The 65,202-nt window shown below is 34.4% G+C and overlaps 1 protein-coding gene across 1 annotated transcript; it reads left to right on the forward strand.

The window, feature by feature from the left end:
• Window positions 1-231: 231 nt before the first annotated feature.
• On the forward strand, window positions 232-39,523 carry LOC140743345 (uncharacterized). The gene is made up of 3 exons (XM_073074521.1): window positions 232-345; window positions 32,115-33,189; window positions 38,105-39,523. Exons 2-3 carry the CDS (start codon window positions 32,148-32,150, stop codon window positions 38,584-38,586), a joined length of 1,524 nt encoding a protein of 507 aa, XP_072930622.1. The 5' UTR covers window positions 232-345; window positions 32,115-32,147; the 3' UTR covers window positions 38,587-39,523.
• Window positions 39,524-65,202: the final 25,679 nt, after the last annotated feature.

The following is a 65,202-nucleotide window of genomic DNA, read 5'->3' on the forward strand; positions in this document are numbered from 1 at the left end:
AACCATGATAATCAATCTTAACCTATTTTTGCATACTAAAGTTCAAATTAAACAATATTTGCTTAAAAAATAGAAAAGTTTAAAAATTTGATTGGCAAAAATTGATTATTAAGCATCGTTAATGTCGGGTGAAATAAGATCAATCCCAGAACGAGAAACAATCATCCTATAGCCCCACTGAAATCGCACCTAAAAAGTATTTGAGCGAGTCTGATTGGTATAGTGTGGAGTCTAAAAGCGTCTACTGAAAGCTCAGTCCGACCGGATACGTCGCGGCAAGCGGACGTGTGCTCAACCCGTCTAAGTTGTGTTACGTGAATCAAAACAGTGTCTCCGATCGCTTAGGTAGGAGATTTTTATTATTTTAATAGTGTTTAAATTATTTGTTTATATTATAATATTAGACTTGTGAGTGTTTTGTGTATACGGCAATCTGTGTACTTAGAGAAATAACTGTCATAACATGTTCTGAAAGTTTTTGAAGTAAAGTTTTTATTTGTATTTTTTTTATAAACGGATATTATTCGTGACTAAGGGGCTTAAGTTATTGAATTATTAAAGTTTATTTTTTCCCGCGATACATCCAAAATTTCGTTTGGATGAAAAATATTAAAGAAGTTTTTTTTTTTTAATCAAAATTTACTGAAACGCTGACAACTTTTGTCGCATAAGTAAATTCATAGCACAATATATTTTTCGCGGTTTTCTATTTAATACGAGATTAAGATTAAATATAGCCGCCACTTAATTAAAAATTTATAATTAAAACATATGGTAAGTTTTAAAAAATATTTAAATAATTAGATTGAAATAGAGACAAAATTTTGAAATAGTGATTGTTTTTCTTATTGAAGTTATTCAGAAATAATAGAAGAATTACCTCAAACGACAACGAAATATTTAAAAATATACTTAAAATGTTCTACCTCTAATATGTGTAAAAACTAGAAATGTAGATATTTAAACATACAATTACGTTGTCTCTAACCTTCATATTGAAATTATATTACACCCTCGTAATATATTTTTATTCATATATTATTAGTTTTATGTACGAGTGGTTGGAGTGAGCAATCGTGGGCTGAAGTCCAACAGAGGCGATAATTTTGATCCTTAGGAGTGGAGTCAACGCATCTGTTATTCTATGTACGGGGGCAGTAATGACCAGTTACCGTCAAATGGACTGCAATCTGGCTTGCTATTTCAATCTTATAAAATAAACTTTGTAAAAAATTCAGTTAATATGCAATAACAATTCATTGTTATTATGACAGTTATTAGTTACTAACTGACCCGGCAAACGTTGTGTTGCCATATAAATAAAAAAAATGTTAAGGGTGAACAACCCTTATTACTTAGGGGTATGAAAAATAGATAGTAGCCGATTCTCAGACCTACTGAATATGCATATAAAATTTGGTGAAAATCGGCAAAGCCGCTTCGGAGGAGTATGGTAACTAACATTGTGACACGAGAATTTTATATATAAGATTATAGGATTTCGTCTTCTTAATGTTCTCAGGTATGTGTGACTACTAGCCCGTATATGACTAGCATGGTGAAATAGTTTATATCATTTTGAGATATCAGATTAATGTAGCACTGGTCTTTTTAGGGGTAAGTTAGAAATTGAAGTCGATAACCATTTAACATCAGAAGGGTTGCATGATTTAACACACGAAAAACGTTTTATATATTTTGTTTACTTAAGGACAAAAGGACGTCTAAAATTTTACGTCAAGGTAGGTGAAAAGGGCTTTTGAAGCGGTATATTGTTATAATCAATTTTGTTGACTGTATACAAACTTTGAACATATAAAAGTAATATAAAAGTGATAAACATTTACTACGAAAACTTCCAGATCTCCTCTTCCAGGCTTTAACATCTTTCGTTGATAATAAAAAATTTACCCCCAAAGGTACCTTTGGAAGTTTTTATTGTTTTTCTACATTAAGTTTCTCGGTAATTCTATTATGAATTATAAATTACTCTCGAGTATATAAAAAAGTTTTTAGGGTGATATTTTTATGCTTAGGAGATGAGTTTTGTGAATTAGGTAAAGTGAGTGAAAAGTTTTATTGAGTTTTTTGTAAATGTAACGTTTTTATTTGCGCTTTAAATCATTTGAGACAATTTTAACTGTTAGTCGCGGTAGTTTGCAAGTTTAGTTCCCAAAAATGAACTTATTTACTAATAGGTATTTACTATTTATTCACTAATGCAAAACTTAAAAACTATTAAATTTAGTAATATTTCGTCCTACGAAATTCGTGCTACGAAATTATTTTATTATGTATTGTTTTATTTTAATTGCTTTAATGTGTGGTATAATTAATTATGCTATTTATTATGCACTTGATACGATTATGATAATAGAATTTCACGTTTGATTTTAATTCCGTAATTGTTTGATCTTGATATTTATCATGAAATGTTTATAATTACTTTATGTGTAAACAAAACTTTAGGGAAAGGATTATAAAAATAATGTCAAAGGTAATTCGCACTGGGCCAGCGCGGTGGACTATGACCTAATCCTTCTCATTCTGAGAGGAGACCCGTGCTCAGAAGGGGGACAGTAATGGGTTATTGATGATGATGAATCAAAACATAGACACATTGACACACTTGAATTGAATTCATAATTTTAATGACCTGTCTACCGTAGAGGTCACCATATAGGTTTGAAGGTTCAGTCCACGATTAGGCAGACTAAACTATGAAATATAGATTGTAGTCTGTCACGCGTATATACTTAACATTTATGCCTATAATTCACTATTACACAAAGCCTAAGTCTCAACTATGTAGCCTAACAAAAAATCCACAGCAATAGAATCATTAAAATGGAATGCCAATTATCCAAAAACCTACAATTATATAAAAACATAGCATGTTTCATGCGTAATAATTATACGTGGGTATTATAAAAAATTCAGATACTAAATAAGGGTGGGTACTCACTGACAGTAGTTAGATGTAATGTAACAAGTTCTGATATTTACTTTGAGTATTTTCATTCATTTACCTAATAGTCATCCTTCTAACTCGAATATAATAGCCGCCCAATACGACATAACAATACTGCCGCCCTTGGACATTTGTGAACAACACTATATAAGTTTGGATTTCTAGGCTTGTCCAAAAATGTGTTGGTACCTCTGAGGAGTACGTTGGAGCGCCTAACATTGCTGTTATTATCACGCAAAAGGAGTTGTTGAGGCGGTACCTTTGAATCCGAATCAAAACCGCTCTACCATCTTCAAATTAAGCTATTGTAAGCCAGAAATAGGTGACATGTTATTGTTGTTGCAGACGAACAACAAAGTGGTTCTTTACATAATCGAGGTGGTGACCTGGAACACACTCAACACAATATGTGTATCGTCAAAAACAAAGAAATACACATGTGTTTTCACATTTTTAATTCCAGTAACGTGCAGTGTGCACATATATATTAGGGAAATAGTAATATTAAATGTTGTAACATTATAATGTTACTGATGATTAATAATACAACCGTAACTTATGCGTTACATTACTTGCAAACGCTCTAATCAGTACCCACCCTAATGTGTGTATAATTAAAACTGTATCACTCTGTATGCGATTAATAATTCAGGCCGAAAATGAGACGAAGACCTTCAAATATTCAGACGGGGGTGAATATTTATGCTTTCGGGACATTTCTATATTATTTTCGATTTACGGTTTTTTTTTTTACCTTACACTAAGTGAAATTAGCGGCTAAATTTATTTTCTGACCAAGAGATTAATAGATTTGTCACTTCTTTAAAGTTTTTTTTACCAGATATCATAGACTTGGTTTCTTCGTGGAGTTTTTCTTCATTATTACAGTATAATTTATTTGTATTCTGTTTACAAGTTTTACTCAAACCGATACTGCAAAGTACTAGTAGTATTATAAGTATTGGTACATAACTAGTATTTCTTGCTAACAAAATACTGTAGTAGATGAGTATTTACACACCCAGCTGAAAGTTTTATATTGAACCGAACATAGGTACTTATATGTTATGACGTATTAATAATATCCTGCGGAAAATTCAGTACCATTTCAACGCGATGACAGAATTATTTATGTGAGTTCCGGGGAAGTTGGAAAAAATAGCCCTCAAGTATGTAGGTAGTGCGGTTACCTTGATATGTTTTATTTATACCTTGGGCCCTGTTCTGACAGATTCTGACTACGCACGCATTGTAGTTACGTGTACCACGTAGAGTCCCGGGTTCGATACTTGCCGAAGCAAACTGTGTTTGTGTACTTTTTGACTTCTTCTTTGTGTATTCATTGATCTATTAATGTGTATAAATTTAGTGGTTACATCAGTTATCAAAGGTTCTCAGGTTCGATCCTCGCCCAAAAACACGTTTAATGTTGAATTTAAGCTTCTGTTTTCTGGATTTGGGCGTCATTATCTTATTTGTATTTGTGTGTGATGTACCGAAATTAATTTTATTATTTATTTGTTTGACCTATAAATCATTATATTCTCAAATTCGGATATTAGTATTACTATAAAATGTAGATTTGAATATTTCTATCGCACCATTTTATCATGAACTAAATTACCCGTCTAGACATCCTAAGACAATATTATTTTGGTGGCAAAACAGAGTGTTATTGTAAATTAGTTCAAAGTAATCTGTCTTTATTCATCTGCAATACAAATACGGAGGTATGTAAAGTTTAAAATAAGATCTCAAAAGTCAAAGAGGTACACTAACGCTCTATAGTAACATCAATCTCGACCAATCTTTGATTACGTAAGTTCCAAATTTGACAATTGCTGCCAAATTCCAAAGCGAAAAAGTGATTATAATCTAGTGAACTCTAGTGGTATGAATTCTCGCGGAAGAGCGCTGACTGTCTGCGCTTCGAATCCTAAGCACACATTCGTAATTTGTCAAAAGAAATGGAATCATGATATCTGTTATATATTTTTATATTATTACTTCACTTTTCACAGTGTAGGTCTTATATATAAATTCTCGTGTCACAATGTTAGTTACCGTACTCCTTCGAAACGGCTTTACCGATTTTCACCAAATTTTATATGCATATTCAGTATGTCTGAGAATCGGCTATCTATTTTTCATACCCCTAAGTGATAAGGGTTGTTAACCCTTAACTTTTTTTTATTAATATGGCAACACAACGTTTGCTGGGTGAGCTAGTAATAATATTTTTTTTTTGAAGTTCACTTATGGTGGTATCGTTATACCTATTTCTACCTCACAACATCATTGAAAAGCTTTAATGTACAAATTTCAAAATTGATAAAGCAGCAATTCTTAGACGTGGAGTAAATTTAGGCTTCAAGAGTAACTGATGATCTACTTCAGGACTTGTCCTTTGTCCTCATTATAAGTTATTCACAGATGCTTTTCTAGAAATCATTAAAAGGAACCACCTTATTTTCTTTACAAAGAAATCTACCACATATGTTGGAGCCATTCTACATTCTCAAATTCATTACTGCATTTACTAGCACGCTCAACACCGTACTCACAAATTATTTTGCAATGTAACTCTCGCATCATTATCGTAACGAGAAAAAACTGTATTGTCGGTATTGTACGAACTGTATTACATAGAATAGGAATTTCGAAATCTAGACCAGGGCCAATAGTATTGGTAAAATATAAATAGACAAGGTAGGCCAACTCTTTGTTAGACTAAGTATTGAGGTACCTTCATTTCATCCAGTACAGCCTTTGATGTGCTCGATCATAATAAATGATAGCATTTGTTTGGATTGAAAGGTTTGGAGGTTGGAGAGAAAAGTTCTCATTTACTCACATACTTAAATAACAATAGATATAATACCTTATTAGAAGCTCTAAATTATTATTCTTATACGTTTAAAAAAATGATGGCCTAGTGGTTAGAAACTTCGCTTCGCAATCGGTGGTCCGAGGTTCGAACCCTGGTACGCACTTCTGCACCGCAGCCATATATCCAACAAAATATACAACTGTTTCAAATAGTTACGCTACATATTTAAACAGATTTGCAGGATTACTTATCGTATAAATGAAAAACAACATTTTACACTAAAGGCATACCAATACGGATTTTTAATGTCACCTGATAGCCACGTTTAATAACTATTAACGGCTCGCAATAAAAGTAAATGTAATGCCAATCTTTGATAGCGTTGCCAACGTATTTTTTTTTGGAACGAAACGATAAACTCCGTTGCTTGTTAGTAACCAAATCTAGTAAGTGATATTAGTTTCGTCCTGACAGGTCCGAGGTTGAAATTCCAGATATTCTTTTCTAGGTACTATGAAATATCACTATGGGTAAATTAAAACGTTGTTAAAATCTATATGTCTAACTTTTCATGTTTTCCTGGATGTGTGAAAACCAATCCGTCCTTTATCATAGTGGCCTACTTAGTAATTATCAGTAGAAAATCTGTACCCAGTATAGGTAGCTGAAACAAACTTGAACAGAAAGATGGTGGAATCAATATATTATGTACGGAGATGTCCCATCGTACAAATATTTCTAGAGTGAAGCAGTTCTTGCGTTTCGTTGGAAGGGTGTAGATGCCTTCTTACACATGTATGAGACTTTGTGGCTATTATTCTGTGAATTGATATAGTCTTTAACCCATTATTGTCCCACTGCTGGGCACGGGTCTCCTCCTAATCCTGGACTATGAAGTCCACCGCGCTGGCCAAGTACGTATTGGTAGACTTTACCTTTGAGATTTTTTTATATAAGCCTCTCAGGTATGCCGGTTTCCTCACGATGTTTTCCCTCACTTTTAAGCAAGTGATAATTAATTTCTAATGCGCACACAACTTTAAAAATTAGAAATGCGTGCCTGGGATTTGAACCTCGGACCCCTCATTCGAGAAGCCGAGTTTCTTAACCATCAAGTTAACTGCTTTTGCTGGTTTGATATAGAACCATTAAGAAACAGAGAATATACAATTGGTTACAGATGCTCATATACGGGAGTGAACACATAGGGTGTTAGGGCGGAAGGCGCGCTCGTTTGCTATTCCTATCTTATAAATAATTGGCCAAGTGCGAGTCGAACACACGGAACTTTCCCTACTACCATTTTTTTAATAGATAAAGCGCAAAATCGCTATTGTTCGGTAATTTTCATTTTTTTTAATTATTAGTATTTGATGTTATAGCAGCCACCGTTATATATATACTTTGTAAGAAATTCAAGCGTCTATCAATTATGGTTCAGACAGATTCAATAAGGATAACGATAAAAGTTATTAATGTTTAGTCATATTCACATTTATTTCGTAGTTATTGCTATGCATAAGTTTTCACACACACACACCGCAATTTAAACTCAGATGCTTTAAAAAGCACGGTATTAGGCATGGTTACGAAACCTTCTGATCCAATATGGACAAGTTTGTAGGTTCTTAACTAATAATAAATAAATTACAAGAAAATGTCACAAGACTTTAAATAAATGAAACGAGATCCAATCTAAAAATTTGGTACAATGACTCTTTTATTTTAATATTTAAATATACATCCAATCCTAGATATTACTTTACGAAAAATGTTTTTTATAACGGTGTGTAATAAAATTTTATGTAACCTTTGGCAACCTCTAGTGTAATTTTTCTGTATGTTCCATTTCGAAACACTCATTATTATCCACATTTTGTTTGTTAATATTCTTTTACAACATCATTTTTAGAATATAAAATTTAATGTAATACACGTAGCATTCGAATAATAGCGTGTTTAGTTATTTTACAAAGAATTTGAACTGTGCGACTTAGACCAATAATAAGATATATTGTAGAACAAAACAAATTTGGATGGTTGAAATCATCGTGTTTTTTTATATGTATACTTAACGATAAGGCAGACGGGTTACGTGGTGGAAAGTAGTCACCATCGCCTACGGACATTTGCAACAGCAGAGGAGTCGTCAATGCATTGCCGGCTTTAAAGGAGAGCTCTTTTTGCACCCTTCGTGAAGAGTTCCATGTCATATCGCGCAGGGAATACCCCAGGAGGAAGTTAATTCCACATTTTGCACGTACGCAGCATAAATTACCGTAAAAATCGAACCGTGCAATTACGTAATGGCATCACTGCCATCTACATATCTGTCTTATAACAGCAATATTAAGCGCTATTGTGTTCTAGTTTGAAGGATGTAAGGACCAGATCACATGCATTAACTACGCCCTCCTTAAAATCCAGTTATCTAAGGGCGTGAGTTAAAGTTCATGAAAAAAATATTGAAGCAAAATTTTTTTCAATTCAAATACTATAAGTATAAATCTCAAAAGGAGCGTTAATTAATGGTTGTGAAATTATACGACATTTAGCGCTTGGCAATCGTTAATGTTATCTGCAAGGTCGATAAGAGTCCCTCCAACATGTAGCCAATTTCGTGTAGTGTTTTGTAAAGCGATGTCTATTTTTTTTGGTCAAAGTTGTACGTGAGGATTAGCACGAAGTGTTAATATTTGCGTTGCTAAGTGCCGACTTAAAGATTTTACCGTCTTAGCTGTTTAGATGTACTGGCATACTAGACTTCGCACATAACAGAGAGCATCATAAAGAAATTATTGTAAATCGTCTTACTTTGTTTTCTACTACACTAAGATTAAGTAAAAATGCCTCGAATTTTGTGTTAGGTTATGCCATTGGGGCGATAGTTAGTGGTCAACCACTGTCAAATATTACGAGTGCTAATGGTGTTTCCACTGAAATACCCTGAAAACAGCTTTATTGATCCTTTTTTACCAAAGCTAAGCTAAACAGTGAGAAACAAGACTGATTGTACTCGAGAATGGCTAGCTATGCTCCTATGAACTCCCATTTCTGATGGAAACGCAATGTAAAAGTTAGTTCACTGTTCTCTCTAGGGTATCATAAACATTTTGAACAACACCATATGTACGTAGCGTTTCTCTCACCGGTTATAACAATTAGTTCTACTTAACAACAACTGGCTCTGTGAAATAGTTATACATTTTAATTGGACAGTCGATTAATAAATGTATGCACGCGTGCACAGTAATGGAGATAAGGATTTTCTGTTCATTTTTGTCGTTTAAAAGGGGCAATGTTCATTAAAATTTATAATTGTCCGTCGGCGTTGCTTTTTTGCTTTCCATGGATGTGGATATAAGTATCGTTACTTAACGTATTAAATATATAAACTGCTCAATATATAAATGAGTATTATTTTGAGCTCTTTGTGATTCTTGGAAGGTTTAGGACAGGATTTTTGAGGATTAGGACATAGACCACCTCGCAGGCTAAGTACGAATTGGTCGGTTTTACGTACCTCTCACATATGTAGGTATCCTCCCGATAATGTCTTTCATTGCTAAAGCAAGTGATAATTAATTTCTAAAACGCATATAAATGAAAAATCAGAGGTGCGTGCCTCGAATTTGAACCTCGAACTCTCGAGTTCAAGTTAGCTAGGACTTGGCCCATTGATCGCGAGTAGCTAAATGTTGCATCATATTTAAAAAAATATATAATTTTATCTCAATATAATCGCGTGTAATATAAAATTCGAGTTCGTATTGGTAATTAAACTTAATCTTGATATTTTAAAACTGATAATTATTATTTTTTAATAGTAAACACGCATGTAAAGATAAGAAATTTAATACGAAGTATAATCCAGTGTTAACAAAAATAATACTCACCTTACGAATGTTAATACTCTTTAAGCATGCGATCAGAAGTGGTCCTCGTAACTTAAGTAATAACTTGAACTATAATATAGTCAAGATATAACGCGCTGGTTAAATGCGATTGGTAAACTTACACGTTGAAATCTTTATCGTTAATGTTGAAAATCTTTCAACATTTCTCACGATGTTCTAACAACCTTCACCGTTAGGAAAAGGGATAACTAATTTCTAATGTGCACATAACTGAAAAATTTAAGGTGTCTGGACTTTGAACCCTGGACCCCTAACTGAGAGGCCGGTGAGCTTTAAAATACAGTACCTTGCTATGAGTTTTTACGTTTTGATAAATATGATTGTTTCGGTATTTATTTACGTATTTGCCCATACAAATTCCAATCAGCGCCTCTAGCGGATTGTATCAGAAGGATAGTGTCAGTAACGTAACATTAAATGCCTAAATTGATTAAATGGCGCTTTATTTTTTTATTTTTGACTCTTTTTTATTGCGCACAAGTGAGGCAGACAAAAAGACTTGGCCACTTACTTATTGTTACGTTTACTCAATCTACTGAAGCAAACGGAACAGAATAATGGATTGAGTAAACGTAACGTAAAATTGTGGGATGTTTTGAAAACTCATGGTAAGGGTACAGATGTCCAGAGTTTCAAACACTACGCTATGACTGCTTACCTCAAACACTTGAATGCAAACACGATGCTCATCAATTAATTACCTCACTTAATTAGTCTTCTTACATTATAATAACAATGTTATACAAAACCTCTACAAAAACAAATATCAATTGGCATTACTACAAAACTTTATACAAAGCAGCTTTACAAATCGTGACTTTAGCTCTGAGCAATTATTGAGCATCATTGTACTGAATCAGTAAACAATATGAATTGCCACAATTACAGCTATCTGCGGATTGAATATTTAATTGAATGGTAGGTACGTGATTTGTAATATTAAATTTCGTAATAACAATTAGCCAAATAGGGTGTGCATTACGTGATTTTAATTGGCAATATTGAACGTAGTTAGTATCGTCGCCATTTCAAAGTAAGTTGGAATAGTTTCTACGTACAAATGCTTTTGTAGCCCTGAAAATGTAAAAAAATATTTTTGTCTTTTTACGGTTACTTTAAGAAGAAGACGTGACTTGTGACGATGCCACATCTAATTCAACTACAGACAAATCTAACTCTTACATTATTCAGGATCTCTCATATTATTATTTGAATTTGAACGGTTAAAATCGATGAAACACACTTTTTGTTAGACCACTTAAAAAGCTATTCAATCGAACTCCCACACGTATTCTGCCTTATAATAGCAAATGGTTGGCATTATGGTTCAAAAGTTATGATAAGGCAGAGACATTTAAACATGGCGTGACGTAGTCCTTACGGGCATTGCTACATGCTTCTATTACCGACCTCAGGTATGAGTCCATTAATATTAAGGATAGATTATATATATCCATACACAGACCATCATTGACGGATTGCTTGATAAATATTTGTAGAAAAAGAAAAAATATATATTTACAATAAAATAAAATTGAAAATTAATTACAAAAGAATTCTAACTAAAATGCTTAAATCCAATTAAATAGAAAGGAACTTTCTACTTTGTTAAGTTCAAATGTACCTGCAATCAGGTCTAAGTGGACTGCGGAAGTTTTACTGCAACTTAGTATTGGTGTGTCGTTACTGACGACAAGTTTTCGGAACTAAAAGACATCTAGGAGTCTATTTCTAAGTACCGTAAGTACGATAAGACTGCAATTTATTTTCGCTGTTGTAAAATTAAAAAAATATACTTTATAGGTATGCAAATGTAATCCGGGAGCTTGTTGTACATATTGATATCTTGACTCAGAATTGCAGTGAATATAGCAATTTTAGCCTAGTGTTTAAAACTCGGTTTGTCAGTCGGGGAATCCGGGGATCAAATCCTAGGCACATGCCTCAGATTTTTCAAAATTATGTACGTATTAGAAATTAATAAACTTGCTATAACGGAGGAGGCCAAAACATCTTGAGGAAACCTACACACCTAAGAGTAAGTGTTCTTAAAAGAAAGTCTTCAAAGCAGTGTAAGTCTACCGATTCGCATTTCGCTGAGTAACTTTGAGAACACTTTGGAAACCCTTGCCTAGCTGTAGGACAGTAATGGGTTGACGACGAGACTCATTTTTTTTTTATATATTATAGGAGTAGCAGACGAGCATGCAGTCCACCTGATGGAAAGTGGCATCTGTAATCAACCCCAGATGTGATTAGATATTCCTACCTGAAGTCGGCCACAGATGTGCCGCTACCCTTAAGGACTAAGCTGGAACGCCTCGGAAAAGTCTGTCTCCCTTACCACACCCTTCAAAATGGAACACAGCAGCGTCTAACACTGCTGTTATTAGGCAGAAATAGTTGTGGCGGTGGTGCCGCCGGAGTCGAACCACAAAGGGTTCTACCACCTTCTAATAATAAAAATAATATAAATATTCATATATAAAATACATTTAATTAAGCTCGTGTAGACAGTAATTGGTCGATAACTTATTATGGCTGTGTTTCATCGATAGCAACTTCAACGTCGTTAAGTGCTTTATTTATTATTGGCTCTTAGTCTATAGCGCTACAACAGATTGGGTACTTCACGACCGTTATTAATAATCAATCTATCAATATCTTTACCAATTATCAAAGACAAAATTATCAATATGGACAATTATTGCGTTTCGGAAATTATCTAATATCGATCTTTGGTAGGCAAAAATTAGACAGAATGATTAAAGACACATTCTACACATAGTCCAACACTAACTCGGTGCGGTGGACAAACGACCTAACATTTTCTGAGTGGTAACATTCAAAGTCACAGACACACACAAATAGTGAGTCCCAGAAAAGATATCTAAATTAAGTATTCCGAAATCTATTTAGCCGGGAGCGAAACCAGAACCCTTTGCGGGTCAGAATGCTCTATTGACTGTTCTGGCGCGTGAAAATAAGTTAATCAATTACGGTACGCCCAAGCTGCACACAAACCTACGCATATTTCATGCTCGTTACTACCATACTACCTATTTAACTCTATTCACCATAAAATTTCGAAAAACATTAATTATTGCATTCACGAAACATTTTGTGTTTCAAAAGCCACAACAATATAAAAACTGAAGGGACATTTGTCAAATGTCGGATACCATATTTCATATCCCACTGCGCCCCACTGCACGTATCGCACCCCATTGCTTTAATCACATTCACCCCAAAGTAACGTTTAAGTAATTACCCCATGCACTCCCTCACCTGGGCTTTTTAATGTATTAAGTGCATTATTAATTAACCCTCTGGCCTAATGAAAATTAATAAGGGTGTGTGATCTTATCGTTTTTATTTACCGATACTATAAAACATGCCGTGCGTGGTTTGGTCATGATGGACCATTCAACGTATATTTTATTGCCATAGTAAGATATATAAAATAGTTATCACTATAGCTTAAAGTAAATACGTTTTCGAGGAAACCTGTAAATCGTGTAGCAGTTAGTATTTTATTCATAAATTCCTGGTTCAATCTCGCCCTCAGTTGGTAGAGGAGTTGAGCCACAGAGCGGCTCCATCGCCTCACCTAATTCTATCTAAAATAGTAGTGTTAAGCACTGTTGTATTCGGGTTTGAAGGGTGTTGTAAGGGAGATATACTTTTCCGATTAATTTCAGCTTAGTCCGCAGGGGTGGCGGGGTATATATGGCCGACCTAGGTAGGAATCTAATCTTGTCTGGGGTTGATCACAGATGTCCATGGGCCACCATCCACCAGTCACGACTTAACATCAGACGGACTGCATGCTCGTCTACTATGTAATAAAAAAATATCAATGTATTCGTATCTATGGCTGACTTCAGGATATATTGTCGTCAATCCTACTGGGATTGAGAATGATTCAATGGGTGGCGATAACTGGACAGCAACGGCATTTACCACCTTTCATTTGAAAAATATCTGAGCGCTCAAAGAGAGTTTTATCATTTATCATGTAACGTAGAAGTAAGTTAATTAGCGTTTTCCGTTAAAACAATGGTGTAACGTAATATTCGTATTGTTATGAGTAATTTCCAGTGTTACGTCCCGAAACTCGTATAAATATTGCCGGGTAGCAACAAATTGGTAAACTTTTACCTCATTTTTACCTCCCTTGAAACCTATTACACTCTGAAAACATAAATCAAAGTAAAACGAATTACATGAATAATAATTTGTATTAACATTGGTGAATAACTTTGGGATATAATTAAGTGTGGTGGAGCTGTATATAATATATAGGTGTATAAGACGACCCGCGTGACGGAGCAGTCACCATACCGGTCTGACGCGCAGTGGATCCCGGGTTCGATCCCCGGCCAGACAGATATCTAAATGACGAATTTAGGGTTCTGTTTCTGGGTCTGGGTGTTTGTGTATTTGTCTCTGTGTGTCTATAGTACCCATGATACAGGGACTCCTAGTGTGGGGTTATGAGTGTAGAGATTATTATATTTTCCTTTTTTTATGCATGTATGTGTGGACATGCATATAAAAAAGATTTTTTAAAGTATTGTAGCCCTTTGTATAAAGGGCTTGAATGAAATCTAAGGGTAGTATGAGGTTTCTTTTCACTTTTTCTGTTCTATGTTAGAAAACAGTCTAGTTTTAACAATCTTTGTATCGATTTAACACTGATTCTTTATAATACCAGTGCTGGGCAAGGGTCTCCTCTCAGATTGAGAAGGATTTAGGCCGTAGTCAACCGCGCTGGTCAAGTGTAGATTGGTGAATATCATACAACTTTGAGAACTTTTTCTAAAACTCTGGGACATTTAGTTTTCCTCACTCTTCTTCATATTTATAGCAATTGATAATTAAAACTAATAAGTACGTTTACATACATACATACTTCGAAAATATGTGGTATATGTGGCTTGCATGGGATTTGAACCTGGAACTTTCAACATGAGTGGCTGAATTCATACTTATTCAAATCCAAAAACTAAAGAATCAGTGTTGTTGTTTAAACTTTTAAAAAGACAAATTCTTTGTTAAACAATTCGCTAACAGCAAACAGTAGTCGGTGTTTACAACGAACAATTAAACAGCAAAGTGTCCACATACGCCTGCGAAATGGTCATTTGTTCCACATATCGTGTCGCCGAAGCCCGCAAATAGCTAAAACGTCAGCTATTTAGCTGAAACATCGCTTTGTTGAATAAAATGCATCGTGATAGAAACATCAACGGTTTGTTGTAAATTGGTACTACGAGAATGTTCGGATTTTAGAGCCTTAGTATATTAACGAATAAATTATTAAAAAATATTGATAAATATAGAGAAGGCCTCGCCCACACTTGTATTGAAGTACAATTTGCACGAGAGTGAGTGACTTTGAGCGCCATGTTTTTAACCAGAACTTTTTTAACCAAATATGATAGACTTTACTTTATTTGAAGCGTACCTACTACCTACTCGTATGTAGGTATGATATATGCATGAGGTCCAATCGCCTTAATGTATTTTAATCTAATTATAAAGTGTTGTTAGCATCATCTTAAAGGCGTGACTGGCACACTTTATTAAAAATAAATAATAGTTTAAAAAAACTAAAAAAATACACTTTTTATAGAAAATCCAACTAAAAAATAGAAAATATTTTTTTTAAATTTGAATTAAGAATAGTGTAAATAAGATAAAAATATTTTTTATTGTAAAAAAACCGTGGGGTGCATGGTGTCAATAGTTATAAATATTTTATTGATAGATATTGAGTAGAAGGATTATCATTTTGATAATTTTTTAAAAAGTACCCCACGCTTTTTTTACAATAAAAAAATATTTTTATCTTATTTACACTATTCTTAATTCAAATTTTAAAAAAAATATTTTCTATTTTTTAGTTGGATTTTCTATAAAAAGTGTATTTTTTTAGTTTTTTTAAACTATTATTTATTTTTCATTTTTTGGTCGAATTTTTTATAAAAGCGTATTTTTTAGCTTTTTTTTAACTATTATTTATTTTTCATTTTTTAGTGATTATTTTAGCGATTATTTTAACGATTATTACGTAGCGTATTATCAAGTTTATCTTTCGAATCAGCATCAGCACCTTTGCTTAGCAGTGCAAAAATGAATATTGGATCATTGTTTAACACAGCTGTATGAAGTGGTGTTTTACATTGGTGTTTATTTTTATTGTTAACGTGAAAATCCCAGAGGAGTTGTAGAATGACATCCGAATTGCCAATGCTAACTGCTTTCTTTCATAATTTATACCATATCCCAGGTCCTCTATCTTGGATAAAAGTAATCACGGAAAAGGGATGATAGAGCATCTTTTAAAAACAGGCGCTGATGGCAATACTCAAGAGAAAAACGGTCAACTGCTTTACATCTAGCCATTTCAAAAGGACGTCGTCCAATCATCGATTTAATATTACAGCATGATGATGTTAATAACAAAAATAATTCTAGAATTTCTTCTCTTTGTGTTGCTGCTGCCTGCAGAGATTTTAAAACTGTTAGTAGTTTAATTAATTTTACAGCTCGAGTTAATAATATAAGTTGTGACTATGACGATGAGCTGAAATCATATATGCCTTTACATTTGGCAGCAAGAAATGGGAACAATGAAATAGTGGAAATCTTGTTAAAGGAAGGTGCAGATGTTGAAGTGCTGAATGAATAAGGATGATGAGACACCGCTTCATGATGCTATTAACAACGGACGCGTCGAAGTTGAGGTCAGGTCAGGTCAGGTCAGGTCAGGTCAGGTCAGGTCGGGTCAGGTCAGGTCAGGTCAGGTCAGGTCAGGTTAGGTTAGGTGATCGGCGCGCCTGGTAGATTCCTTTATTGGTCTTAACGCAGACCTTCTGGGTCTCAGGAAAACAAAAATCGCTGATTCTGATTATCCTAATAAGGATAACGGGTCAGAATGTTTAAAATATTGAATTGTCATCGGTCCTTAATAAGTATGCCAAATTTCGAGTTAATCCGACGTTTTGAAGGGGGTTAAAATCATGTTCAAAGATTCCGTTACATACTAACATACCAACATACATACGTCTGAAGCTAATAAAAGCGTATTAAAAAAAATCTAGATTCCTCTTCTTAAATAGATTTTTACACATATGCTGCTGGTGTATTTACAGAGTCAGATAATTTGTTTGTTTGGGACATAAAACTTGTGTGTGATATTTAATGTAAGACCTTACTTCGGGGTCACTATTGCATTAGCTTCAAGGACAAAGTTAAAAGGCCTTAATAGTAAAAGGCCTTAATAGGAAAGTATACTACATCTTTAAAACTCCATAGATTCATTTTCTATTCACGATTGAACTTCAAACTAAGTGCTCCAACTGAACTAATTCGAAATGCATTACTGCCACTTAGAACTTAGATGAAACGCCTCCAGTCCTACGAACGTGACTAGTTGATAGGATCATCTAAACGTCTATTTTAAATTAACTAATTAGCATGTTTTAATAGTATTATACATTTTAATAAATAAAAAAGCGGATATCACTGTTCTTTTATTTATTAAGTAGTTAAATTCAAATTCAAATTCTTTATTTGCTAGAACACAGTTATTACACAGATATTATGTACATACATCTTACAGTCCAGTGTGTTCTACCTGTATGAGGTTTGCAAAAAATCAACAAAATTATATAAAACATAAATTAAAATTTGTTACTAATTGAATTATAATACATGTATGGCATTAGTCGATTAATAATAATAATTATATAAGCATCAAGTCAATAATAATATTAAATAATCACATTTCAAGAAAATAATATAAAAGTACCAAATAGTAAAATACAATAAATTAAGGAACGCGACCTCTTGATCAAGGGGTCCGAGGTTCAAATCCTAGGCATCTCTGATTTTAAGGCGTATTAGAAGTTAATTATCACTTGCCTAAACGGTAAAGGAAAACATCGTGACGAATCCTGCGTACCTGAGTATTCTTAAAAAAAAGTTTTTAAAGGTCTGTGAAGTCTACCAATTCGCACTTAGCCAGCGCGGTGGACTATGGCCTAATCCTCCTTATTCTGAGAGGAGACACGATCCCAGCAGTGAGACAGTAATGGGTTGATGATCATGATGATACATTTTAATATTATAAACATATAAACGTTTCTTTTTCTCTTGACCTTATTTGTGCGTTATTATTTTTATTAAGTAGCTTTTACCAGCTTCACTTCCGATCAGAGGTTTTTATCTATCCGTTGGGAATAGTACTATTTTTCGGGATAAAAGGTACCCTATGTTCTTTTCAGAACCCCTAACAACGTTTGTGCAAAATTTCATGACAATATGAAGTTAATGCGTGAAAGTGTTTCATACAAAAAAAATACCTTACATTCATCATCATCACCGCGCTGGCCAAGTGCGTATTGGTAGACTTCACATACCTTTGAGATTTTTTTTAATCTCTCAGGTATGCAGGTTTCCTCATGATGTTTCCCTTCACCGTTTAGCAAGTGATAATTAATTTTTAAAACGCACATAACTTTGAAAAACCAGCCTGGGATTTGAACCTCAGTTCCCTCGATCGACCGAGTTTCTTAACCACTAGGATATCACTGCCTTACCACATTCGCATTAACAATATTAGTTAGGATTCCTATTTTAATTGTAAACGATTTTTTTGCTAAGAAAAACATATATGAAGATTGAATTTAATTTTTAACACATATAACGCAATTTCTAAGGTGAGCTCACTCTAAGAGAGGTTAACTTAGTATTCCTGTCCTCTATACACTCAATTAATTATGGATGTTCATGGACAGTGGTAACCACTTAGGCTACATGCAGTAGACAATTTGCAATTAATAATGTCTATTCATATCAACAAAGAGTCCTCCAAAACAAAATTTCTATTTAGTTTTTATTCTGAAATTAAATAGCCCAAACACGAACTGTCAAATGAGGCTCACATTAATTATTTCCCATTCTGGACGTGAAGTGCGAGGGTATGTCGGAAGCCGACGTCTGCCCGGGCTTTATATAGACTAACTCTCCTGTTAGTTTAGTCGATTTTAACTGGCTTTAAATACGCCGCATAAGTTAGGTGATTTTAATTTCCATATAGTCATTTTCACGACGATTTTACAGTCTATCTTTTAAGGTTCCACTGCTGGACACGGATTTTCTCTAATACGGAGAAGAATTTACAGTGTGGTTTAGCAAACTTCACTTTGGAGTACTTTTTTATTATACTCTTAGGCTAGGTTTCCTTATGGTGTTGTAGCCATTTATTTTGTCATGCATTTTGCATAATTATCATTTTTGAAAATTAGGTGAGGTAAGTGAGCCTGGGTACAAACACGGGATCTACATTATAAGAGAGAATATATATACTACTGCTACTGACCGAAGCATACAGAAACTGTTTTTTTGTACATGAAGATAGATATTATTTTATAGGTGGTAAACCTCTTCGTGAGTCAACTCCATTTCTGCCATATAACAAGTATTGTAAAGCGCTGTTTGTTCTGGTTCAAACATGTGGTAATAAAAAAACTTCAGGAGTCACAATGTGGCCGACCTTAGGAAGACCTCTAATTATATCTGGAATTGATTATATACAGGGGCACGTAGGTACCTATCACAAACCATCACATACTCATACATACATAATTATTCCCCTTAAATCAGACTTATAATTGTAAATGAGTACAAAACGCGGTTACCGTCGAATTCGTCGCTAAAGGGAAGGTAAACCAATTCGTCCACTCGAGCGAATCGGGTAACCGAATCATTAAGCTGATTCATCAATTATAATCTCCGTTCGAAATTTTCGAAGCTCGATACGACCTCTAATGAAGCTATTGTCGTTTTTACAATGCAATTAACGTCTAGTGGTTAAAAGTCAGCCTTACGATTAAGAAGCCCGAGGTTCAATCCCTGGCACCTCTGTTTCAAAGTTACATCTCGTTTAAGGCGTTTCGTTCTTGTCAGAGCGGTCGTGGTCAGCATGTGTGTGGGGGCTGATGTGACTTGCTTCACGACATTTCGCCATTTCTCTCCATTTTTGGTCATTCTAAAGTATAGGTATACCATTCCTCGGGTAAAAACTACATTGGAAATACGTAATACAAAATATTTATCACTTGCTTTAACGGCGAAGGAAAACATCGGGTGAAAGCCTGCATACCTGGGGATCTCTTAAAAATAGTTTTCAATGATATGTGATGCCTAGTAGGAAATCCCTACCAATACGCACTTTGTTTTTTCAATGCTATGTGCGTATAAGAAGTTAATTATCACTTGCTTAAAAGGTGAAGTAAAACATCGTGAGGAAACCGGCGTTTTAAAAGGTAAGGTAAGGAAAAAAAGTTTTCGGTGGACTATGGCTTAATCCTTCTTATTCTGAGAGGAGACTCGTGCCCAGCAGTGGGACCGTAATGATTTGGCGACGAATTAGGGTTCGTACACAAAACTGCGATGCGACGTCGCATCGCAAAAATCTGCGAGCTCCCTCGACGCATCGCAAGAACTTGCGAATTGATTCGCATCGCACAGTGGTTGTTGTTGTTGGTCACCCTGAGGGACGCTACGCCGCACGATATCGCATCGCAGCAATTCGCATCGCAATTTTCTGCGTTGCGAATTCGCATCGCGTCGCATCGCAGTTTTGTGTTCGAGCCCTTATCGTGCACTAGGCGATTGGCGTTAGTGACCGTAGTCTTTTGTTATCGAATAAACGCTAATATCACGTGTTTGAATGCATTGAATAATTATTGGAATGAAGTCCATTACAGCGATTAAAAGTGGTTTGTAGTGGCTGACACTGGTGCTTTCGATTTATATTTGGATTAAACATACTAAAATAATAATAAACATAATAAAATAATAACATAGCAAAATGATAATAAAATATCTTCAAATATCAAAATTTAGATTTCGTATGCCTCTACCAGCAGTAGCAGCAGCAGCATAGTATTGATGGTCTATTGGTTTGAAATTTGGTCTTACATGCAGGAGGAGATCGAGGTTCGAAACCCAGGCAGAGTTTTAATTTTCCAAGGTCCTGTGCTTATTAGAAGGTTACTTGCTTTAACGGTGACTTTAACTGAATTTAACGCTAAGTACTCTTATACAAAGTTAAAACGCTTAATTTTTCCTTGTCTAGCTACACCACGAATCACCGAAAATTTTACCACTTTTAAAATGGTTAATACTACGATTTAATATTAAGAGAGTTTATTTTGAGAATATTTATTATTTTTTTTAATATAGAAGCATGGTAATGGAATGTGGCCAGCGCCTAATGAAGCCCATATAAGATATGAGTCCTGCCCGAGGCCTAAGTTGGAACGCCTCGGACAAATATCATTAAAATAAAGTTTCCTTGACGTATGTTATCACTTAGAAATAACTTTAGATAAATTATATCAAATGAATAGTTCGTTACGATGCATCTAAAAATTCAGGTTAGGTTTATAACTGCATACTACCATGAGGGCTTTTGCATTGTAATTTCGGTATCCAATTTACTAATATTTTGTGATAATATCAGCTCGATTTGAATAACCATTAACAAAACTAATTAAGTTGCAACGTCGTTGTATGAATATGGCAATGTTAGTGCGATTGGCGTTAGTGGTTTATTAATGAAAATTAACATTTTTAATTAATCCATTTGGTTATGGATTAATTAGAATGTGGAGTTGTAATGAAACTTGAATATAATGCAATGTAAATTTTATTAAATTAAATTCATATATACCTTAATGGGTACCGATAATTCATATACCTATACATGTACAAAAACTTTCTTATTATAAGTGTAGCTATTCTTTTTCTGATAAACGATAAACGATATGAAGAGAAAATTGACAAACTATGTTTATTTGTGCTAATATGAGTATGTTACTTATTTTAAGTTAGTTACGTTAGTGGTAGAATCCTCCGTGGTTTGACTCCGTAGGCATCTGCCGTCACACCTATTTCTGCCTAATAACAGCTGTGTTTAGCGCTATTGTATTCAAGTTTGAAGGGTGTAGTAAGGGAGTCATACTTGTCCAAGGCATTCCAGCCAGGTCCTCTTGAGGTAGCGGCGCATCCGCTGCTAAACGCAGGTAGAAATTTAATCTTATTTGATGTTGATTACAAATTACCATGGACGCCAGTAGCAACTGTCCATTAGGTGAACTGCATACTGTTTCCTACGTCAATATTATAAAAAACATTGAATACATATGCACCACTTACCTCAAAGAGGACATTTCGCTGACTATTTCAATTTATAAAAGAAAATATACAATATAAACAAACATTGCCCACACGTTATACCGGGGTATTCCGGTTAGGACTTTTATACCGGAATCCGGATACAGTTTGAGTTCCGGCTACGTCCAAGAAAATAAATGTCCTCTGTCTTCCATGATATCTTTTTAAGTTGATATTATACAGCGCCTGAGATAATATATAAAATACACGTTGTTGTCCGTTTATTTTCTTGTTTCGGATAGAATTATAGTTCCGGTGTCATGTAGGAATGGAAGTAAATATTACTTACAAGCTTACCTGCGGTTTTTGAATTTTTGATCAGAAACTGAATATTTTGGGATGAAAATAACTAGTTTGTTTAAATCTTCTTTATTTCCGAGCATATAATACTCGTAAATGGCATACATAATGGCATTATAGACGGAAAGATTATATTTTGAAATCTTACGTACCTACTATAATATAAGAATTTAAGCAATCAGTTTTGTTTAATACAAATGTATGCTTCAGTATTATTATAATGGCATTTAATGTATCTGATTCTATGTCGGATTTTTAATTTTTTTGAATTGATTGAACTGACTGTTAAAAATGGGAAAAAAAATAAAACTGTATTAAAGTGATATAAAAACGTAAAAGACGTGAAAGACGTAAAAATCAAAAAGCTATTCGTGTAAAAAAGAATTTAAAGTAACTATGTTAATTTGATAATAACCTATAATTCATCTGAGATAAAAACGAATGTAATAATTCTTCATACATTAAAATCCAAACAGCCCTTGCAAATAAAGAGTGTATGATAGGCATATGCAAAGATAAAACATTACCTTATTTGAAACCCAAAAAATAATAAGCATGACATAAATAGTGACGAAACAGAAAACTATTCTTCACAGTAATCAGTTGGAACATGAAGCGTCTAAAGTGATATCGTGAAGCGTCGCTTGAAACATGAAGCGTTTAAAGTGAAATCGTGAAGTGTCGCTTGAAATATGAAGCGTTTAAAGTGATATCGTGAAGTGTCGCTTGAAAACCCACCGCACGTCGCATTCCGGTTAGCGCTTCCGTACAACTTTAGTTCCGACGCTGTTTTCCGTGAAAATAAACGCCCGTGAAAAGTCTGGGCTCATATTTCATTATAAATTTTCTACACGCATTTTACATGCGGTGAGATAAAATATAAAAATACGTACTGTACGTTCGTACAGGTATTTTATATATGTAATGAAATGAAAATAGTTGTGCATATTTATATTAATATATTAGAGTATTTGTTAATGTATTCTAACCAGGACTAACCTCGGGTTACAACGCATCGACCTCAGATAGGGTTCTAGTCTTATCTGGGGTTAATACAGGTTCTAATGGATGGCGGTAATTAAGAATAACGTCACTAATCTAATCATGCATTGTTATCTAAACCAATACGTGTGTACAAAATTTCAGGTCAATCAGTTAACTGGTTTAAAATTAAGTTATAAGATTTGACTCTCACATACATACAATACATACATACGTACATACATACATACATACATAAATGAAATAAAAAGGCTAGTTAATATTTTTTCTTATAATATAGGAGTAGCAGACGACCGTGTAGTCCATATTCTCATGGTAAATGGCTACTGCCGCTCATGGACATCTGTAATAAACCCCAGATAGATATTCCTACCTGAGGTCGACCATAGATGTGCCGCTACCCCTGAGGACTAAGCTGAAACGCCTCGGAAAAGTATGTCTCCCTAACCACACCTTCAAACCAGAACACAGCAGCGCTTAACATTGCTGTTATGAGGCAGAAATAGGTATAACATTTTGTGAAAACCTCATTAAGATACAATTAAAAACCGTTGCACGTTACGTTACATCAGCATAAACCATTATTCGGCTTTGGCACCAAAATCGGTGTTTCAAACTGTCAAATAGCGAAAAACTTATTTCAGAAATTAAAGCTCGCTTCAAAGCTTGAAAGCGCTATTCAAGCTTCTTTGCCAGGTCAGGGATGAAGTTCAGATTTGGTTTCTAAAAGAATTTTAAATAATGTCGAGACGAAATTGAAGAACTCGGTTTAGTGACATGTAATTAAAAGTGGAGCAAAGAAAAGAAAATGTTTAATAAGCTTTTGGGGACTTTTATTAAATGCAATATCGCTTGCAGCTTTGCTCACTTATGCTAATTTTTTTATTAGTCTAATGGTAAAGAAACTCGGTCTTTTGATCGAGGTGTCCGAGGTTCAAATCCTAGGATAATCCGAGTTTTCAAAGTTACGAGTATGTGCGTATTACAAATTAATTATCACTTGCTTAAACGATGAAGGAAAACGTCGTCAGGAAACCTGTATACTTCAAAAACCTAAAAATAAAAAGTTATCAAAGGTATTTGAACTCAACCAATTCGCACTTGGCCTACGCAGTGGACTATGGCCTAATCCTTCTCATTCTGAGAGGAGACCCGTGCCCAGCGAGACGGTAATGGGTTGATGATGAAGTAGAAAATGAGCATGCAGTCTGCTGACGCTAAGTCCCCGGACACCAAATCAAACCAATCGAAGAAGGGGTGTACAAAAGTAATAAAACACTTGATAGACAAATGATAGACACTTCAATTAAAACATCAAAAAGATAATGATGCACGACTAGTAACTTTATTATTAAAATTAAAAATTTACACTAATATAAAACAAAGCAATATTCGTGTGCAGAAGGCTTAATTCGCTAATTATTGGCAAGCTATCAATAAAGAGCGCGTGATGCAATTTCATAATTTTCTGCTAATTTAATGCGACGTTGAGAGAAATTTATAACCGAAAATAGCGTTGGTGCTACATTAAAAATGTATGGTACAGTTATATAGTAACTTGTAACAGTAGTATGAAGGTGTGGTTGTGGTTCGACTCTGACGGCACCACCGCCACACCTACTTCCGCCTCATAACAGCAGTTTTAACTCTGCTGTGTTCTTGTTTGAAGGGTGTGGTAAGGGAGACATACTTTTCCGAGGCGTTCCAGCTTACACCTCAGGGGAAGCGGCGCATCTGTGGCCGACCTCAGGTAGGAATATCTAATCCTATCTGGGGTTGATTAGAGATGTCCATGAGCGACAGTAGCCACTTACCATCAGGTGGACTGCATGCTCGTCTGCTTTTCCTATATTATAAAAAAGTAAGTTTTCGCCGACCCACGTTCCCACTGATGTGTTTCTCTATTGAGATTACATGACACCGTCATGGCGTACACTCCACATACGTGTAATAACTCTAGTACACTGGCCAAGTGCGAATTGTTACACTTTACTCCTTTGAGTCGTTAGATTCGTCCTAATTGTAGGACCACCATAAGCTATATTTTTAAGTAGTCGGGTTTTTGCTTTAGCAATATTTTTCTTACGAAACTGTTACACATAAGTCCTCACAATATTACCATTATCAAAAATTAGGTTTGCCTACATTTCCAAGCTCAAATTGAGAGACCGAATTTAAAACCACTAGACCACGACTTTTGTACAATAAGTGCTTATGTAATATTACTGTAAGAGCGTTGAATGCCTAACTTTAGCACTAAAACCCGACTCGCCTGTCACGTTGAGGCGAAAAAGTTGTCTCAGAAATTAATGTCTATGAGGAAAGCATAATGGCGGCCGCTTTTGCTGAGTTCTGTCGCACTTGTTTTATTACAGGCGAGTAAGCGATGAGCTAATTACAAAAATATTATAATAAGCTTTATAAAGTGTATTTCTTTTTAATTTACTATATTTACGAGGGCAAAGATGAACTACAAAAATAACACGTCATAAACGAAATAAATTACTTGAATAAAGATTTAAAAGCATAGAATTTGAATACCTATTATTCAAAATATGATTTAAATTTAATGTCTGAGTATTTATTAACTCGTCTTTATGTCTCTGAAGAACGGCATTCCCTGTTGTCCTTGTGTCGGTCTATGTAAAGCATGATATTAGTTTAATTGCAACTTTTTCGTTGTTTTTATTTCAACGCTGTCGCATAAAACATCGCTACTCGGTATTAGACCTGCACCGGCTTTAGAAAGTTTATAAAAGCTGTAAGATTAAACTGGATTAAGTTTGCACTGCATAGTGGCTGAATATAAATAATCTGTTCTGATTATAGCTGACAAATGATAGAATCAGAGCACCTTTTATATAGCTGAATAGCATTTTCAAAATGATAATATCGAATAAGGTCAGCATTTATCGTATTACTGGAACGGACTTATTTAATAAATACGTCGTTTTAATGTAGACTGATACTGAATGTAAATGGATACTTCAACAGCGAAGTACAAATGTTAAAAAAGGTTGAGATAAAATTGGTAATATCTCTGTAATTTTGAAGATAATGCAATAATATGATACAATATATTTCTTGTGGCGCAGGTTAACGAATGCTTATTGAGATGAATCCATCAAGGTTATACACGGTACGTTTGGTTGAAGCGTTGCGTGAATTTACTACTTGTTGTTGCGTACTCGCTACATTATCTTCGTGACTCGTGCACGTGTAACACGCATAACAAGAAAAATATGCACGAAAGTAAGATCACACAGAACGATTTTCAGCTGCCTTCGCGCGTGGATTCAGACTGGCTGTTTTATTTTAAAACTCGTGAGGCCACAGTTTTGTGTAATTACGTAGCTATCGCGGTTGTGGAGGCCCCAAATTCGGACGAATACGATTGCAAATCAGGCGGAAAGATCTTATATCTATATAGTTGTCGCCGTTACAGGGAAAACAGCAGAGAACCACGCACGTCGCGGCAATAAATCGCGCCATGAAAATTGCAATTATCTTTTACCTACATTTTGATATTCTATGCGTGTCACGGTTCCCTGCCCGCGGGAAGAGGCAACTGAAAACCGCTCTGTGATTCACAAGCCTGACACGCATGTAGGTGAAACACGCGTGTGAATAACACGCATGACATGAAAATACTTTTATTGAGCTGATCCGGTTACAGGTTATAGCAATGCTTCAGCTACACAAGAAATCGTTTTCGTGTTCAGACTTCTTGATTTCATCTCGATGACGACCATACATATAGATATTATGGAAGTATCTTACTACTGGTATAACTTAAATGTTAATTCTAGTTTATTTAAAAGTTAGTGACCTTTATATTTATAAACATGACTGTGAAGTTATGAACCTATTTGTAATTTTAACCGTTTTTCGTATTTCGTGCCAAAAGCGAATTATTTCTGCGTTCTAGTTTAGCCGAAGTGCAAACTAATTTAGCGATAAAGGTGTAAAATTTTAAATTTCTTGTAATTTATACCACACAAAGATTGCGAAGAAAATTTATGGTTATAATACGTATGTTTCAATGGGAATTGTTAGAAATGACTCTTTTATGGATTTTTATTTTAAAATAAAAAGTTACCCCTTGATGGCATCTATCTATTCATGAGAAGCTTATCTAAATCGGCTCAGTAGTTTAGGAAATACATAGAGACAGCCAGAAATACAGACACATCGACATGTTAATGAAATTGGCTGAGTAGTGGTCAAGTTTAGGAAATACAGAGAGGCAGACAGAAATACAGACAGATCGATAGGCATGTAGAGAGAGAAAATAAATAGATTTACAGACAACCAACCCTGTTTTTTATGTTTTATGTTGCGTTCACTTCGTCGTTGCAAATAATCACAAGATCTTATCCTCACAAAAGAATTCGTTTTAAAAGTAGTTATAAACATTAAAATTTTATTTCGGCTACAAAACTTTAAATGAAAATCAACCATGTTTCTACTTATCAGCGAAACGTGACCAATCACAAATCAAAAGTTTCCAATAAAATGCACTCATAAAATCACTCGTAAAATAACAAAAATACTTACATACACATACTGTAATAATACATAATATTTTGAAGATGGTAGAACCCTTTGTGGTTGAATCCGGCGGCACCACCACCACACCTATTTCTGCCTCATAACAGCACCGTTAAGCGCTGCTTTGTTCTGGATTGAAGGGTGTGGTGAGGGAGATATACTTTTCCGCGGCATTCCAGCTTAGTTCTTAGGGGTAACCGCGCATCTGTGGTCGACCTCGGGTAGGAATATCTAATCCTACCTGGGGTTGATTACAGATGTCCATGGGCGGCAGTTATTATTAAGTAAACTGCATACTCGTCTGCTACTGGTATGTTATAAAAAAGTACAATAAATAGTTTATTGCAAAAGTTCCACATTTCATTTCTAACGTCCCTATCCAGCGGCCAACGTACGTCATTCAGACACAACATCTGAGAAATAAAATTAAGTAGATATAATGACAGGAAACAATAACAAAGAAGCCAATTAAACGTGACGGCGCTTCATGAAGTCGCACTTCCTCGTTTGAGTGCGCTAACTGGCATTAGTAACGCAGCTGTGAACGTTGAACTTTTCTTAGAAGATAAGGGTTTGTTTACATTGTTTATATTCGTTCGAGTTTTGATTTTAAGCAATGATATTTAAATTAAAGAAAGAAATGCAAGCATCATATTATGTGTTACATATGGTGATAGTGTATTACATATGATGATAAGGTCATTTAAGAAATTTGAAACAGTAAACGCTGCTGTTTTAATGTATCTAAATGTAATAATAATTGTAATATGAATGCAGGTTAATCCAGTTTTAAATGTAAAGATTCTTGCCTTATTATTGAACTGTTATTATTCTATTATTTGCACGGTTCTTCTCTCACAGAAAAAATCGTTTATATCATAGACCAGTATGCTACGCAAGTACTTGGTAGAGTTAGCAGACCTTTGAGAACTTTGTAGAGCGTTTGGGCGTACGTAACCAATACGGTGTCGGTTTTTCAGCAAATCAAAGGGAATGTGCCGCAAGCGCTTGCGACGCGTCCATACGTTTGTGCGTTTATAAAGATTTGGAGTTTTGGAGTTTGCATGTGCGTGTGAATATAGCACATTATTTCTAATAGGTACATTATTTTGAAAATACTGAAATTTGAACCCTACATTCCCAGTTTATGTTTCATACCAAACCACTAAGCTATTAACATAAAGGGCCAACTTTACGAGTATATCATAATTATCTACTATTAATAATAATACTTATAGTATTGTTAATTTTAATCAACCAACTTGTTCATGCATATAGTCTGTGTAATAACAGAGAGATCAAAGAGTACATAATACTCCTATTATCACAAGCGCTATTGTTTACTCAAAGGACAATGCATCAGTAATTGTTAGCAACGTGATACGTATTGACCACAGTCCCAGATGAAAATTACTGGTAAACAATGCAAGTAATAGAAAATGACCTGATATAACGTTTATAAATATAATAGTCACGTGGTGTCATAAGGGTGAACAATGAGAGCGCAGTTTGTATATTTCAAATAAAAGAAAGAAACAAAGAATAAAAGAAAGAAATAAACAAACAGAAACAAAATAAAAGTGTAAACATTTCCAGTAAGTAAATGAGCGAAATGCCTACGGGAATTTAAACATAATTAATAATAAAGTTCTCACATTTTTACACGTTACAATAACATAAAATAAACGATATATTACGTTTTATTTTAATAATCACAATTTGGTATTTACGCTGCGTATTAGGGTTCGAACTAAGACGTTATTCAAGAATGGATTCTAATTTTAAACTACCAACCTTAACTACATTACCGAAGTGTAGTGGTCAATGCTTTACAAGCCCACGCCCAGCTCTGGGAAGTAAACAAGTATCTTCCAAATCATCTTTCAAAGCGACCCTTATATTATCCGGGTAACGTTTAAACAGATTAATTCATAAAACAAGACATCTTAAAAATGATAACTTAACCGTCACTTGAAACCCTTGCCGCCTGCATCGTTCGTTAAGCACAATTAAAGTTAATTAGTGATTTATTAAGACGTCTATTAGAGCCGGCCTTCCCTTATTTAAATTAACCTTTAGTAACCTTTATTATGCTTAGTATCATTGTGACAGTTATTTTATTTTGTTTATTGCTTTAATTATATAAAGCAATGCGCGGAAACTTTTACGCTTGACATTTTTTTAATATTCTTAAATGTGTGGGATGTTACCATGTTCGATTTTTTTTTATAAAAAAACTACTAAATTATGGAATAGTAAAAGTGCATTAAATTTAAAAATTAATGTTGCCAGCCACTTACAAATATTTTTGGACACAGTGTGATAAATTAAGATATTTACATGTTACCTGGAATCGAATCCTGATTATCCTATGAAACAGATCAGTTTTTCAAATAACTTACATATTGTCCTTGGACCAACAAATTCTTAGGATCTGTGATCGGCTTTAGTTAGATCTCTTTATGCATATAAAAATAATTAAATTTATTATACAAATGGTATTTACTACAAAGGTAAACCATAAAATATAACAACTAGTCCTGAATATGAACTATAGTCCAGAGTCCTTTTGGGATAGTATCCAGGTAATGAATGCTAAAGTTTATATGTAAAGGGTAAAGGGGTAACGTCCGAAGTTTGCGAACGCTTCATTGCACGTGAACTGAAGTTATTGCGCAAACTGCACAATGCACAATATTAAACAGTGCTTTGTTGTTTTTTATATGTATTTTTCACATATTTTGATCTTACTCGAAGCATCAAACGAGCTTGCGACCCACATAATGTTAAGTATCCACCTACCTGTAAGGCATGTGTATTTAACCTTAAATTCGGGGAGCCCTCTTAGATAGGTGATAAAAAAGACGATCACAGGTTAGGATCAAAGTTGGGGCACCTCATGATAGTTTTATTCAAGATATCCTATTAGTTAATTCCAAGGTTCGAATCCTACGCACCTATGAACTTTCAAAGGTTAATCATTTGTAATATACACATATGCGTCTAACATCATGCTTCTAACTTAGCTACGAATACTATTCAACTTATTTCAATCATAATATTTTAAACGAAGATATCTAATCCAAAGCATAACGTGAATATACGAAAAATGAACGCCATTGCTCTGAACTAGCACTTTTCAGAAACTAAGACCGTAAAATGCAGAAACTATGTACTTTGGGCGTATCTCTCGAAACTTTCAAAGAACACATCGTAATTTTTGCTAGAATTGCACATTTTTATCTCCTCTCTACTGTTTAAGTAACTGCTAGATGGTGTATTGAAAAACTTATATAAATATTCATTTTGTTGCATCCTTTTTGGTTTTAAAATTCTTAAATTTCAATTTCAAACGAAGTCTCTACGTAGATATTACTTTTTATGATTGATTGATGTCCAAACATTTATGCACTAAAGTGTCAGTACATTGAATTTGATAATAATTATACTTTTAGATATGGTGGTCTTATAAAATCAATATCACCTTAAAAAACCTTAAAAATCTAATCACTAAGCCTATGCCATCTCATTGGTTGTTGCATTTACTTTTAAAGAGCCGATTCTTTTAAATACTATTCATATTATTCATGAATAAATTATATCGAAAAAGTTAGAGGTAAAAGTTCACATCGCAAGAACTAAAGTTCAATTATATCATAAATATAGTAAGCAATAACGTTAAGTGGTTAAAAGAAAAAATATTTTTATTTGAGATATATTGAATTACACAAATACATTTTATCAGCGATTAAAATGCCTAACATATCATGATAGAATTCGAGACTAATATTTTAGGAGAAAATTTTTTCCAAGCACGTTTAAAGGTTCGCTTTGCGAATAGGATTTTGAGATTTATTTTGTTTATGTTTATTGTGCTCAATTTCATATTACTCTTCACAACGCACTTTGAAATAAAGCCTATCCACGTCTACAATAATATTCTAAAAGTAGAACTTATAAATTAAATGTAAAATCTTAATGCGGAGTATGGATCCTTACATTAGCTATCGTAAAAAGATTTTCATAAAAAACCTTTTTCAGTCTTCGTATTCAAGTCAATGGGCATTTTCTTGGCTTCAATGACGGTTATTTCAATAAAGATAAAGCTAATTTTGTCTATAGAAATGTCACTGAACTGTCCTCGTTTCCCTCGCAGTGCCTTGCCTCAAGGATAATAAATACGTGATTTTTGTATAAGAGTTCTACTCGAAACATTTATAAGTACCTATCGAAAAGAAAAATAACGAACAAAGAAAAAGGAAACTTCTAACAAATCTTCCCTTTGTTTCAGATAAAACTCGCTCCGATGTGAAAGGGAATAAAGATGGATTTTAAGTATCTGATCCTAATGATTGCCTTCGCAACGGTGGAGATAAACTTGACAGAGAGTCGTCAAAATGATAAACGGCGATGGAAGACGGATAAATCTCCTTACTCGCATTACGTTAACATCTGCGATATACAAGATCGAGTCTCTAAAGTGCATTGTTACTGTGAAAGCATAAAAATAAAAACAGCAACGAAAGCTGACTGCTGGGTCTTCAATGGAGGAATTGCAGAAGATGACCCGTTCTGGTCAAATTTTTATTCACAACCAAAAATTGAAAGACTATCTTTCAATGTTCGAGCAGATGGCGGTCTCACCTACATTCCCGCAAAAGTAATCGTGAGACTCGATCACTTACAATACCTCAATATACAATACGCAAATATAAATAGCATTCCTTCCTTTGCTTTCACAAACTCGACGACGTTGAGAGAAATAACATTACAAAAGAATAAGATTGCAAAACTCGAAAGGATGTCGTTCGCTCATCTAATAATGCTATCGAATGTAAGCTTGGTCGAGAACCAGATATCGGAATTGAAGCGAGATGTTTTCTACGTTCTGCCAAATCTACAAAGATTGCATCTATCGAAAAATATAATAAGCGTCATCCACGACGGTTGTTTCAAACACTTGAGTAACTTGATAAAACTGGACCTAAACAGTAATTTGTTAACAGTTGTTATCCGAGAGAACTTTCAAGGTTTGTCTAACCTGATTACTTTGGACATGAGAAACAATAAATTGATGATGATAGGCGACCTAGCGTTTGCAGAACTTTGGAGCCTACAAGAACTTTACCTGGACGGTAACGAAATAGAATTTATATCGGAACGAGGTTTTGGTGGGTTGACTCAGCTGAAGAAACTTTCTTTAGCTGATAATAAGTTGGCAGCGTTAGACGACGGCGTGTTGGATGATATACAAAAGTTAAATGTTTTGGATTTAAGAAACAATAACTTGGAGACGATGAAACAAGAAACATTACGGAGTGTTATGGAGAACATGAAATCGAATTATGCGTTAATCTCTCTCGATGGTAAGACTTTAGACGATTATACTTTGTTGACTTGTCTGTTTATTGTTTAGTCTTTTGTGAAATTGATTATCACGGCAGAACAATGTTTAGGTAACTTTTCAATATTAAGTGACGGATTTAAGATAATTTAATCTGCTTCTAGCGTGAATCATTTAACGTATTCGAGTTAAGTCTACATTAACATGGATTCATATGAGGGTTGAATATCTATTAATCATGTTTTCTTACATTACGTAAAATACATTCTCCGTAACAGATGAGTAATTAATAACTAAACCCCATTTCTTATGGCTTATGGGTTCGCCAAAATATTAATGCATTCTTTAAAAGCCACTTTACCGTGTCATTGATGGATAAGGCACCTGCATAGAATAAAAATGAAAAGTCAAGGGAGGTCAATGGGTCAGAAGGCTGTACGTACTTTGACGTCATACCGCCGTTGGGTTAAGGATTATGGCAAAATTGTTTCCTAGAATGTAAATAATGTTTCACCTGATCGCCGTAATAGTAATTTTAATGTTATATGGTACATTGCACGATGAAATTATTGAAATATGTACTTGTATTTTTCAAGTATGTATAATAAGTAACATCGTTAGTGATTTTTGTTTTTAGATTAAAAGGGGTCGCTTTTATGTTAAAATTTTATGCAGATTTTTTCAATGTTTTATTTTATAGTATTGGAGTGGCAAACGAGTATGTAGTCCTCCTGATGGTAAGTGGCTATTGCCACCAGTGGAATTTTTATTCTACCACAAAGAAGATTAGGAAATTTTGAGGTAGGCATTAGATGTGCTGCTCCCCTGGGCATTAAATACTAAGATAAGAATGACTCCCTTATCGCACGTTTCAAACCAAAACATGACGCTGCTTAATATTGCTTTTAGAAGGCAGAAGTAAGTGTGGTGGTGGTGGCTTCGGAATCGAACTACAAATGATTCTGTCACTTATTAAATATTTCAATACGATGGAATATTTTTATTATAAATCGAGTAATAAGTACGTAGCTATAATCTTCTATATTGGTTTCAGCCAGTTTACATTACAAATGAAAAATAAACATGTTACGAATGAAATTGATACGATATCCTGTACCCAGTCTCTTAAACATTGGAAGTGCCCACGCAATATCTATTTTTAATTTATACTCAACCAGTCCAAATAACATTTACTGGTCACTGCAGACCATTGGCGTAGACGTACGCGATGAAGATAAATTTAATACTTCAAAAGTATTTTGTTTTCTGCTTGTGTCTTGGGTACACTACCAGGGCAGCGATGGGTCATATATTTCATTTATAATATTAGTTATTTTTAGTGTAATGTAAATATTTTTATTTAGTTTTTTAATTAGTTAAAATTCTTATAATGTATGTAAATTATGAACAAAATATTATCGACTTTACTTACAGAAAAAGATATTTTATATTTATTTTCAATATATTTCTTGTAGTTTTCGACATAATCATTTTAAAAGATAGCGATAAAAAGAAAGAAAGTATCTTATTCAAGATAACTGCATCATACAGTAAAACTATTTTTTACATAGATCATTTGCTAACTGGAAAAGGTGCACGATATAAAAATTAAAATAAAATGAATTAAACAAAACAACATCAAGTAAATAATAAAAAAAGAAAAATAAGAATGTATAGTGTTGTTTATGCCTATATATATATCCTTTATGTGATATGAAATATTGTCAGGCACACTACGTAGTGCACTTGATTTAGTAAGTACTATTGTGGTCACTGCAATTGATCAAAACGACCACAATATTATTAGAATGTACTCTAGAGTTCCACTACACCCAACTCGATATGCACAAACGGACAAAGCATGAATGTTCATTGTTATGTTCATTATTGTCAAAGGTCTTCTATCTATATCAGTCTATTGCTGCTTGTATATACATAAACAAGAAGAAAATTTTCCGGTACTCATTTATCACCAATTGGTAATAACTACGGGTTAAACAATCCGAAATGGTGAATACATGATGATTTTTTTTATGAAAATCTTGACAGTACCACTCTACAACCCTGTATTATTATGAATTATCTTTGATTAGCAAAAACGATACGATACTGCAATCTGATTAAGTTTTGTAAAATAGTAAAACACTTTTAATAACAAATATTCCTTTGTGAAATACATATAGCATATAAATTTTTATGTGAATATCATTCGAGGTGAATGAGAGAGATCAAGTACTAACTACTAACAAACAACGAAACTCAGAGAAAATCAGAGATCTTAATTAATAATTTATATTTTTGCTTGACTAGGGATTGAACTATTATAGTCGCTAAAATAAAATGGCTCAAATAGTCGATAATTAATCTGGTCAGAATTGAAGCCGAAACTATTCGCACGTCAGACGGCCAATCCGCTGCGCTACGTGCTTTGTCAATACACCTGCATTGCATTACAGCACTATTATAATTTTCAATAAAAAAAAACATAAATTGAACTCGAAGTAGCTAACCATTACAATAAACTGCGGTTACTGCAATAGACTGAAACTGCATTAGTAATTAATTCCTTAATAATAGGAATTAGGTGTATAATTTAGTTTTGTTCGAAAACTATTTAATTCACTCTCAAATAACGTTGAACCTTACTACGTTGGGAATCAGGTTGTAATTCGGACTTGCTTGACGAATAAACCATTGTTAAGGACCGTAAGAGCAGCTTTTCCATTGTATTTCTATTTAATGTATTTCATATTAATACCATTGTAAGTTGTGAATAAAACAAAACAATTTTGTGGGTAAACTAAAACAATTTTGAAATGAACATTTAAATAGGGTATTCGGTAATTATTTTATTTACACACCTAAATATTATGAAGCTACTTGGTCAGTGATTGGAAGTAAAATGAAACATTTTAAAATGAGATTAATACGTATTTTAAATAAAGAAAAAAATATGAATTCAGAAGCAACAACCAGATCTAATCAGATCTAAATTAAGTATAGTTGGAACCCCTCGTACTTACTGTCACTCTTTGCTCTTGAAACAAGATATATTTAAAGCGTGCATGGCTTCCACCACCTTCAAAATCACAGTCCCACAGTTGGGTATAGGTCTTAGAAAGTCCACCGATTAGGAAATGGTAGACTTCACACACATTTGAGATTTTATAAGAACTCTTATGTGTGTAAATATCCTCGAGAATTTAGCCTTTACATACATTTACGCATAGCTACGCATTTATAACTTTTAAAATTCAGAGGTGTGAACGTGGTGTTCGTACTTTTACCCGATTGAGAAGCCGAGTTTTAACCACTATTGCTGCCTCTCTGTTTATTACCAAATTATAAGTATAAAAATAGTATTAGATAGTTTTTTTTAATATACGATAGTATATAATAGTTGTATTAGAGATTTACGAAATATATTTATCGTTTATCACTAAACAGCGTACGGGGAGACAGTCGCATAAAACACAGTAACGTTGCGACGTTAATGGCGACTATATCTCGCTCGAGAGATATTATTATTCGCCGCAAAACTGCCTGCTTCTACATATACGAGCATTGCAATGATTTAGGGCACCTCGGTGTTAATTTGGTTCTGACTATAGTTTATTTTGGAGATATACAAAGCATTTATAACGCGTATGCGTTATGGGTCGTAGAACCCTTAGTGGTTTGAAGGCTCGCTACCTTACCTATAAATACATATAACGTGACGTAGTCCATATATCCATAATGTCATTCCACAAGCGATAGGGTTCATTTACTATCAGCTGTACTTCATGCATTTGCTTCTCTAAAACATTCATCCATTAATGTTCGTTGCTTTTGCCATTTTGTTTTTTTTTTTGCCTTATTAGGTGATTCCACCGATGTTTGGTTATATAGTTGATTATCATCGGGTGATATTTTGTATTTGGCAAAATTTCAACTCTCACCTAAATTTTAATTTATATGTAGAGTCTCGACATCAACTTGATAATTAAAGTTCAGTTTTAATATCATCACGTAAGGTCGATACCTTACGTGATGATATTAAACTATCGATCCTATAGTTCCTGTATCCGATTTTCATGAGTGATTGTTTTGCATGTTCGCTTGCTATGAATATTCATAGGACGCGCTTGGCATGTGTCCAGCTGCCGTTCGGTCAGGCTTTCTGGTTTTAGGGCTAAGTTTTTATTTATTATCAGCTTCCTCGTATCTGTAAGTTCTAGTCAACATTGATAAGAATTTGAAGGTAGAGTGCTTCGATTCCAGAGGCACCACCGCTAATCTTATTTCTGCCTAGTGAGTAATATTAAGCGCTGCCGTAAACTGGTTTAAAGAGTGTGGTAAGGGAGATACTTACTACGGAGACACTCAAGGCATTTAAACTTTATTCTCAGGGGTAGTGACATAATTGTGGTGAAAGGTAGGACTCCAATCTTCTTTCGAGTTGATTACAGATGTCTATAAACAGCTGTTGCTTAGATGAACTGCGTGCTCATTTACCACTTTTATATAAAAAAAAGATACTGGCAACCGACTACTTTTATAGTAAAGTAGGGATGCTACAATATTCACTAAAATATATCCAAAATAACATAAAACTACCCTCACATGTGTTAAGATACTCTCATACCCCTTGACATTTTACGACCATGTGACAGGTAATTTATATTAGTCGATGACACCCGGTGCAAGGTGTTTAAGTTTTCAACAAAATTCCTAGATATTTTCAGGGCGGAAAAGGCTCTTTCATAAAGTCTTCTTTGTGCGAAACTTTTATTAAAATTGGTGAGAGATTATTCTTTATGGTGGACTAGGAAATATTATGATACATATTATTCTCTCGAACTATTATAATATATTGTCCTATTTGTTACTGGGAATATTCTTACCATTTGCTATCAGAGTATAACTGTTAATTTTACGTTTTTTGTTTCCAACAGGTAATAAGCTGACTTGTGACTGCCGTCTCTCCTGGCTCCACAAGCTACGCAACGAAACTCGCAGCAAGCGAGTAAGGGCCTCCCTCGACAGACTCAGTTGCATAATGGACACTAAACTCAAATCTTACTTAGGAAACGTCAAAGTCCAGAAAATCAATGACGCATCTCTTAAAACTGGCGTTTTCAGAAAAGATGATAAAAATTATGACGAAGCTGACGACGATGTTGATGATGATAATACTTATGATGACACTATGCAAGACCAAGAAAATGATTTGGATGGATCTAAAGTTGAATATAAGAGGAAACTTCTAGAAATTCCCGCTGAGATGTTGCCTTGCCCAAGCAAACTGAGCTACGAGGCGTCTTACTCTCCGCCCACGCAAGACGAAGTGAAATACTACAAAGCCTCTTCAAGTAAAACGTGCATACCTAATATTGTTAGGTTACTGGCCTTCTTAGTTCTAACAAAGGTTTTGTAGTAACTATTATATAAGTTTATTTGCATGAAGACAAAGTAAGACGTAACGATTCCTTAAAATATTCAAATATGACAGAAAAAAAAATAATTGGTATGTACATCACTGTTTATTTTAATACTCTATAATATTGACAAAAAATGAAGTTGCATTTACTTCCAGTCGTTAAAACAGTTTATTATATTTTTGTATTTTAGTAAAATCTCATTTATTTCAGTCCTAAATACTTATTTCATATTATATAATTCTTATAAGAATTAATCAGGGTCTTCACAGTAGTTCTATGTCGCTTATTAAGATTTCCTGTTGCAATACTGTAATGAAATAAAAATTGATTAGTCTATTATAGATCTGGGACCCAAGATTGTAAAAAAATCAAGTAAGTCTAATAATTTTCATTATTGTATGAAGTTTCCGTTCCCTATCTTGTAGGTGTTTTAATATAGAACCGTAAAAATAAAAGTAAACTTACATAGTGTAAATAGATAGAATTATTTTTAATTTATGGATTAAAGTTATATAGCAGTAATGTTTTAAAATGTTAAGGATCTTATTAAATGAAACGATTTTACGAAGTTAAGCAATCTTCACTTAGAAGCACCTATTTTCGCGATACAATCTTTTGAATTACATGCATGAGAGTGCTAAATGTAAGATTACTTCATTTAAATTTAAATGTAAATAGAAGACAATTGTACCTACTATAATTAATGTTTAGAAACTTCAATGTTTGATCGAAGACTGTATAGAATTTAAGTTTATTCATTATTTAAGTTTCATTTATATTTTTTTTAATGCTAAATAATTTTCATTTATTTTTCATTCCAGTGATTTCTTTACCAAAGAATATTTCGTGATTGTACCTATCATTTAGGTTTTACCTCATTTAGGAAATACATTTATTCTCAATATTTCATGTAAATACATTTAAATCACTTATTTATAAAATTTAACTATTACAGTTTATAATTTAATTATTAAATATGTATTCTATTAAAGCGTGAAACAATAAATTGATACTTTTGCAACCAGTGTTTTATTGAGTATAAATCTATTATTTATATGTAAGAAAAATAATATTCACCATGACGGTATGACGCGCAGAGGGTCCCGGGTTCTATCCCCGGCCAAACAGATTTCGAAATGATGAATTCAGATTTCTGTTTCTGGGTCTGGGTGTTTGTGTATTTGTCTCTATGTGTGTGTCCATAGCAACCACGATATAGGAAAACCTAGTGTGGTAGTGTGCGAGTGTAGAAAGCGTTTTTTATTTAAACATTAAAGTGGTAAACAAACCTGCAGTCTACCTGATGGGAAGGGGGCACTAACGTGTCTATGGGTATCTGTAATCAACTCCATATAGAAATGGCGTTCTACCTAACTTCAATCACAGATGTGTAGCTACTGCTGAGGACTAAGAGGATCGTTTTGTATGAAAATCAGCCAGCATCCACACACTCCACGGAAACGGTAAACCTATATAATCTGATTCATAATTAGTTGTCCAAAATGTAAACAAAGAAATGTCTTTGTCAAAATACGATTACAAGTATTGTAAACCTTAACAAACTAACAAGAAACAAACACTTTAACAAATTCAACAAATAACAAGAACTTTAACAACTACACACAATTTAACAAACACGCTATGAAAACTAGGAAACATTCGAGTTCGATCACGATCACGAAAATGAATAACATTAACGACGAAACTTAAAAATGGCGGCACAAAAAATGTTTATTATTATTATCACTGTATGAAACGAAATTGAGGTAATATAAATATTAAAAATGTGAACTGATCTTAATTTATTTAGATTGTTATTTTATTATCGTTGTATTACTTTAATATCTTCAAAAATAAGAAATTACCATTTGAAACATATGTTCTTTGTTTACATATTGAACACCTAATTATGAATTGGACTATAGAAATAGATGTGTAGGTGGTGGCCCTTACAAATTCTACCACTTTGCAAAATATAACACCATATAAAACAATTCTATTGAAATAGGAACCAAGCAAGCAGTTCACCTAATAGTAAATAGATGTATTTAATGTATTTTAATCACCTTTGTCTCACGAAATATAAATGGGGTTTTCCCTGTCAGTGGACCATACACTTCTGAAGCCTAAGTTCAAAGACCTTATCTCTGTCTTATTATCAAAGACTGCCGTTATAAATAGAAATAGGTAAAACTCACTTCCAAACAAACATCAACAACAACAACAACAACAACAGAATCATCTCGACATTTCAAGCTAAGTAGTACAATACAAATAAATGAAATAATTTCATCCAAATTTCCTCTTATCCTTATTTAGAGTTGAAAATAAGTTGAAATAACAATGAATACAAAATTATATTTAGTATCAAACCTTCACTACAATAACAATTTTGACTTATCAGGCAATGTGGCAGCCATAATTCTATAAAGGGTGCTCTAAACGATAATATTTGGTAGGTACTGAATATTATATGAATACTGAATATTATGTAAACTCATTGTTGTGATTTTTTGCGTCAGCTACTAAAATATATTAAGTAAGTAGAAAAACAATAATAGCCTAGTTGTTTGGACTCGAATTCCTCCCGTTGGAGGTCCGGGGTTCAGTTCCCAGGTAAGCAATCGCAGTTTGTTTAAACCATGATATACATATCTAATATGCAATTAGAAATTATCTTTTGCTTTGATGGTGAAGGAAAAAATTGAGGACCAATTTTTTTAAAGTCCCCATTGGCGTGTGAAATCTACCAATCCGGATTTGGTCAATTTGGTGGACTATACCTTAAATCCTTCTCATTAAAACAAGATAATAATGAGCTATGATGATGAGCAATAAACATATAATAAACATTTGAACCCAACTTTTATATTAAAAAAATAAAATGCTATTTAGTGGGAAACAGAAATACTTATAGTTTCTTTTTATTATATAGAAGTAGCAGACGAGCATGCAGTCCATGTGATGATAAGTGGCTTCTGCGGCCCACATACATCTGTAATCAACCCCAGATGATATTATATTATGTGTGTGTTTGTTATGTAACCTATTGTATGTATAGTTATTGTATATCTATATATTTTATACGTATACTCTTTCCACACAATTGAATACCGCCTTGCACGTTTTCTGCTTAGCCTAAAGGTAGACTGGCAGAGAATGCTTCTAGCATTAAGTCCACCTTTTATACCAGTGTTAATTAAGGTATAATAAAGTAAATAAATAAATCACCCTTGGTAAATCCTAAATCGATGCTAAGCCTAGGGCTGCCAATAGACAAATCTCTTGGCATAATAAACAAAGGTCAATAGTAAAGGTTCTCTCCAAGTTTGCGTACAAGGAGATCAAGATAAAATGTTACTAAATTTCGAGGACTATTTTGTTATTTATAAGCTTGAATTTTATACCTAGTGTCTATTGAATTTAATTGAAAATGGCAGTGATAGATAGCCTAGTGGTTATGAAACTCGGCCTCTCGATCGAGGGGTCCGAGGTTCTAATCCCAGGCACGCACCTCTCTGATTATTTTCAAAGTTATGTGCGTAGTAAAAATTAATTATTACTTAAACGGTGAAGGAAAACAACAAACAAACAACAATTCAAAGGTATGGGAAGAGTGAAGTCTACCAATACGCACTTGGCCAGCGCAGTGGACTATGGCCTAATCCTTCTCATAATGAGAGGAGACCCGTGCCCAGCAGTGGGACAGTAATGGGTTGATGATGATGATGATGTCTATTGAATTTATAGAAACATTTCTTTGCTTTATAATAATAGTTAATCCGAATTGAATGAGTTGAAATTTGCATACACACTTGGTTTAGATGACTAATGTAGGATTATATATGTGACCTCATTATATAAGACTTAGCGGAACAATTTTTATACACACTTGTAATATAGAAAATATCTATCGAGAAGAATACGCAAAATAAAAATCTCAATAATGTAGCTCCGTTTTTATTTTGTTATAATTCCTTGAATACCAATACCTCGATTACCTAGAACCGTTTTTGTATCCAACATCTACACGTGTCATTTCTACAGTTTCTGAGTACATTTTATATATTTTTGCTTATTACGAAATAAAATGTGAAACCCTAAAGAGGTCATTCTCAATTTCCTGTTTTATGAACAAAAATAAATACAGCATCTGTTGCCGCTCGGGTTATGGAAAGCAATTTTTAATCAAATTAATTAAATTAATCAACGTCCAGTTCGCTTTGTTCGGGATCCGTACATTAAAATAACTTATTATTAAGCCTCTGGCGTCCATCCGTTTGTTGTAATTTTATAAAGCTACATATACATTTTTTATATATAATATAGGAGCAGCAGGTGAGCATGCAATCCACCTGATGGTAGGTGGTTACTGCCGCCCATGGACATATGCAATCAAGCCCAGATAGGACCAGAGGTCAACCACAGAAGCCTCGCTACCCCTGAGGAATAAGCTGGAATGCCTCGGAAAAGTATGTCTCCTTTATACCCTTCAAACCAGAACACAGCAGCGCTTGACACTACTGTTAATAGACAGAAATAGGTGTGGCGGTGGTGCCGCCGGAATTGATCCACAAAGAGTTCTTTATAGAGATTCCGCCCCGCCTTTATAGAGATTTTAACATATACATATACGAGTATACATATATATTTTGAATGATTTTACTATTACAATTGTCAGGCTTAAATAATGTCCGAATAAACTAAAAATAATAAAATTCTTTTTTTTTTTTGGAAAATCTCATAATTCGCATTTTTTAAATTTTAAATGTTTTTCTGGTGTTTGTTTTTAATTGTACTTTCTACTACACTATTTCTACTACCAACATTAGTGTAGTAATACGAGTAGCTCAGTGGTATAAATTTCAGCCAATCCATCCTAAATGTATGGAATTTTTAAAGACATTAATATGAAAACCATGAAACATCAAATTTTACGGTCTACTGTTTTTTAAAAATCAATTATTTTCTAGTTCCTCTTAAAATTGTCATTCAGCCGCTTACTAAACAATATCGCCCACTTTGAGCACCACTGTCTCAAGCGATCTATCAACCTGCACTTTTCTATAAACCTAAACAAAAAAGAACGTGCATATAAAACTGCCTTACCGGCGATGTTTTTCTTTTCTTTTATGAAATTAACCCTCCGTTTTCACTTGAGCGATCACTTTGGTCACACTACATGGCTAATAAGGGTGCATTAATAAGCGATGGAAAACGATAAAAAAGTTTTTACGCTCAAAACGGCTCGAGCTGGATAATGTAGTCATATTGCTGTCGAGTATGTGCTATGTGTTAATAATTATTTTAATTTTAGTTACAGTACTAATATTATATTGTTGTGTTATTACCTTTAAGTTTACAGAATTGAAGTAGCGAATGTGCTTGCACTCCCCCGACTGTAAGTGATCACTGCTTTCCATGGACATCTACGAAAGATTAGGAGTTCTACGTGAAGCTACTTACAGATGTGTTCACATTCGAGGAGTAAGATTATCGCTTCGTATGTAAGTTAGCAGAAATACAGACTTTCTAGCAAAATGCAGAAGTGCTTCACGCCAGAAATAAGACCTACACACATTTTGTTAGATCAAATAACAATAATATAAAATTGTACCGTCAACTTAATTCAAACTTTTTGTTTTATTATTTTGTATTACCATTCGACCCTTTATTTTATTTATCTTCCTGATTTTTACTTAAAAATGAGGGTTACATACAACGAACAAAAGAGCCAAAGGCAACAAATCATTCCCAACTTAGAAATAACGATAAAATTTAACAGAATTTAAGCGGAGAAATATGAAACCCATAAAAATCGTTCGTCATTACACGTTTCATCAATTACAAGAAGGTCGGCTGGTAAAAGGGTTCGGAAGATCGCGGAAGTGGGTTCAGAAATGTAACTGTATGTATCATCGTTATCCGGGATGCTGACCAATTTATAAATAAAGGGTGTGAGCGCTGTGAAGCCGGTTACCGACTCAATACCGACTGTAAAATGCGTACCTCTAACTTCGCACACCCTATCCTACTTTCCTTATTTGTCCTTTTCTCTTTCCCATGCATAGGTTGTCTGGAAGAGATCGCTGTTTAGTGATAAGGCCGCCTATTGCATACTGTTTTAACCTTAATTAATACTACTGTTAAATTCTACTGTAAGTGTGCAATAAAGTGTATTCTATTCTACCTATACTACTACTACGTACTATAAATACACTGTATCTATGTATTCTCCTTATTATTATTTTTCCATTAATCGGAATTGGAACAGGGTGGAGTAAAAGTATCTAAAGAACTCGTATCTAAAGAAATAATCTACAAAGTAAGATATTATTGTAGTAGAATCATTTTATTATTTCTAGAGCAGATCCTTTGCAAAGAAAAAATATAAAGACATACCCAACCATGAGATATAAAAAACGGTTCAGTAGTCATTTATGTTGTACAAATAGTAACCTACACAATCCTGCATTATTTTATTGTCAGTTACTTCACTGATTTGTTAATATTGTTTAAGGATTTTATAGCTATAAACATTTCGATTGGCTCGTGGTTGCATCGTAAAAATCAACCTGTACGATCCTTATACTCTCTCCTTATTTGGACTGACACGCTTCCGAGAAACAAATATCAATTAGTTCGTAGAGTTTCTAATAATTTAATCATAAGAACTAATTTCGTCATATTCTAAAACTATATCAGACCGAATGGATGGAAAAAATCGCGGACATTTGCATGTTGCATTTTTATATTGCATCGCATTGCGTAGTAGTCGACGCAGCATCGGTGCCGTGGCTTACAGTGTGACCACCCAATTGTGAGAAGGATTAAATCCACGGGATCCGCGGCTTGTTACGAACAAAATATCGAGGGTTTTACCAATTTTCGCGATTGAATGTTTTCGCGTTTCATTTTTGCGGTTGAATTCGTGTTTCGTTTCTATCAGGGGTTTGGCCGCATAGCTGCTAACTTGATTTCGGAGGTCGAAATAGAAATCCGAACTAGCCACACAGACATTCGTATTTATAGCCAACTTCGTCTATAAGCAGACATAGCCTAGTTTGAAAGCTCACTCTGAGATTCTGTTGTTCGAACCAGAAATCTCGGACTTTTCGAAGTGCGTGTTAGAAATTGATTGGTAGTTTGTGCGTATTGGAAATGAAGGTGGTAGAACCCTCTGTGTCTCGACTTCAGCCTGTTCTGTCTAATCTAATAACGGCAGTGTTATGTGCTTTTGTATTCTGGTTTGAAGGATCTTGTAAGGGACATATAGTTTTTTCAGGCATTCCAGCTTAGTCCTCAAGGATAGCAGTTATCTATGGCCAACCTAAAGTAGGGATCTTATCTTATCTGGGTTTGATTACAGGTGTTCATGCCATCAGGTGGACGATATGCTCATCTGGTAATTCTATATTAAGTATAAAAAATATCAAACGCTTTAATAGTAGATCGTGAAAAAACTACAAGACTTTCTTGTCTTCAACAAAAGTTCTCAAAGGTGTGTGAAGTTTATCGGACCAGTAATCGACTATGGCCTAAACCCTTCTGATTAAGAGTATTCTCATGCCCATGCCCAGCTGTGGGACAATAATCCGTTTCTAAACTGACTGTTACTTGTTCTGTTACGTAATGGCAGTATATGTTTTGGCCTGTGTATGACCAAGTTTTATCACTGGCTTGTTGAAGTTGATCTTTTAGTTACAAACTAGTTCAGGATGTTCAGAACAACTACTGCTCTTGTTTACAAGAATGTTAGTAACACTGTGTGCTTGACCTTTGCAATATAGGAAAACACCATAAGTAAAAAGGAGATAAAAATACGTTTGTCCTGTTGCACCAGCAACTTCCATAAAAAAAGAGTTTGTGAAACAACTACTTAAGTAAAAAAATGTTTTGATAGTTTTTTCTTTCGATACACTTGCCATTTAGGCTCATAAGGACACTTCCCAAAGCGACCACTTCCCAAAAGGTCTACTTCCCAAAAAGTTTATATCCTATACACCTGACGTTATACTAGTAATATTTAATAGTAACGCACAATTTTAACGTTACGTAACTAATTAAAAATTTCGGTGCGAAATTATTGGCTCGATTTGAAATGATATAATATATATTTTTTTTTGCGTTTCATCCGGGTTAACTATGTTATAAAGCAGAAATATGATTGGTATTTCTCATTTTTGGGGGAAAAACTATACATATTAAACGAGCCGATTAACATGAACAACAGAGTACATACACAGTATACTTTCCATAAGAAAAACAGTTGAAACATCATCAGTATCTACTATCACATCATAATCCATTTCTGTACCATTGTACGAATCTTAAGTAGGGATTGCGCGCGCAGGCCAAGTGCAGATTACTTAACGACACACACTTTCATGAATATTTTTGCATAGAAGATGATCTCCATGTCTTATGTTTATTATAGAGAAGAACCCTTAAGTATTTTCACGTTATTATAAATAAGCGTCGCTTACCAACCCTATTACTGCGCAGTGCTAGAGTAGCCGGTAACGATGTGCAGCGAATGTCTCGAAATGTGTTAAGGGGATCAACCCCTCGGTTGCCGCTGGGTGAAATGTTTTATTTTTTTGTTATGGATTTTTGTTTATTTTATGCTATTTTTTGTTTAAGAAAAACACTGTATGTAAAGGTCCAGTATCTTACTTTACATTTATCTAAAAAAGAAGTTTTTCAGCAAGATACGCTACACTTTGACATTTTCTTAATTAACTAATCATTTTGTTATTGATCAGTCCCAATCTGTTTTATCTACACTAATATTATAAAGAGGAAAACTTTGTTTGTTTGTTTTGTTGTAATGAATAGGCTCAAAAACTACTGGACCGATTTTAAAATTTCTTTCACCATTCGAAAGCTGCATTATCTACGAGTAACATAGGCTATATTTATTTCTTTTAATGAAGCTCTTGGAGGCATGCTACAGCATGCCTCCAAGAGCTTCTACCTATAGATAGCTCGTGAAAAAAATACGGGAAAATGCTATAATGCGAATATGAGTGTAGGTTCAAAATCGAAAGATAAGTCACTTTCCTAATTGTTATATGTTAAATCTTTATAAGAGTCAATAAAGTCTTAAAGAATAAATTTTCAGTACAAACTTAAGTTTGCAATTAACTTTGGTACTGCTGACTAACAAAATAAATAGAATTTAAGCATCATCTCTGCAAAAACAAAGTACTTTAAAGCTAATAATCTTCGCCTGCCTGTTTTTATGAGTTGATCTTGAAACTACTTAACGATTTCGGTAAAAAATTCAATTAAAAGTAGATTAAACTACAGAGAATAGTCTTCGTCTTTTTAAGAACTCCTTATAAAGTTTCTGCTAAGAACTTCTTACAAGATTTATCAGACTTTTTATAATATAGTAGTAGCAAACGAACATGCCGTTTACCTGATAGTAAATGGCTTCTACCGCCCATGGCCATCCATAATCAATCAAAGATAAGATTGCTATCTGTGGTCAGCCAATATTTTGTTGCTATTCATACGCCTCCGATAATCTCCAATATATCTCCAATACAACAACACCCTTAAAACAGAAACACAGCAGTGCGTAACTCTGCAGGTACATGGTAGTCCGGAGTCGATATCTTATAAGATGTTCTTATCCAAAGTAGTCTGTGTTCTAGCGTATAACCGAAAAATGACGCAGGATTTCTGTACACAAATATATATATATATATAGAAATCTAATCCAATCTAGGGTTGACTACAGATGTCTATGGGTGCGAGTAGTTACTTAGCATCAGGTAGACTGCATGCTCGTCTGCTACTCCTATATTATTTAAAAAAAAATGAAGTTGGTACCCTGGCCGAGGATTGTTATCTTATCTGGGGTTTGAGTATAAATGTCCATGGGCCCTTATTAGGTGGGCATTATGGTTTCTATCTTAATATTATAAAAAAAAGACTTAAAAAAAGGGAAGTAACAACGCCCTCTAATAGTGACTTATTAAAGTTCAAACAATTTCTCTATTAGTCTCGCTCGATTATCATCACGCGTTATATGGGGGAGCGGCAGATGGTAGGGACATTAACAAAATATTGTATCACAATAGTGTGGCGGATGGCTTACGAGATTTGTGCTTTGATTGCATTTGTGAATTATGATGATATAATTTAGTTAATGAGATATACGGATTAAAGATTCACGCATTATACGGCCGGGCGGAATACCGTGTCGTTTTATAATGATTTATTGTGAAGTTTTTAGGAGATTTTTGAAAGCCAATCCGTAATGGATTGGTGACCGTTAGTGGATTTTTGTGCATTTCCACGCTCCGGAGAGTATGTTTTGCTGTTGGTTCACGTGGCATTCGATAGTAGTAGTTAACTTTTTTTGTTAAACCGGTCTTGGTCTAAAACTGGTATTTTCGTCGTATAATCCTTTTTGGAGTGTGGTATATACCAAATCGCTCAGCCCCATAGAATCATGCCCAGCAGTGGGATTTAAATTTGTAGCCGACGTCCACCTGAACTCGCCAACCTATTTTTCTTTGAATGCTCAAGAGATGCCAATTACCTATAGAGCCATACCTATATAGATACTATATACTCTTTAATTACTAACATTAAAATATGTCCCTATTTTAAAAAAAGTACGACTGATTTACAGACGATAATTTTCTAAAGAAAAAGCAAGTACTTTAAGGTTAAAACTTTCTAATAAAATACAAAAACATTAAACAGAATACAGTATAAAAATCCATTACAGAATTTTATTGCAACATATTCGCGATTTGTGAGACGCGGCTAATTCTCAGTTGGGTTGTTTTACTTAAGCATAAATCTGCTTACTTAGCGGAACTACTTAAAAAGAGAAAAACAATTTATTACGTACAAGTAGATTAAGAGAGGAAAACTTACAAAGAGAAAAAAGTGTTTAAACGAAGGCAAAATATCGAGAATTATACGCTAAGTAACGATCTGTGTACGGTTGTGTTTGTTATATGTTTTTAATTATCATCTTAAATGGTATACAAGGAAACCATTAATGGTTATCGTTATAAATAATAATTACCAAGACGGCGAAGCCCTTCGGGTTATTTAGAAAGTAATTTATCTAAAAAGTAAAACAATACAGAAATACCAATAGTGGCAAAATATGTGCGCTTTCTTTTTTCGGAGAGCACATTAAGCCTTGCTTGTCGATATCAGTAGATAGAAGTTCTTTAATTTCCAAGACCTTGTTGTGGCGTGGTTTGAAAACATGCCCATGGATTCCATTCGCCAATCTGTATTGGAGCAATGTGGTGGAATGGTATGCTCCAGGCCTCTCTGTTGTAGAACCATGTAAGTTCAACTTAACCAATGACACCTACACGGTCGAATGACATTGGTTCTTCCAATTTTAAAAATGTATACATAAAAGTAGAAATATCATAAAAGTAGACGAGGCACCTTGTAAAGGACATAACCCTTATTCAAATCCTTTATGCCAAAAATAACTCAATTCTAAATCACTAGAATAGCTCCATATCTTTCAATACAATTTGTCCGATCGATGTTTTGGTGGTGAAATACACTTGAGGACCGCTACTACAAGTTCAATTTTGTATTTTAAACCCACTGACGATAAAAATGAATAGCTATCCATTAATATCCTATTCTCAGGTGCGTTCGCAAAGAACTCTATAAATAATAAAATGTTCCAGTGGCCTGGAATGCTAATCTATTTGCAATACAAAGCTCTTAGGTTATTACACATTTGCGACTGAAATACTAAATGGATAAACTAAGATTAAACTGTAGCTGGTTTAAGCACATTCATAAGATTGCGTTGGTTAAAATTGATAAATATATTTGATTTTTTATTATTGTTTGTATTTTGATAGTGATGTATTTAGGTTTCCTTCGCTAATTTTATACACTGCCGTTTAAAAAGTACATTCATGCGTACTATTATTGAAAGCAATTACTGACTCTCTGGCATTTTATTTCTCTCATGATGTTGTCTTTAATTGTGAAGTCAAATGATAATTTAATTCGAAACGATCTAAGCGCAATGAGGTGCAAGCGCCAATGAGGAGGTGGCCTTAGGACAATAAAAAGAAGTTTGTATTCCATTAATTTTCTAGTAAGCTTTTGATTATAAAGCAGTTCAAGTAGGACAAATTGTAATATGAGTATGTGAAAGGTATAGAATCAGTATGGTTCGACGGGGAAGGTACCACCGCAACACCTATATCTAGCATAAAGCAATTCTTGCGTTTCAGTGATTCTCAAACCGATTTTGTGATCAGCTTCAGTTAGTACTTCTGGTCTTTATAAGGTGAACCGCGATTGAAGGCGAAAAGGTGGAATACATGAGCGTTTACTACTTTAACTTCGAACTCCGTTGCAGAAATATGGTGATTAATTCAGTACCCTTACCATGAGTTTTTACGTTTTGACAAATATGACTGTTTTGGTATGTGTTTACGTATTTGCCCATACGAATTCCAATCAGCGCCTCTAGCCGATTGTATCAGAACTATAGTGTCAGTAACGTAACATTAAATGTCTAAATTGACAAAATGGCGCTTTATGTTTTGGCTCTCTTTTTTGCGCACATGTGAGGCAGACAAAAAGACTTGAGCACTTACTTATTGTACGTTTACTCAGTCTACTGAAGCAAACGGAACAGAATAATGGATTGAGTAAACGTAACGTAAATTTGTGGGATGTTTTGAAAACTCATGGTACAGACCTCTATTACAGATAATAGATGAAGGATTCGTACTCAGCAGTTGGACACAAAGAAATTAATCATATCCTTCAATATCTATCCCTTCATCAATACTTAGAAGTAAATTGCTGGACATAGATTTATTCCGAATTTAATAATAATATAATACTAATACATGCTGACTATGTTATTCACCAAAATAATTTATGTAAAATTATTGAACTCCAAGATAGTTGCCAAAAACGTATCTAAAGAAATACCCTTCGGTAAAAATGCTGTTACAAATGTCACGGCGAAACCCTTTTAGGTATTCAAAGAGTCCACCCTGCACTGAGACATGGAGGTAAATAGACTATTACTCTAGTTTCTGATAAAATCTCTGGTTCCATCGATATTGGAGTGACGATATGCGATTTTTTGTGGAATGGTGTTAAAAAGTTTACCTCATGTTATTAGCTTGCTGCGGTAAAATACAACTAACTTTCATTTACCGTAACAGATCCATAGCGGTTTTCCTTTAAAATAGTCCAGTACAACAATAGTACAAACAGCTTTTTTACATTGTGTCAAGCTGGTCAAAGAAGACCCGATAGGACTATTATGTCACCTACATTTTTCTAGAGGGAACATTTTGCACAGGCGTGAAAATATGAATTTTACCTTGAAATTGGTAAATATTTCACCGAAGTTTGGTCAACATTGACAGTCATGTCATGGACATTTATAACCGAGTAGGTTTCAATAAAATAAATAAATAACAGTTGTTCTGAAGATGACTACAGTTGTTACTGAGTGTGTCAAAACGAAACATCGAAGATCGACTATTACTTAAGCGATTGCGTATTTCAGTAATTTACATTACTCTGATACAGATTAGAATGTAACTTTACTGACGAAAGCCAGCTTTAAGTAATTACTTGTCATAATTCATTCAAGTTTAACTGAGCTTACATTTGATGTGACTAGAAGTAGGTATCTACTACTACGTAAGCTACTTACTTACTTACAAAACTTTATTCTGCTTTGAAAACTATAGTATACTACACGTTTATAAGCTGAATACAGCAGAGCAACACCAACGGGGCGAAACTAAATTCTACCATAATATTATGCCAAATTGTATTAGGTATACTATAAAAAGTTGGACGCTTGTGATGCAAAATACGAGTACTTAGAAATGAGTAAAGAGATTATCAGAAAGATCACTTCCACATTAGTTGACATTACATTTAGTATAATATAATTTTCAAAATGAACTTTATAGTTATATAATTTTTATTTGTCGAATGCCTCCTACGTTGTTAGTTTAAACTATTTGCAACTTTTGAGTGGTATGGTGGTATATTAAATAAATATTGAAAGACGCTTTCTACACTCACAGCGTCACACTAGAATTTCGTGTGTCGTGGGTGCCACGGACACATACGTGGACGAATACACAAACACCCGGACCCAAAACAGAAATCTGAATTCAATATTCAGGTGTCTGTCTGGCCGTGAATCGAACCCGGAACCCATTGCGCGTCACACCGGTATGGTAAACGCTTCGCCAAGCGAGTGGTATTCTTGAATAATTATTTTAATCCTGTTATTACGAGGTTCGCAACGTCACAATTCACTTTAAGATTTACTTAACGATAGATCTGTACCAACGAGTTCGATTCAGATTAAATTTGGTCGGAGTAATGTCAATATTTGGATTGCTAAAAATACTAAAATAAAATTAAGGTATCTGACTTTAATCACGCCGAGTAGCGCCATTTTTCTAGGTTTTACGCTTTTTTGTAGAAAACGAAAACATAAAGAGAAGTTTTAATATTACATGTCTACGAATAAGACGCCTTCTACTTATTTATTTACAAAACTTAAGAGTCTTAGGGCTGATCGGACTGATATAAGATTAGCAATAGTAATATAAGTGTGTCTATAAATGTGTGTATATTGGGTCATCGACCCACACAAGAGTCCATTACGTAAAAACTACGTATTTTAATGAGAAATTACATTATTACTTTTAGCTTAGGGTCAATCATCAGGGTATCAAACTGTGTGGTATCTCAAACTAAATCAAATACAAAGTCTTCCCAAGTCATTATAAAGTACCAAACAGTACCTAATCCATAGTCCTTAACTCAAATGTCACGTAAACCGAACTTGTAACTAAAATAGCTTTATCCAAGTGTTCAAGCTTGGTAGAAACAATACTCCTTAAACTTTAAGAACCGAGTAAGATCAAAGGTTAGAGCTACACTTGTTGGCAACACGTATCTAATTTGACTCTACTCAAAGAGTAGTGTATTCTAATACAAACTTGTGAGTTACACTCAAGCTGTCATTTGATCGCATACTTTTACTTAGAATAACTTAGACGACTGGATAGATACATATATTTATTATGTATAAATATAGTTTAAAAAACTAAAAAATGCTTTTATAATAAAGTCAACTAAAAAGTAGAAAATAATTTTCGTAGGTAATCCTAAGGATGTTGATAAGGACAATGGTACAAAAATATTCAAATCGTGTATTGTCATCGGTTTTTGATAAGTTATCAAAATTGTGAATTAAACTGAATGTTAAAAGTGGAAAGAAATCGCGGGTTCAAAGATTCCGTTGCATGGTTACATACATACATACGTATATACACACATACATTCAATTCAAGCTAATAAAAGCGTGTTAAACAGAAGTTGTAAAAGAGCATGCAGTCTGCCCAGTGATATGTATTCGCTGCAGCCCATGTGAAACCAAGTAGGTACATATTGAATAGGAGTTCTATTTAAAGCCGATCACAGATGTGGCTACTTCGGATTACTAAGATGGTCGCCTAATATTTAGGTCAGCCGGTCGTTAGTAGACATCTATAATCAATCTCAGACTGGATTGAAGCCCTAAATGAAATTGGCCACAGAACCTTTTGCTACTTACTCTTAAGGACAAAGCCTCGTCGCTACATCTAAAAACAGAAGTATTTAGAGATTTTTATTAAGAAATAAGTGTAGCGGTTGACTTATTGGAATGCTTTAAGGATAACCGTACATTGGCTACTGTCGTTTCAGCGATTAAGTAATGGTTAAACGCTAGTGATAAAAGTTGTTTGGTGACTATTTAACAGATTACGCTTATAGTAAAAAATCGATCATTTATAGAATTTTCGAATGAATAAAAAATATGCCGCTAGTCGGTCACTCAAACTACAAATTGGCAATCTGAGCAGCAGCGGCTTGAGCGACTAAATGGTAGCCTTGGCAACTATCGTGCACATCACAGTACACAGTGGGCGGTACATCTAAGGGACAAACTTATATGTAAACTAGCGTACGCCCGCGGCTTCGTCTATATCATAGCTAACTCCCATCAAGTTTGAGTTCCGCTTTTCATGGGATTACACCTTCCTGTAATTCCATCACATGTCATCTCCAAACTGTTACCCTTATGTTAAGTACAGGGCGAGATCTCAAAGGAACTTTCTAACTAGCGTTACTCGTAACTTCCGGTGAGCTTACGTTTGCATTTGAAGCGGTTTCGAGCTTTCCTGCTTAGTCAAAGTTAAGAAGAATTAAGTCGGAGCTTTGATTACTTATGTAAATAAGGTAATTAATAAGAAAAGCGAGAGCGTAGTGAAATGAGTTATGAGCTTTCACATGGGGCTGGAGTTCAAATTGCAGTGTACACCGTGACATTTTTATTAATATACATACAAAAATAAACTTTACATGTTTTAAAAGCAATGCAAGCAATTCCTTAAGAGTTCATCAAAAAACGTCTTAAGTGCGTGTTGATTGCTGAATTTATTCAAATTCAGAAATCAAAATATGTAATTTTCTGTGTACTAAAATATGTAAATTTAACAATTTGCATATTTATTGTAGTACATTTATAAGGTGCGTTGGATAGCGTGGGCTCTTCTCCAAAAAAGTAATATAAAATTTCATAAATAAATAAATAAATGGTATGTCGTACTAATTATTTATATACTTTAACTTGGTCGATATTGAAAAAAAAAAGTAAACACAAGTAAGTTTTACCAAAAAAACACCATCATGATAACACGTTTCCACCGTTACTATAAACAAAGGATATTCGATAATGTACAAAGTACAATGACATATCACATGGGCTAGTGAGAAAACCGTGTTCGGCTTTGTTTTCCTTTTACTAAACCGTTAACACTTCCAACACGCTATCTGGCAATTAGTGGGTATTTGTAACGAAAACGCATTAAAATCAATTAAAAAAGGACGTTTTAAAAACAAAAACGGGTTTATAACATTATTTTTATCGCTACGTGAAAAATAACAGATCGGCCGTTATATTTTGTGTGAAAAATGTATTAATTTTCTAATAATGTTTTAGGCCGTCCATGGTTTTCACCGTGGTTTAATAAAGGGATATTTTAAAAAGCTTGTAGCAGGTGGCGTCTTATATAAACAACGATAAAATGATGCCGTTTTTGATAAAAATACGAGGAAATATGAAATTTTACACTGTGTTTAAGTTACAACAATAGAATATTATGTACGCTTAACTATATAGGTAAGTAACACGCAATTTAAACCATGTGTATGTATGTGTGTATTGTATGATTTTTTTACATCAGAGATGAAAACTAGAAAGGAAACATTTAAAGTATATTCTTTAATAATAAATATGGGATGAAAATTTGTACTGAAATAATGGAACGTAGTAATTTGAAATTGCTCACAGGATTTAGGTTGGAATTCTGTTTAAAATATTGTAATTTCTTTAATTTTTGTGTTGCTCACCAAATCGATCTTTGAAAAAGAAAGCAAATATAATAAACTAAAATATTTAGTTAATACACTAATCCTAGGAATTCTAGAAAATTCTAGGAATAACCGCCCGGCTTAACCCTAAAATTGCGAATACCGGCGCCACGGAGCTACAACGTCAATAGATTCCTAAAAACGCCGACATACGTGTTCCGTGCACATGCAAACGAATTCCTTGTATACGTTACCGTGAATTAAGGTAATGACCAGAAAATACCGGTTGCGAATGTTTTTCCCTAATGCGGCACAATTAAACATTTACATGTGAGTTTTGAACTGTTTTTTTCTACGAAATTGGAGTAGTAAATATTGAACTTCCACTTCATGTGTCTGTGTGTAACTATAGCTTTGTTAAGAGGAGTACAAAACAATGGCGTACCTTATTCGAAATTTGTCGGCGAAAAACGCCAAAATGTCGCCAAAATGTTTCAGAAATATGTTATTTTTAGCCCCCCACCCCCTCTCCTCCTTATAAACGGCCATAATTGATTGTACCTCCTCCCATAGAAATCTGTACTTAAATCCAACCAGAATTGAAGTTCTATCTAAGGCGGTCTCAAATACAGACTAAGTCAATACAGACTAAGTCAGAATGCCGTGTAAGAATGTGATAACTTAATAAGGGACCCCCACTTTTACGAGGACTTTCAATTTAGGTAAATAACAAATCTGTGACAAGGAAGACTTCTGTCCTATCTGATGTTTATTATAACTATTTATGGGCAGTAACATCATATGGGACGAATAATCGTTTGCCACTTTATAAAACGGTATCTTTTACACCATTCAAGTGAAAACACAGCAGCGTTCAACGCTGTTATTATAAGGCAGAAATAGGTGTCGCGTTTGCATGCGATTATACAATTTTCTATTTAATTTGTTAGCAATTTTTCATGTTAAACACTGCGTGATTTACGACGACCGCTGCGCATACCTTTTGGTTTGTTTGTTGAACAATCACAATAATAATTAGGTGACGCGTTTTTTGATGGCCATTTTGGCTTGGTAACAACAATTTCGAAAATCGAAGATTCCGTATTGATATCCAGCTACACAAATATCTAAATGTATAATTTATGTGTTTGTGTCTGTGAGTTAACTGTCATAAACAAATATTAAACACAGGATACAGGGAATCCTTGAGTGATGAGAGAAGAAAGTTCTTTAATTTTAGATTCGCATCCAATATTCTAGAGTTTTTCTTTGTTTTTATTTTTCAGTTTTTGAGTAATAGTAGCTGAATTAATCTGCGACGTCTAAAACGGTTCGTCTATTTTAAAATTAGCTTTTACAGTAAGACAAAGCAGATAGAACTAGAAAAATAGACTAATAATATTTCGACAGCATTCCTTACATTTCCATAGTATTAAGAACTTTATATTCCAAAAATAAAATAAATATTACCAACTAGTAGTGCTCGCGGCTTTGCTCGTGTATAAAAAATAACATGACATACATATAACTGAAAATTTATAACTTCATTGGAATGACAGTGGCGGCATCTGTAGAAAATTGATCGTACCAACTCAGAAACTTTGCTAAAGATCATCATGTGATCAAATGTATAGTTTACGATTCTATAAAGGTCATACAGACAAACATTTATTTTTATATACATAAATATATCGCCTCTACCTTCCAAGTGTCCATATTAATCAGTAACGTTGCTAAAAGGGCTTAGATTAAGCGGTTCATCTTGATCTCTAAACCAATTACATATAACCAACTTAGTCCTCATTGGCCCAGTATCCCGCAATACAATCAGAGAGCGTATCTACTGTACTGACACGTTGATGCTCGCCAGAGACCGAATTGCTGCCAACGCTCTTATTAATTATTCACTCCCTGGACATTGTTGTTTGAGGAACGTGGAGTGATGAAGTGTTTTGGAGAAGGTAATTGTTATCGGAGCGTGGCATTGTGAAAGTCTCGGAGGTCTTGATATAGTTTTGTAGTAGAAGATAGATGCATCTTTTGAATATGGTGGAACTTTTGTGGTTGGACGCTGAAGCCAGCACCACTTATTTCTGTCGGATAACAGCAGAGTTAAGCGCTGCTGGGTAAGTCTGTCACATCTATTTCTGCCTATTAACAGCAGTGTTGATTGCTGTTGTGTTGTGGTTTGAAGGATGTGGTAAGGTATATATACTGATACCAGGGATTCCAATTTAGTCCTTAGGGATAGCAATGCATCTGTGGTCAACAATAAGTAGGAAAAATCAAAAAGTAAGTCTAATAGTGGGGTTCATGGGACGCAGTAGTCACTTGAGATTCGGTGAACTGCATATTTATTCGGTCAGTTACGAGTAGTTCAGAAGAAGTCGGAAAGACGTAATGTTGAGGGTTGAGTTGACGATGAATAGAAATCTAAAACATCCTTGACGAACTGAAACGGATTTCCTCTTAGAGTAAGATCTGGTTAGACCGAAGTCCACCGCGATGGCCCGATACGGATGAGCACACCCTGGAAACCTTTTAGAATCTTGTAATATGCATATTTCTGTTACATTTGAAGGTGGTAGAACCCTTTGTGGTTCGACTCCGGCGGCACCACCGCCACACCTATTTCTACCTAATAACAGCAGTGTTAGGCGCTGCTGTGTTCCGGTTTGAAAGGTGTGGTAAGGGAGACAGACTTTTCCGAGGTGTTCCAGCTTATTCCTCAGAGGTAGCGGCGCATCTGCGGCCGACCTCAGGTAGGAATATCTAATCCTATCTGGGGTTGATTACAGATGTCCATGGGCGGCAGTAGCCACTTACCATCAGGTGGATTGCATGCTCGTCTGCTACTCTTATATTATAAAAAATATATATATAAAATGCCGCATCCGTCCAAACGAACTCTCTACACAGCCAGCGATGGTTTACGGTTTGACCTACCGCCCGTTGTGGGGCTCGCAACAACGGCTTTGTAAGTGAATAGATAATATGTTTAAATTCACCGCCAATGTCAATACGGTTTGACCTTTTGTAGTTTGGATTGGGTTATGACTTAATTTATTAGTGTAGTTAAGGGCTGGTAAATAATGTGTATGTTAAATATTAGGATGAAATGGTATAAATGTTTGTCTACGGTTTTACTATAGAAATAATATCAAACTATTTTAATAATTTACGGGCTACGAGGTATGGCGGTCATCATACTGGTATAGGACAAAGTGGGTTTGATTCTCGAAAAGGCATATTCCTGTTGCGTGTTTGTGTATGTGTTTTTTATGTGTCTTCCCCGATATAGATAATCTTAGGGCGGGATTTTGAGAGTAGAAACTATCTTGTTTTTACCGGACTGCTGAGTGTAATATTTTTTTTCGATATTTCAGTATGTGTGTGTCATTCTTTGACATGCCCTACAGCTTATATGGCTTGACGGATTAACACTTGAAGTGTTATTGGTATTCATCAAAATCTTGGAAATGGAAGAGCTATATTTTAAAGCAGTGGGATTTTTATTTTATAATGATTACTTATTGCTTATAAGAAGTTTAACCTATAATAAAATCGTAATCTTCACCTTTATCTTTAGCTTGGTAAGTATGTCTTATAGCTTACATTGTCCCTATTCAGACTGAAAGGTAGTACACCTTAATAAATAACAATGATGCTGGCTTTCATTACAGAATCGCTAAGCGCGGAAGTATGGTCAACGCTTACTCACGATATGGTAATTATGCCAATATTTCGACCTAGTTGCATAAATCGTAGTCACGACGAAACATTGATTTAAAATTAGTATATTACATTTTCTCAATAATATAGGAGTAACAGACGAGCATGCAGTCCACCTGATGGTAAGTGGTTACTGCCGCCCATGGACATCTGTTATCAACCCCAGACAGGATTAGATATGCCTACCTGAGGTCGGCCACCGATGTGCTGCTACCCCTATCACACCCTTCAAACTGGAACACAGCAGCACTTAACGCTGCTGTTATGAGGCAGAAATAGGTGTGGCAGTGGTGCCGCCGGAGTCGAACCACCACCTTCGTACCGACTAAAATATTTCCATATTGTAACATTATTAGTCAAAAATAATAAGGAAAAATCATATTCCTACGCCGCGATGTTTTTATCTGGAACTGAAAGGTATTTCATCCTTATACGGAGAAAGCTTAAAGATATAGGTCACAATATAAACATCGAAGTGGCAATCGAACGGCTATACCGCTCGGACAAATAACCCTCGAGAAACAAATAACGTCTTAAACTATAAGACGTTATTTGTTTCGGTAGTAGATAAATTTGATATAATGTATAAGAAGAAACCGAGCATGCTGTCCATCTGATAGTAGCTACTGCCGCCCATTCAGATCTGTTTTTAACCCCAGATAATAATAGAGAGGCTTCCCAGTGGTTGACCACGGATGTCTTGTTGTCCACTACGTTGAGTTGCCAACTATGTTGGAACGCTTCGGTTAAGTATGTTGATATTACCATATTCTTCAAACTGAAACACAGAAGCGCTTCATAGTGTTGTTATTAAGCAGAAATAGGACTGACAGTGCTGTGACCATCTATCCACAATTAATTATACCATCTTTATAATATTACTTTATCATAAGTTGAATACATTCAAATATATTAAACTCCTTGTATTAGATATAATGTATGGAATACATCACAAAAGCAATGAGTCCATTGAAAAGTTTATTTCCTTACTTAGGTCTCGTGAGATAATTTAAACCCGACAAAACCACCCATTTAGCCACCCCTTCAGTAATAGCCCATAACGGTCTTTATTGACAGACAGATAACATAAAATACTTTTGAGTGAAAATTAAATGTATTATTCATGCGCGTTAAATTTTTATTCCGCATAAAAATCTATGGTGATTTATTGTCATGGTATTTTAGCCTGGCTTATTGTAATAAATTTGGGTACTTATTAAATTTACTGGGTAGATAATACCTATGGTCATGTCATAAAATTCATGCCGTACATAAAGGTGGCGAACAGCGATAACCGTGGTACAATTTAGGCCTCTCAATTTATTAAAGATATTAATACATTTATTTAATGTTAAAGGATTTAATTTCTTTAACACTTGTATACTATACTATATATTATGTAGTAACAGACCGATAATGTTAAGCAGTGTGAAGCGGGTGTTGGATGGGTGTCCATCTGTACCTTAACATTAAGTACGGTTCCATACACGGGTTGAAGGGCATGTTAAGTCGTATTGCTAATTGTCACTGATATTTTGTTTGCATTATGTATATTAATATTGGTGGTTTGGAAACATTCGGCATTCGGTCTTCTATCAAGGAGCGGCATGGGGGTAATAATGTAGTTTTCGCGGTTTTAGTGATCCGTGTCAAGCAATGAGACAAAAACGGTTGCATCTTTAAGAACTTTGCAGATAACAATTAAGTGCTTCTCAAGGTACGACTTCCTATCCATTATTTCCATCAATGTTATAACAAGTAAGAATACTTTCACAAATCTGGCATACCACCATTATAATGTATAGAACATTTCCATTACATTGTATGTACTACGGATATTTGCCGGTATTGTTCCATGAGGCTTATGCTAATGAATCGCCGCCTATTAAATGTGGCCTGTGTCACGCGTTATGGGAATGGATCGGTAAATGACATTATTTTTTTTCGTTTTATATATTTTCTTTTTTATTTATCCGTTCGATTTACTTGACTCAATAAACTGGACTTACTACGAGAGCTATGTCCAGCAGTGGGACAGTAGTGGTCGAAGCAATATTTAATAGTAGTTTAATAGTAGTAGAACCCTTTGTGGTTCGACTCCGGCGGCACCACCGCCACCCCTATTTCTGTCTAATAACAGCAGTGTTAGGCGCTGTTGTGTTCTGTTTTGAAGGGAGTGGTAAGGGAGACATACTTTTCCGAGGCGTTCCAGCTGAGGCCTCAGGGGTAGCGGCGCATCTGTGCCCGACCTCTAGTAGGAAAATCCATTTTACCATCAGGTGGACTGCATGCTCGTCTGCTACTCCTATATTATAAAAAAAACGTAATGTCCCTAAAACCCTGTTGTATTGTGGTTTGTAGGGTGCGGTATACTTATACGAAGCGTTTTAATATAGTCCTCAGGAGTAGCAACACAACTGTCGCTGATTTCAAGTAGAACTCTTATCTAGGGTTAATCGATTACAGATGTCCATGGGCGACAGTAGCCACTTACAATCAGGTGGAATACGTTTGCAACTTCTATATTGTAAAGACAATCGTTTTGAATTTCAAATCTAAATATGACTTATTTTACATAATAATTTTTCTATCTTCATTCCCTTCCTTTACTTTTGTTTCATAAAACACCTTTTTCTCGTTAAATCATTGCCATTTGTATTAAATTACAGTGTTTTATATTTTTGCAATGTTAATTATTTCTGCTCGCTGTGTATTATAAAATTCTATGTTTGAAATACAATTCTAAATCGAATAATACAATTTAATTTTCTTTCGCCGCTTCTTCTCCATAACGAAACACCTTGTGAAGTGGTGGTAGTTGCTTTGACATTCAAAAAGTGATCTGTAAAGAACCTATTTTGAATAAAAATTTTTGATTTGATTTGATTTGATAAATTGCTCTACAGTAGGACTTATTATTCGAGATTAATTTTAAACTGCTATTGTATATTATTGTAAGCATAGCTTGTTTTAAAAATTATTACTCAAACTAAATCATTTACACCTATGACGACCCATAGCGGATCAACATAGCGGCCTGACGCGCAGCGAGTCACGGGTTCGATCCTCGGCCAGACAGATATCAAAATGATGAATTTAGGTTTCTTTTTCTGGGTCTGGGTGTTTTTGTACTTGCCTCTATGTGTGTCCACAGCACCCACAGGGAACTCTAGTGTGAGGCTGTGAGTGTAAAAGCGTATTTTTCAAATCGCTACAATTTTAAATATTTTTTCATTATAAAATAGCGCGGCTATTTTTATAAATTCCCTGCTATTGTTTCCACTTACCAGCGTCTGCAACAATCGAGACGACTTAAATGTATGATGGAGTTGATACTATACGATACAGCTAAAAGCTTTCTAGCTCACAAACATTCTTTACAATCCTCTCCACCCCTATATTTCTGGGTATAAGATGCATTATTCAGTACCCACCGCGTTCTTTATTTGCCGGCTTAAGTGTAGGTAATTTTTTCATTACCCGGTAAAGGTATAGTGTTAACTTGTACTGTTTATGAATGCTTGAAAATATAAGTTCCATTATTATTTAATACAAAAATAAATATTATTTTGATTTTACAATTCATTTGATATAATAATTCAATAATGTAATATCTACTTAGTACGTTCTGTTCATTCGTGTAGGTGGCACAATACATTTAGTTTCTTAGTATCATGGTTTAGATGGTGTTCCACGAAACCCACATATAAACATACATTCATATACATTGCAACACATCATACTGTCTAAAAATTACGCATATTCAATTTGCGTAATTTTAATGCAGTAACGTAATGCAGAGCTATAGAATTTTACAACAGTAACATAGAAAAAACTGACTACTTGGGTTCAATGTTTCGATTATGTTGCACCAATGCTGAATAGCGCAGAAAAATAGAAGTAAACTATCAATACACCTGAGGATATTTTAAAGCATTCGTAAGGCCTCTAACGAAGTTTAACGACTAATGTTATAATCGAGACCGATAGTTTAATGTGCCACACAGTGTCTACAGATTACACAGATTACACTTACTTATTTTTAGATTGGTTACGATGTACTACAACAAAGCTGCTAGACTATGCTCATAATCATCATCATCATAAACCTATTACTTTCCCTCTCCTGGGCACGGGTCTTCTCCCAGAATGAGAAAGATTAGGCGATAGTCCACCGCGTTGGCCAAGTGCAAATTGGTAGATAACGTACATACTTTGGAAACCTTTTTAAAAAAATCCCAGGTGTGCAGGTTTCTTCACGATGTTTTCCTTCCCGGTTGAAGCAAGTGATAATTAATTTGCAATAAGTATGCAAGTAGGCCTGGGATTTGAACCTTGAACCCTTCGATCAAGACGACGAGTTAATATTGGTTACGATGTACAATAGCTTTGTAGCACTCGGTGCTTTAGCGTTGAAGTAAGCTAGTTATTTGTTTATTTTCAAACAATCGCAGTATAATAGCACAGGAAAATTGCATTGTAATCTTAAGTATTGACCAATTAATTCAAGTGATAGCTGGAACATTCCACCCAATTCCAGCAAGTTCTTGCCAAAACACTAGAACAAATAGCGTTGCACAACGGCTGTTGCGAATAATGCGATTGCAGAAACAGGCATCAGTTAGAACGTTAGAACCCATTGTGGTGTAATTTGTACCAACAAGCCGAGTGTGGTGTACACAAGTATGTTATTACGAGTCTTTGTTTGTAAGATAAATGTTTTGTTGATATTTGATATAAAAAATATATTGAATGTAACTAAGCGATCATACGGCCAAGCATTATTTGATTTTGGTTTAAATCACTATAGCCTATAGACTTCTATAGTCAATTTAAAATTGGGTCGGTCACAGTTGTGGTGCTATATGTCAGGACTAAGTTATTGTTAGTGTCTCTGCCTTCTCAACTTTCAAACGATAATACAAAAGTAAGCAGTAAGTAAAGTTATCAAACTAAGAGGTAGAAACTCAGCCTCTTTTAATCCCAGCATGCACCTCTGATTTCTCAATTTAAATTTATCTTTTGCTTTATTGGTGAAGGAAAACAGCGTGAGATCGCTAGCCTGAGACTTAAAACAGAATTGTCTCAAGGGTGTGTGAAGTCTCCCAATTCGCACTTGGGTAGCGTGGTGGACGTTGACCTAAATCCGTCACACTTTGAGAGGAGACCCGTGCCCAGCTGTGGGACCGCCTTGACGACGTAATACTATTACTAAGTAAAAAAATGCGTGTAAAAAGACAAAATGAGAAATATATATTTAAAATTTTAACATCTGATAAATAATTATTGATTGATAAAAGTATTCTAGTTTTAAATTATATTGAAAATAATGCAGAATTTTAGTTAAAGATTTGTTTCAAGTTCTTACAAATATTACCATATACCAACACAAAACAAAACTGAATGCTTTGCATAGCGAATGTTATAGGGTGAGATTCGACTATACGATTACA

This window comes from Epargyreus clarus, unplaced genomic scaffold (genome assembly GCF_041222505.1).
Source record: "Epargyreus clarus isolate Ecla_fem2 unplaced genomic scaffold, WU_Ecla_fem_2.2 ptg000001l, whole genome shotgun sequence".
Lineage (NCBI taxonomy): Eukaryota > Metazoa > Arthropoda > Insecta > Lepidoptera > Hesperiidae > Epargyreus > Epargyreus clarus.

Excerpts from the sequence above, each read along its gene's own strand:
- LOC140743345 (XM_073074521.1), top strand. The coding sequence starts at position 32,148 with ATGGATTTTAAGTATCTGATCCTAATGATTGCCTTCGCAACGGTGGAG. Across the intron at positions 33,190-38,104 it reads TGCGTTAATCTCTCTCGATG|GTAATAAGCTGACTTGTGAC; the intron begins GTAAGACTTTAG and ends TGTTTCCAACAG.